Here is a 59,588-nt window from a genome sequence, read left to right on the forward strand (position 1 = left end):
GAGACAACTCTCCACACTTTCTAGTCAATATTTTCAAGATAGATGTGCGTACTCTATTTCCAGAAGGTGTAATTGACACCACTGAAAATCGGAGGGTATGTGGAAGAGGGTCCCTCAGGGAAAGGGGTTATAGTGCTAAGCAACTAGGCTCTGATATCAATTGTTAGCTTTCCTATAATCCCAAGAGGGGGGGTGAATTGGTATTTTAAAATTTAATCCCCTAGGTCAATCCACTAGCAGTAGTATTACACAAGCCTAAGGTCGATCTAGTGCATACAAAAAAATCAGTATATACATATTTAGTGGAAATTAAACTGCACAAGAGATTTAATGAATAATGCACGATAAAGCATTAAATAGAGACAACACTAGAAATGTCATCGAGGTTCGGCAAACTACCTACGTCCCCATCTTGGCTCACAAGTACAAAGATTATACTATAGGCTCACTTAACGGGTGGAGCAGTACCTAAATACAACCAGGTCAATTAGCACAGGACTGACCTCAACCTTTACAACCAACCCTTCCATGCTGGATTACCGCCCTCTCAGGTCATGCCTGAAATACAACAATATTTTAATACAAATCAGGTACAGTGATTGTGCTTCTTAATCAAGCAAATATGTACCAATGACAATCAATCAAACGCACATCAACAATATAGGAGTTGTAAGCTCGGTGATTTGATTATGTGCAAACAACACTCAGTAATGTATAATCTCAAATATGCACAAGAGTGTTCAAACAAGCTATTCTTTGAAACAAGATATAATAAATCTCAATATTAAATTAGGGTTTCAAAGATGCTGGTAAGAATATTCAAACAAACTCAAAATTATTTTCCTCAATGTAATAAGCACAAGAGTTGTTTGAAATCGAGCTTGTAAAACACTTTACACACAAAAACTATTGCTTAAGGGATCTTGTAAAAACAATGCAAAGATCCTCAAGCTAATGAGTTTTCTCCACACTAGATTTATCAAGTTAAATCCGTGGGAAAACTCTTGTTTTACTCTCAAAATCAAATACAATCAACTATAACACAAATGAGAGTTTTAAGCAATCTAAAATGAAGCACTAGCACATTAGGAACTCTCACAATACTTGGATGATCAAAGAAACGAGTGTATAAGAGTATTTGGAAGTAGTAATAGCAAAATAGGCTTTGTAAATTTAAGAGAGTTTTTTGCTAATGATCTTGCTAATCAAACTCTAATCAAGACAAATGAATGAGTATATATAGACAAGAGGGGAAAATTAGCCCTTGGGGACACGCTGGTAATTTTTAAAATTGTTTGAATTATGTTTAAAACATTAATCCCTCATTTAACCTTAATTACTTGTGGTAAAATTAAGCCAACCTGAGACTTTCGATCGACTGAACTTATAGATCATTCGCCCAAATAGACATAATGGAAAAAGTAGGTTTTCCATGTTTGGGTGCCCAAATATATATATTCGGGTGGCTGAACCAGGTGATTTTTCAAACTGATCGAGGTTCGGTTGCCTGTTCCTGAGTTTGGTAGCCTGAACTCCTCAGTTTGGTAGACCGAAGCTATTTTGAACGTAAATGTTCTGTAGCCCGAATTGTTGGGAAAAGTTCGAATAGGATTTCGGTCGACCTAGGAAGATGTGCTCTTTTGAGTTCGGTCGCCTGAAGTCAAGTCAACGTGCTAACTTTTCCACGGTTCAGTCGACCAAGGCAAATATACTTGTCAAGTTCAGTAGCCGAAAACCTCATGATTTTTGGACTAAGGTCCTATATTCATGTGCATTCAAGTGTGAGAACCTAAGGGCCATTATAGGGTCATTTGAGCTTGCAATTACCTATATGCATAACATGCAGAGATTATTATAGACCCATTTAAGATTAAATTAATACAGACCCAATAATATTACAACAAATGATATATATGTTGTGTCTTCATAATTCTTCAATTTGCTGCATGCTATCAATGTGATCCAGCTAGTATGATCCTGCACACAAACTTGAAAGTCATCAAATACAAAGAGTATTTGTCATTATCAAAATCGAAAATGACCTATAAGATCAACACATCTCCTATGGCTATTTCTGCAAAACAACACTAGCAACTTCCTAAGTTAATCAAGTATGAACAATGTTCAAACTTGGATTTTGGTACTGGCTTAGTCATCATATTAAAGGGATTATCTTCTGTTGGAATTTTCTTTACTTCTATTTCACCACTAGAAATAATATCCCTCACAAAATGCATCCTAACATCTATATGCTTGGATCTATCATGATAAACATGATTCCTAGCCAAATGAATAGTGCTTTGATTGTCACAATAAATTATGATGGTTCCATTATACATTCCTAACTCTAGACACAATCCTTTTATCCATATAGCCTCCTTAAAGGCTTCAATCATGACTATATATTCAGCCTCCATGATAGACAAAGCTACCATTGACTGCATGTGTGATTTCCAACTAATAGCACTACCCAAAAAAGAAAAGACCATACTAGACAAAGACTTCCTAGTATCTAGATTTCCAGCATTGTCAAAATTTACATATCCTTTTAACCCTATTTCATAATGCATATCCCTTTTTCCGAATATTAACCCTTACTGTTTTGTTCCAGACAAGAATTGAAAATTTTGTTTCAAAGCATGCCAATGTGGTTTTCCAGGTTTGCTCATAAATCTGCTCACTTGACTTACAGCATAAGATAGATCAGGTCTAGAACATACCATAGCATACATTACACTATCAACCATACTAGCATAATGTATTCTATTCATAAACAGTGACTCATTTTTATTTTCAGGATACTATTTTCTAGACAATTTAATATGGTGTGCAATAGGAATAGAAGTAGGTTTAACATGACTCATTCCAAATCTTTTTAACACCTTTGAAATATAAGAATTTTGAGATAAGTAGAGAATATTTTTATCCCTTTCTTTAGTTATTTCCATACCAAGTATTCTTTTAGTAGGGCCTAGATCCTTCATTTCAAATTCTGATTTAAGCATGCATTCAACTTGATTTAACGTATCCAAGTCTCCACAAGCAATCAACATGTCATCAACATATAATAGCAAATATATATATATATATATATATATATATATATGACATTTATCACATGATTTATAATAGACACAACCATCATAATTTCTTCTACAAAAATCATTTTGAATCATGTAAGAATCAGATCTTTTATACCCTTGTTTAGGTGATTGTTTCAACCCATATAAAGATTTCTTTAATAAGTATACATGATTTTTATTCAATTCCGTATCAAAGCCCTCGAGATGTTGCATATAAACTGTTTCTTCTAAATTATCATGCAAGAAAGTAGTTTTAACATCAAGTTGTTCCAAATGCAAGTCATTTACAGCAACAAAAGACAATATAATTCTAATTGAACTTTGCCTCACAACAGGAGAAAATATTTCATTATAATCTACCCCTTCCCTTAGTGTAAATCCCTTAGCCACTAGCCTATCTTTATACCTGTAGCCTAGCTTTATACCTAAGCAGTTCAATTCTAGGTATTCCCTCTTTCCTCTTAAAGATCCACTTGGATCCTATGAGTTTCTACTTTTCCAATCTAGGCACCATCACCAATGTCTTATTCTTGTTTAGAGACTCCATTTCTTATTAAATTGCAAGAATCCATTTCTCAGCCTTTTTACTTTCCATGGCCTCTCTAAAAGTATTATGCTCCACCTCAATTTCTATTTCAGCAACAGAAAGAGCAAAAGTTGTCATATCAGCTTCCTTATACCTTTGAAGAGGTCTTATGACCCTCCTTTCCCTATCCCTTGCTAGAAGGTAGGTTTTACTTGATCCAAAGATTTTTGTTTCTGAGTTTTGCACGTCAGAATCTACAGCATCTATTTCTGAACAGCTATAAGAAGTGGAGGGTTGTTCCACCTCAAGCTGCAGGTCATTGATATTAGAGTGCCTAGAAATATCATCTGAAATTTCTGATTTTCCCCCCATGGCAGTTTCATTAAAAACTACATCCCTACTAATAATTCATCCTTGCTTTATGGGTTATGTAACCCAGAGCTTATCGCCTTTAACCCCCTCTGGGTATCCCACAAAAATGCATTTAATAGACCTAGGCTTTAATTTATCAATTCTAATGTAGGCATAGGCTATGCACCCAAACACTCTTAATCCTTGATAATTAGCTGCCTTACCAGACCAAATTTCTTGAGGGGTTTTAAAGTTGAGAGCTGAGGAAGGGGGCCTATTAATAAGGTATACAACAATGGCCACAACCTTTGCCCAAAAGGTCTTGGGTAGACCTGAAGTGGCTAGCATACATCTTACCCTTTCAAGAATAGTCATATTCATCCTTTCAACTAATCCATTTTTTTTGGGGAGTTTCCCTAACAGTCCTATGTCTAGCAATGCCCTCAGCTTTACAAAATTCAGAAAATTCATTTGACAAGTATTCCAATCCATTATCTGTTCTCAGTGTTTTAACTTTTCTTCCAACCTGAGTTTCAACTAAAGTTTTCCATTCTTTAAACTTCTCAAAAGTATCATTTTTATGTTTTAAGACATACACTCATATTTTCCTAGATAAGTCATCTATTATTGACAAAAAATACCTAAAACCACCATGAGAACTAACCTTAGCAGGCCCCCACAAGTCTGAATGTATGTAATCAAGAGTCTGTTTTGTGGTGTAAGTGAACTTCTTAAAACTAATTCTAGTGGACTTACCCAAGACATACTCCTCACAGAATGACAATTCCTCAAGTTTCCTATCCCCAAGCAACCCCTGTTTCTCTAGCTCTTTTAGGCCCTGTGGGCTAACATGTCCTAGCCTCTTGTGCCACAAGGAAACCTAATTTTCTACCCTGTTATTAATAGGTGAAGTCTCACCTATCATTGTCTTTCCTACCAAGGTGTACAGCCCATTCTTTAACAACCCTTTCATCACTACAAGTGAACCTCTACGTACTCTCAGACTACCTCCTTCAGACTTAAACGTGTACCCTGTCTTATCTAATCTACCAAGAGAAATCAAGTTTCTCTTTAGCTCAGGTATGTACCTCACATCTCTTAGCACTCTTTCAATCTCATCATGCATTAGAAGTCTCACTATCCCAATACCTTGTATTTTACAAGACTTATTGTTTCCTAGGAGAACATGACCTCCTTCTAAACATGTAAAGGACTCAAACCAGTTTTTTAATGGACACATGTGGAAGGAACATCCTGAGTCTAATATCCATTCTTTCCTAGAATCTTTCTCAGAGATGTTCAACACTTCTGCACTATCATATCCATCTAAAACTACAGCTGCCTTGCCCTTTGGTTTAGAGGTGGTGGCATTGGAAGCCTTTTTTCTTTTAGGCCAGTTCCTCGTAAAGTGCCCTTCCTTGTGATAGGCAAAACACTTTAGTGCTTTGCTTTTAGACTTTGATCTAGACCTCTTGCCTTTTCCTTTCTTGTCCCTCTTTTTAGACCTACCCCTCGCATTTAACCCTTCCCCTGACCCTGTTTTGGACTCAAATTTGGTGTGCAATTCCCTAGAGTGCAAAATTGCTTGCACATCTTCTAAAGTTAAGCTCTCTCTCTTATACATCATAGTTTCTTTAAGATTATCATATGTAGAATCAAGAGAACTCAATAAAAGAATTTCCTGGTCTTCTTCCTCTATACAAATATCAATATTAGCAAGATCCAAAAGAATTTTATTAAACTCATCTAAATGTTCATCAATAGATGTTCCAAGGGTCATCTTAAAGGTATAGAGTCTAGTCTTCTTATGGAGTCTATTTGTTAGGGATTTTTTCATGTGCAAACTTTCTAACTTTAGCCAGACTCTAGTTGTCATATCCTCATTGGAAACTTCCCTAAGTGCTTTGTCTCCTAGGGACAAGACTATGGCACTATGTGCCTTCTGGAGGATTTCGGGCTTCACTTTGTCGATTGAGGGTAAACTTGGTTTCCCCTCTTGTGAAGTGGAAGCCCCCTTTTTTGTCTCCAAGAAGGGCCTCCTCAAGCCCCTGTTGTGCCAAGATGGCACGCATCTTAATCCTCCATAAACCAAATTCATTTTTACCGATGAATTTTTCTAACTCAAACTTGGCGGTCCCCATCACAAAGTCAGACTTTGATACCACTTGTTGTAAGATATGTCTGGTTGCAGATTATTTATTTACAAATTTTAAATAAATCTTATTTATGGAAATCAGACAACCAAAAAACACAAACTGAAACCTGTTTATTCGCCAAACCTGATCAAGAAAAACTTCTCTCCACCGTACAACCACAATGAAATATGCAGCAATCACACACACACACACCCGATCCAGTAAGATTTACAACAATATAAATATACAAGATCAACACAAGAAATCATGCAAGAGATTTACGTGGTTTGGCCTAAAAATTTGCCTACGTCCACGGTAGGAACTCACCTTCGAAGATGCTTTACTAATGGTGGAAATAAATTACAAATACGCAGATCTTACCTTCATTTGGACTTACCAATTTCCTCTCCAAGAACTAGCCCAAGAACAACCCCAAGAAACCTAACCCTCTTCACCCACGCCAAGAGCTCTCGACCTCTCTCTTGCCTTTCATTGACTCTACTGAAATCCCCAAAATCTAAGATCTACTATCTTGATTCTAGCCTATGTCGTGCATGAACCAGCGTTGGAAATGGGTTCTATTCTGTGCGCCTACAAGCCCAACCCCTCCAGATCTACTCCCAATTTGCTTGATGTCTGTGCGTGTCCTAACGTACAAAACAAGAAACCCCACCCTTGATTTTTCCTAACTGCTATGCGTCACGGACCCCCAAAATGGGACTCAAGTAAGGGCCGTGTGGCACTCGATGAGAGCTCTCCCTCGACAAGTCAGCTAAGTCTCACACGTTCAAGCCTGCAATCACGAGCACCTGATGAGTCTCAATACTTAAGAAAACCAAGGAACAATAGGATATCACACAAGCAATATATTCTTATACACCGAATAAGACTATAACAATCAGAGACATCACAATCCAAGGCAACAAAACACCACAATGAAAAGGACTACTTGTATTATTCAACTACAAGAGAATAATCATACAAACGATAACATAGATAATCATATATTCATTCCAAATCCCTGGAGAATACAATTATAGTAGTATCTCACTCCCCATTTTCCCCATTACATTGTCACTCCTTAACATCCTCCCCCACTCATTTTATCGATGTCCTCATCGATGTGTTGTAGAAGGGCTTCTCACTCTGCTGATGTCGAAGTAGATGTCGTTGACTATGAATTTCTGAAATCTTCAATCTTCTGTATGGCATGCTGAAGGTTTTCTTCCTTTTCCCAACTATTCTCTTCTTCCCCCAACCCCAACCACTGAACCAAAAATTGTTGTTGTTGACGACCATCTGCATTGACGACTCTGTCTGCAATGATCTCTCGGACTTCCTTGTTGACAGGCTGCTTACTGGAAATTGTTGATCTCCTTAACTTTTGTCGGTGCGGATCTGCTTCATCCGTGTGGAATGGCTTTAAATTGCTTACATGAAACATAGGATGGACTGGACATCTGTGGCTTTTCATCCACTCAGGTTGCTCAAGCCGATAAGATGCATGTCCCACCTTCTCGATCACTCTGATTGGACCTTCGTAACAGCGTAACAACCTTTTATCCTTGTCGCGAAGAAATCGAAATGTCTCCGACGGCACTTTTACAAGAACCAGATCTCTAGCTTCAAACTGTTGTGGTCGTCTCCCTTTGTCAGCCCATTTCTTCATGCGCTTCGATGCTTTTTCTAACTGAGCTTGGGTGACTTTGATATTTTGCAACCAATTTTTCGTGAATTAGTATGCTTTTGGGAAATTTCCTGTGTATGGACCATCTAGAGTGTGTGGGAGAGTTGGTTGTTGACCTGTCACAATCTCAAAAGGGCTTTTATTAGTGGCAGAAGATTTTATAAAGTTGAAACAGAATTGTGTCATGTCCAATAAAGTAACCCAATTCTTCTGATTGGAGTGAACAAAATGTCACAAGTATTCTTCCAGCATCCCATTAAAATGTTCGGTCTGACCATCTGTCTGTGGGTGATAGCTGGTGGACAGATTAAGGTTTGAACCCATCAAGAAAAAGAGTTCACCCCAAAATCCCCCCGTGAATCTAACATCCCTATCATTGATTAGGCTTTCTGGAACACTCCAATATTTCACCATATGCTTGAAGAATAGTTGAGCTGTCTTCTCTGCTGAACATGGCTTCGAGACTGGTACAAAAGTTGTGTACTTAGAGAACCGGTCAATCACCACCAAAATTGTGTCATACTCCTCTACTTTTGGCAACGAGGAAATGAAGTCCAAAGAGACACTCTCCCATGGCTTGGCAGGCACTAGCAATGGCTCAAATAAACCTGAGGTCTTCTTTCTTTCTACTTTGTCTTGTTGACAGATCAAGCAAGTTTTGGTATAACTCATCACATCATCTTACATATTCAGCCAATAATACCCCTGTGTAATCAATGCCTGAATTCTTCGCCATCCCATATGACCAGCCCATAACATATCATGGCACTTTTTAGTAAGGTTTTCCTCAAGTTTCCAGCTTTGGGCACATAGACTCTCCAGCCTTTAGTCATTATCAGTCCATCTTCTACCTAGAATTGTCATGTCTTCCCTTCATCTATTAGTTTGCTTAGTGACTGCGCCTACTGGTCTGTACTTAAATGTTCCCTGTTAAGATTCTTCAAAGGTAATGCCACCCTATTAGTTGATAGATGATTGATGAGTTTCAATGCTGCCAATTCGATTTTTCTACTTAAAGCATCGGCCACTTCATTCGTATTCCCTACTTTATATTCAAAATCAAAATTAAATTCAGCTAGCTTCTCCTGCCAACGGGCTTGCTTGGACGTTAGTCCAACTTGTGACAAATAGTGAGTAACTGCCACATTATCGATTTTTACAACAAATTTGGACCCCAAGAGATAGTGTCTCCACACCCGAAGACAATGTACCACTACGAGAAGCTCCTTTTCTTGTGCTGTATAGTTCCATTCGGCACCCGATAATTTTCTACTTTCAAAAGCAACTGGATGCCCTTCCTATAAGAGAACTCCCCCTAATGCAAAGTCTGAGGCATCTACTTGCATTTCAAATGGCTTTGTCACATCAAGAAGGATTAGCACAGGATCTTCTACAATCTTTTCCTTTAATTCAACGAATGCTGATTGGCACTCTTCTGACCACCCCCATGGTACCCCCTTCCTTAATAAATTTGTTAACAATACAACTCTTCTAGAGTACCCCTCTATAAACTTTCGATAGTAGTTGGCTAGGCCCAAGAAAGATCGCAGTTCTCTAACAGATGTAGGTGCTCGCCACTCCTTGATGGTTTTTACTTTAGCTGAATCCATCCGTGTCTGGCCCTCCTTAATGATATGCCCCAAGAATTTAATACGCTTTTGAGCGAAAGCACACTTCTCCTCTTTTACATTTAACTGATTTTCTTTGAGTTTTTGAAAAACCTTCCGAAGATGATTTTTATGTTCTTCTAAGGATGCGCTAAACCATTATGTCATCAAGGTAAACAACCATAAACTAATCAAGGTAGTCTTGAAAAACCTTATTCATTAGAGAACAAAAGGTAGCGGGTGCATTTGTTAGTCCAAAAGGCACGACAAGGAATTCAAATGCTCCATACCGAGTGACACAAGTGGTCTTCAGTTCATCTCCCTCAACAATGCGCACTTGATGATATCCCGACCTCAAGTCCAGTTTCGTGAAATATCAAATTGTACTCAACTGGTCAAAAATATCAGCAATCAGTGGAATGGGATACTTGTTGCACACCGTCACCTTATTAAGAGCCCGATAATCTACACACAAGCGCAAACTACCATCTTGTTTCTTTTGAAATAACACTGGGGCCCCAAAAGGTGCTTTTGAAGGACGGATGAACCCTACTGCAATAAGATCATTCAATTGCCTTCTAAGTTCAGCTACCTCCGGCGGCGCCATTCGATAAGGGGCACGTGCTGGCGGCTTTAGTCCTGGAAAAAGTTCAATTTCGTGGTCAATCTGTCGTCGAGGTGGTAAAACCCTCGGTAGCTGTTCCGAGATCACCTCCTTGAACTCTTCTAAAACTTCCTTAATCTCAAGTGGATATTTCCCTACCTCTGCATCTTCTGAGACTATCGGTAGAACCACGAAAGAAGATTCTCCCCTTTTTACTCCCTTTTTGAATTGGAGGCTGAAAGCAACTTCCACTTATCTAAATTGTTGTAGGCTGCGGGGACCGCACAAGGTGCACTTCCCATTATCACAAGACAATTTGCAGCTGGGATTGGCATTGAGCGCGTCACTTTAAGAAAATCCATCCCCAATACCACATCAAAGTTGTCAAGGGGTGCCACAGTGAAATCAATTGTTCCAGGCTAGGATCCCATTTGGCATGCCACTTTAGGTGCCACCCCCATCATGGTTAACGCTTGAGAATTCACTGCTTTAAACTTGCCCACATCCTTATCTACTTGCAATTCTAACCGTTGAGCTTCAGAATGAACAATGAAATTATGGGTGGCCCCTGTATCAATCATGGCCTTGATTTTCTTTCCATTCGAAAGTAGATAAACATACATTAGTCCCTTCTCCTGAGACTTGTTGTTAATTACTTGACGCTCTAATGCCTCCAAAAATCTCAATGCTCCCACCATATTCGGTTGTTCTTCTGGGGTTGCTGTCGGGGTTTCTATTTCCCCTCTAAGGGCCTTTATAGCATTCAAAGTCTTACGGTCAGGGCACTCTGCCACTCGATGTGGTCCCATGCAAAGAAAACAAGAGACCGGTCGACGCTCTCCACCCCCCGTTCGCCCACCCCTCCACTCCTTAACCATAGGTGCTCTTTTATCTTTACAAGAACTATTTGTCTTCCTATCCCTTCCCCCATTTGTGAGCTTATACACTTTACTGGGCCTGGAATCATTATTGGTGGACGTAGGGAAATTTCGCTTCCTAGAATTATCTGAAAAATCATCCAACCGTTCAGTAGCAGCGAAGGCAGAAGAGAGATCACCAACACCCTGCCAATTCAATTCATTCCTTGGCAATGTCTTCAAACCCCGAAAAAAATGAATTAGTTTATCTGATTCGGTCATGTCTATAATGTCCAACATCAAGGCTTGGTATTCTCGTACATAGCTCCTTATTGAGTCGGTCTGTTGCAATTCCATTACTTTGCACTTTGCTATGTACTCCACATTTTCGGGATAGAATTGAGTCTTCAACGCTTGTTTCAACCCCTCCCATGTTTTGATAACACATCTATTGTGCTGAATATCATTCCATTTAGTTCTCCACCACACTTTTGCATCCCCTACCAGGTATACCGTTGCCAGATTTACCCGATCCTCTTCTAGATCCACTCGCGAGCACATGAAGTAGTGTTCCATATCAAAGAAGAAATTATCTAGCTCCTTGGCATCTCGCGTACCACCAAAAATTTTAGGTTCCGGTACCTTCAATCGAAAACTCTCAATTGGATCTGCAACTGGCCTTCGGGCTATCTGTGCCACTGCATTCACTTTCACAGTGATCTTTTGCAAATCCCTCTGGACTTGGACCACCGCACTTTGGACATTGTCCATCTCCTTCAAATCTTCCTTCAAAGCAGTAATAGACTCCTTAACATCTTCTGCAAGGAAATCAAAATTATTCGTTAGCTCCCGTAAGGAGGCCTCAAGCTCTATTGGCTCTCCCCATTGGGACGAAAGAGATGGCAATATGCCCTCAATATGTTCCAGCCTACTCTCAAAGACTTCCAACTGCTCGATACTCTTCTGGAAAGCCTCAAGCTCTCTTGGCCATTTCTCTAGGGATTTCACACGTGGAATGAATTTTTCAAGTTCCTCAAGTCCCTCTACAACTTTTGATACCCCATATAGATTTTCTCTAGGGTTTTCTTTAGCTGCCTCAAGCTCTATTGGCACGCTTTTCTCTTTTATCAATGTTGCCACCAACCCTTGGAGTTCACCCCACGTTCTCTCTAGGGTTACAAGTTTCGTCTCAAGCGCCTCAATGCACTCCACTTTTCCTGACTTGTTTCTCATATTACCACTCATGGTGCTCGCACACACTGTGCTCTGATACCAACTGTCACGGACTCTCAAAATGGGACTCAAGTAAGGGCCGTGTGGCACTCGATGAGAGCTCTCCCTCGACAAGTCAGCTAAGTCTCAAACGTTCAAGCCTGCTATCACGAGCACCTGGTGAGTGTCAATACTCAAGAAAACCAAGGAACAATAGGATATCACACGAGCAATATATTTTTATACACCGAATAAGACTATAACAATCAGAGACATCACAATCCAAGGCAACAAAACACCACAATGAAAAGGACTACTTGTATTATTCAACTACAAGAGAATAATCATACAAACGATAACATAGATAATCATATATTCATTCCAAATCCCTGGAGAATACAATTATAGTAGTATCTCACTCCCCATTTTCCCCATTACATTGTCACTCCCTAACACTATGTGTGTTGTCCTCCTAAAACTAGCACTGCTGGTCTTATATACATAAACTACAAAAGATAAAAATTACAGCAATGCCCTTACTGCAGAAATAGATTTCAGCTGTTGGATTTTCCAGCACAATTGATGGTCCAGATGTCCAGCAAGCTTGACACTTCCAACATGGACTTATTAAATTTAGCACTTTTTTTTTTTTCTAAAAAACACTTCTGCATAAGTGGTTCCAAACGATCCATAAAATGAGTGATTTAAAAAGTGACTTTTAATTGTAAATTTAACCAATAATTTCTAAAAAAAAAATCCTTCATTTATTTTAAAATATTCGCATGTTTGGTTCACATTTTATATTTTAAAAATCGCACTCGTGAGAATGATATGTATTCCCACAAAACTTTTAACAAGCATCCTCATTTTTCATTTTAAAAAGTGTCCAAATCCCAAGCTTGTAGGAATCAGCAAGAGAATGACTGGCAAAAAAAATTTTAAAAAAAATTAATTTACATTTGAAAACATAAATTTAGATTTGAATGAATGTAAATAAATTTTACTACAATTTTATTTTACATATCATCGGAAATCTAATACAAATCTAAATCCTACTTTTCTCCAAACATAAGGTTAACAAATTATTATATTTTAAAATCTCAAAATATCCTCACATGTTTACAACCTATTTCTTTACTCCTAATTTCACAACTCTCTCCATCTCTCGTCCCTCCTCTCCGCAACTACTTCACATCATCTCTCTTATTTTAATTATTTTTTATATTGCGTTCTTAATGTGTTGAGTATATTTTATTTTATTTATACAATTTCGTGCTAAATACCATGCACGGACATTTTTCTTTCTGAGAAACATAACTCATTCGACTTGAAGATGATGTGAAAAATTTGTTGTTTCATCAGCTTTCTCAAGAACAAATCAAGCAAGAAAATAATCCATTTTTATTAATTTATCATAAATATTTTTTCAATCATTTTGTTTGAATAAAAAATTTTACTTGAAATAAGAAAAGAAAAAAAAAAAGAAAACTAATTTTCCATTATATTTTCTTTTCTATGTTAAATTATATTGAATATAAATTTTTTTATAAAATTAAAATTTTAAAATTTAAATATTAATGATATATAAAATTAAAAATTTGCTCATAATTTTAATATATTTTTTATTTTTATTTTTTACTTTTCTCAATATCAAATATGAAAACCTAAATTCCTTAATATTTTTTTCCTTCCTTTTTCTAATACTTTCCAAGTTCCAAACACATCACACCAATGTGTAGAAATTCTATATCCCTGTTACATTGATATTCAAAAATGACATCCCATCTTAGAAGATTCATTTTTAAAAATCTTTCTAAAGCACCCATTCCAATGACTCAACCAGTGTGCAAAACGAATTTTCCCAGTCAGACCACCACCATCACCCACACATAAAGGAAACCCTAGAACTTTGAAACAGGCAATTTTTTGTTGATCTAACAAGCACAAAGAAAAATGAATACTTCATTATAGATAATCATGTTTATTTTGAACAAGATGCTCTTAAAAATACTCTACGCAAAAAAAAACTGGAGACCCCAACACGTAGAAAAAGAAAGGACCGAAAAAAAAAACACACACACAGAGGGGCAAGGCAAACCAGCCAGAAATGCTAGCAGCCCATCTCTATTACTGACTCACCTTTAAAGAAAAGAAAAAATATTTATGTCGGAAAACTTCCTGCAATTCCGTAGTACATCGACGATGAAGATGGTGGGTTTGCATGATCAACAGGCAAGCAGGGATCATATAGACCATCATCCTTCTGCTCCTGTTTAGGCCTGATATATCTTATGTCATTCTCCTTCAGCCGCTGCCCTGCAATAAAGGGATGAACTGAACCAACAGGCTTTCCATGATTACTAAAATCAAAGCCAGCTAGAGCTAGACTGGCAGATTGGGGGAGACTCAATGGCAATGAAATGGGGAAATCTGGGACAGCATTTGCCATGGAATTGGCATGATTAGCTTCACCGTGGTTGGGATTCAGCCCAAATGATCCATAAGTCATGCTATTTTGTAAAGAATGGTACTTCATTTGGTAGATTGACGGGGCTCCAAATTTCACATCATTACCAAAATTTTTGAGAAAACTGGGTCGTAGAAATTCATTACTAAAATCAGGCTTTCTTTCAAAACACTGCACAAACTCTTGAACATGTGATTCGGGCTTTGGGACATTGGTGTTGCTGGGCAATATCAGGTTTGGCTGAGCATTAGGGGCAGGCGGAGGTAAATTTCCCCCATTGGAGTTTGCATGGTTGCTGTTTTTGGCTGCTGGGACTTCATGGTTGTGCTTTCCCTCGTATGTTGTGATAACAGATTTGAGATTGTGAGAGGCTCTTTCCACATGCTTCCTCACTGAGCATCCTGCACTAGTGCATTTGTAGTAGCTCCTGTAACAAAGGGGGAAAAAAAAAAGTAATGGCACCCTACACATTTTGCTATTGGAAAGCATAAGCTTAATTTCCATGCCAGAGAAAATTGACTTGTTAGCTCAAGTTCACAACCTTCATCAGCAGAAGCACGGCACAAAAACAATGAGACGTTTCTTTTCTGTTTTTTTTCAAAAAAATTCAGTGTATGAATGTTTTTTGTAGGTAAGGCATTTCACTATCAGTTAAGACTTGCCTTACCAACTTCAGGGAGTAGTGTAAGTTCTCGCACCAAGAATGTTTCTTACCACACCATAAACAAACTATAAAACAAAGCAACATAAACGTTGATACCTAGGGTTTGGATTTCCTTTAACAACTTTTTGCCCGTACTTTCGCCAACGATATCCATCATCGAGTATGTCCACTTCACTCTCGATTTGGACAACTACTCTTGGCTCACGGACAGCTCTGGATGACAAATTTGGTTCAACCAAGCAGTTCTCCTTTTTCCTGCAATGAATGGTTCATCAGAGAAACATATTTGTTGCCACCTCTAAGGCACACATCATTTTTGAAAAAAAAAAAAGGAAATACCTTCTTTTTGACTCAGATTCATCATCATCAGCCTCATCTCCAATTGATATGCTTCCCTGGGTGGCCCCATCTTCATCATCATCATGACTAGCAAGTGTAGATGAGAGCTCTGGAGTTTCAGCTGATTCAAATACACCCATGGATTTACCTTGTGTTGTTGATAATGGATCAGAAAGCTCTGTTACAACCGATGTCGAGGATGTCCTTTCAAGACGATCAACTCTCAAATCTGAACCAAATTTAATTTCCTTGGACCCTGGCTGGATATTTCTCCAAACCAACCCACCTTCTACTTTGACACAAGATCCACTGCCTTCACCCATCTCCATCTCATTGAATGAAAATCCTGATCCAGGTGCTGATCTGCGACTTGGCTGTGGTCTAGAATGATTATGAGAACCCTTATAGATGATCTCTGTTATTTGACCATCATGGGAACGTTCTACCTTTTTCTTCACCTGACAATTTGGATGGGTACATTTATAGTAGCTCCTTGGATACTCACTACCTTTTACCTGTTTTTGCCCATACTTTCTCCAATTGTATACATCTTCAGATGTCCTCATCACTCCTGCAGGAGGGTACACCTCTTTCTGGTCTCCTTCCAAAAGATAATGAGTTCCTGCATCCTCTCCTTGAATAGGCTCTTTCTGTTGAAGCACTTGATCACTAGCTACATTGGAACAAAATGTTTGCAAAGGAATGGAATTGGCACTCACAATCACTTCATTCAAGTGTTCAACTTCATTTGGAGAATCTGTGGCACAGTTATTTGTCTTTTCCTTCGGAAACTCTGCTGCAAATTCAAAATCTGGTGGTTGGACATGAGGAACAGCTTGATAGTCAACGGAAGCACCCAAACTCTGAGTAAGATCACAAGGGAAAGACACCTAATCAATCCAATTATACATGATCTTGAAATCATAGTAAGAAAATTGATTATTTTCTGTAAAATAAAATGCAAATGCATTTTGAACACATAAAACAATGCAGATAACAATATTTCCAATAGTCAGAAAAAAATACCATTGAAGAACATGAGAATGTATAAAAACTTAATACTCATTCTTCAAATATTAATTCATGCAATAAACTCTTCCAAAAAATATAAGAATAATTAAATGCAAACACATTTGATTAAAAATTGGTGAAGATGTCATGATATGTGATGAGTCGTTGACCTACCAATTATTGATAGAATAAGAGAGCAATGTGTGAGCATATTCACTATAACACCAGTTGATAATAAAGAAAAGGTAACAAATAAAAGCATTTAATATTCTCCAGGCATTATCCCAATTTATTATGGTAAGAGATGATCAGTGTAGGACAGTTCCATCAAACTGAATACAATTTATTTATGCAGAGGCTTCTCAAAAAAAAAAAAAAAAATGTGTGTTGGGCTCTGGTATATGAAAGATTGTGATATGGTTTTGAAAAAGGCAGGCAACAAAAGTGCCTTTGCACTTAAAAAGATGCAGAAAAGGCAAAACAGTTCGAAACTTGTTACTAGGCTGCCGTAGCCGCCCCCCCCCCCCTTTTCTCCCAAAAGAGAAATAAAATTGGAACAGAAATCGAGACTGTGCCCCCATTCATAATTAATTCACCATCTAGATCACAAAAATGGAAAAGGAGAACGGGCAAGATCAAGAGATTAAATTTGAATTCTTTGTAATTTTCTTCTTATTACAAGTCTTTGTAAAGTAAATGCATGATCCGCTTTTAAGAATTTTGCTCATGCAATCTACAAATTTTATATTTTTATACTGGAAATTTGCGGTTTATCATCTTATTACAAATTTGCAGTGCATCTTGTTAGTTACTTTTATATATACAGAAACTCTCACACGTCAAACCAAGGAATCCAAATGTTAGTAACCCAATGAACTGTGACACAAAATAGCAACCCAAACCTAATCCTTTCATACAATGGTCAAAGCATCCCAATCCATTCCCATATTCATAACCATGGTCCATGTAACATAGATTTGAATCTAAAGCTAAGTGAAATTTTAGTTTTCAGAACAATAACATGATGGACCAGCTTCTTCGACATTTGGAGAAGTTTGATTTGAGGTTTGTTGGATGAAATGATTGAAGTTTTGAAGGAAGATTCGGTGATAAAAAACTAGAGAAAATTAGTGAAATGTTAGTAGTGATTCAGAGTAGAATAAAAAAAAAAAAATTGAATAACAAATGAAGCTAAAGATTTTAGTGTCATACCTAGATTCCTGGGGGTTGTCACACACAATCGTCAAGTGGAATAATTGCAGGGAAATTTCATTAAAACCATATTTTAATAAGTAAAGATGAGATAATTAATAAAAATAATAATAATTAAAAAAATAAAAGAGGAGGAAGAAGAAGAGGGAGACGAAAGAAAGGAAAAAGAAAAGGAAGCCCACACTACCAAACAAACAAGACAAAGAATCTATTAGTCACTCAACTCGAAGACATTACAAGCAAGGAAATGAATGTGTTTGAAGACATCTAATGTCTTGCAAACATTTCTTAGAGTTTGTCATCCCCAATGAGTTCATTGATCCAACTCTCAATTCAACTCTATGATGCTACCAAAAGATCATGGTTTACTGTCTCACTAAATTTGAGGCCAATTTTTTTTCTAAATGGGGAAGATTTGATATAGGACAATCAGTCAGACCTTGGGAAGATCCTTGTTGGAGCATAATTAAGAAGAATTGGGTCAAGCAATTGTTGGGTTTAGTCAGTATCATATTATGTGTTTAGTTTAATAAGACTGTAGCATTATGTGTATTTGGGAGCTTGTTTGTAGTATCTGTGTATTATAGGAGCATGTTTATAATGTAATGTAGTACTAGGGGTGTATATGTAGTTTCATGTGAAGAGGTTTATATTCGTGTGAAAGCCATGTTGTAGGCAGTTGTTCGATTTAAATTTGAAGTGAATGTAAGTTTCCCCCTTGTATCACCTCTCTCCTCTCTTCAATTTCTTCATCTTTCTCTATTGCAGATCCTTGATGCTGCTCCTGCATCAAGTGGCTAATGAGGTGGTTGAGAATATTTGTAGGAGTAAGAAGAGGGGTTTCATTTTTAAATTGGACTTTGAGAAAGCTTATGACAGAGTTTGGATAAAATCTTTATGAGGAAGGGGTTCTGTGAGAGATGGCGTCGGTGGATGAGGGGCTGTATGTTTAATGTGTTAATTTTTTCGATCATAGTGAATGGTGAATCTATGTCTTGGTTTAGTACCTCAAGAGGTATTAAGACAAGGTGACCCTCTTTCCCCCCTCTCTGTTTGTCTTAGTGACTGATATTTTGAGTAGAATGTGGCTAGGGCAGTGGATAGGGGTCTATTTAAAGGGTTCACAGTGGCAAGAGAGGAAGTTGTGGTTTTTCATCTTCCAATGTCACTTTCTTTTTAGATGATCACGGTCATTCTTTCAAGAGTATTTTGGGTATTCTTCAAGTCATTGAGAGGGTGTCTAGGCTTAAGAATATGGGGAAAAGCGGCTTAGCTGCTATTAATGTGTTTGATAAGTGTGCTAGGGAGTAGTCCTCTGATGTGGGATGTGGATTGCTAGATTGGCCTTTGACATATGAAGGGGTCCCTCTGGAGGGTAATCCTAAATTTGTGAATTTTTGGAATCCGGTTCCTGAAATGGTGGCGAAGCATTTAGGTGGTTTGATGGGGGCTGTTTTCTCTTTTGGGGGTAGAATCACTCTTATCCAGGTTTGTCTGTTTTGTATCCCATTGTATTACTTGTCTAGTTTTAAGATTCCTATGGGGATTTCTAGCAAGACTGAGAATTATAATATATTTCCTATGGTCTGATGTCGGGGGTCAAGGGAACCATTTGGTGAGCTTGGATGTGGAGTGCAAGTCAAAATTGGAAGCTTGAGTGAGAATCGATGGGATACCAGTGTCAGTTTTAGATGTTCTTTGCAGAGTTCGTGAACTGGAGATATATTTCACATATTTATTCCTCATTAATTCTGCACACTAAATTTCAGGTGGGTCGAGGTTCTCAAATTCATTTTTTGAAAGACTTTTAGCTGCGGAATACTACTTTATCCACCTCTTTTCCTCATCTCTTCCATCTGTGCTCAGGGCAGAATAGCATTATCTCTTTGCTGTTAATTTGGGTATCCCTTTGGTCTTGAGATTTTTATTTTAGGATACCTCTTAATGATAGGGAGTTGTTTGAGCTGTCCACTTTTGTTGAATAATTGTCATCTTCTTTGGGAATGGATGTTCACGCTTGATCCTTGGATCATTTGGGGGTATTCTCTTGTAAATCATTTTGTGAGTTCTTAACCCATTCTAATTCCTCTTTTCCCCTTTATTCTATTATTTTGAAGGCCAAAGCACCCCCAAAAATTAATGCTTTTATCTAGTTGGTCATGCTTAGTAGAATCAATACCAATAAATTGTTGCAAATTAGGATATCAATGACTGCACTTTCTCCAAATGTATGTGTGCCTTGCTACAATAATTCAAAGGCAGCTTCTCATCTCTTTCTACATTGTGATTTTGCTTGAAAATACCGAATAAAATATTTGGGGTTTTGGGGGAAAGTTGGACTAGTCCAGAATCCATTGAGGAGTTTTTGGCTACTTCATTTGTGGGTTTTGGAAGGAGAAAGGGCTGGCCTGCACCATGGAAATGTGGTTCTTTCACAGTAGGGTAAGGGTTATGGTTGGAAAATAATGCAGGTATGAGGGAAGAAGTTGAACTGGTTGTTGGTCTGGAAGAGGATTCACTACTTGGCGTTGTTGTGCTGTGTTGGTTTTGAATAGGGAGTGAGCTTTTTGGATGTTCAGTGAGATTGGCGTAACCCGTTGGTTTGATTTTGGGAGTTGTGGTTTTGTTTATTTACATTTTCATTCTTTTTCCATTTTTTATCTTCATTCTGGCTTGTCACGAACTTTAAGGGGAGATGTCTTATTCTCCTTCTTGTAAATTCTTAATCCCTTATAATGAATTGTTTGATTTTGGGAGTTGTGGTCTTGTTTATTTACATTTTCATTCTTTTTCCATTTTTTATCTTCATTCTGGTTTGTCACGAACTTTAAAGGGAGATGTCTTATTCTCCTCCTTGTAAATTCTTAATCCCTAATAATGAATCTCTTCTTTTGCAATAATAATAATAATAATAACAACTATCTTAATCCTATGTGTCTAGACTTTCCATTATAGACTTACCATAAATTCAAAGCCTTCACTATCACAATGTACTTATAATGGTGGCACTGATTTGGCCATTATGGATTTCAATTGATAAACTCCTACACCATTCAGCTTCTTTACTCTAAGAAGCTAAAGCCAAAAACTCTTCTATCATAGTTGAGCCTATTGAACAAGTTTGTTCCTCAAGAGACCCAGCAAAAATCATAATGTTGTTTTTCTTTAAATATTTTTCATAGCAGTTCATGTGAATATGATTTGCAGGCTTAGTACTAGCCATTTTTATTTTTTTTATAAACAAATAATTTTATTAGAAGGCTAAAAAACAAACAGCACAAAAAGAAAGAGAAAAGAAGAAATAAAGAACAGGGAGAATAAGAAATCCTGCCTTTACATACAACAACAACAAACCAAGCCTCAAGTCCCATTAGGTGGGGTCAGCTACATGAATCCATTTCTACCAATTTACACAATCATAAACAATTTCCTTTAGCAAATTCAGGGCTATTAAATCCTTATTGACTCCCTCATTTCAAGTTATTTTAGGTCTACCCTGTTCCTTCTAGTGCACCTCACCACAGTTGTTAGAATTGTACAATTCTCGATTCGAATCGTATGATTCATATCGTTTTAGGGAAATTTTAAGTCAAATCATATACATGAATCAGAAAACACCCTAAATCATAGGGAAACAATCAACTCAGCTGGGTGAGTTGGAGAATTGAAACGAATCATGTGATTCACACAATTAATTTCTATCGCGTACAAGGCAGCTCTGAGTCTCTGACCCTTTTCAACCGACTTAAAAAGTAGTTTAACATTTTTTTTGGCACAATTACACTCTAAAACCCCTTTATGTAAGTTCTGTCCTCGAAAAACAGCAAAGAAAGACTTTTGGTTTCTCATTCTGCCTCTTCTCCTCCCTCTCTCTGCTTCTGCATTCCGTGAGTGCCATTGGGAAGGTTAGAAGAGACTCTGGCGAGGAAAATCAAAGTCTGGAGAAGAAAACTAGAGGTCCTGACTCCAGAGTTGAGATACTGTAGATGCATGAGCTGATTTCCTTTCAAAGTAAGTTCAGTTTTTTTATTAATTTTTCCTGATTCCTCACCTTAGTTTTTTTAAACAGGACTCCTAAATAGATCATAAGAGGATTTGGTCATACAAAACTTGCTTCAAAGGCAAGCCCTATTCCAATTAGAAACTTGATTGATCCATATTTGTTGAAATTTCAATTTGTTTTGCAATTTATTTCGTTGTATATATGTGCATGTCATTTGGAATCAATTTTTCAAAATTTGTACCGAATCTTACAGTTTGATTCGATTTTCAATTCACAATTCATGAGATGAAGAAGACTTGGTGAGATTACGACATGGGATGAGATGAAGCGCACCATGCAGGGGCAATTTGTGCCTCCCAATGATTAGCAGTGTGCTCATCTCCATCTCTTCGATTTGAAGCAAGAAAAAACAGTGATAGAGTACACTTGTAGATTCTATCATTTGGCTACTCATTGACATAGAATGGAAAGAGGATGTGATCATGGCTTCGTACAGAAAAGGGATGAAGCCAGCTATTACCTCCAAACTTGCTGCATGTCATCTTATTACAGTTGAGGATGCAGTACAGGTTGCCATTCTGATTAAGGAGGTCATGCAACGTATTTCTCCAAGAGCTACATCAGGCAATAATAGTAGAATTGTACGAGATAAGATAGTTGAGCAATTAGGTAAAGGAATTCAGACTAATACCCCTTGGAAGACTCCTGAGCATTTTGGAACAACTTACAAGAGCCAACCATCACCTAAATGCTTTAAATGTCAAGGTTTTGGGCATAGAGATGCACAATGTTCTAACCAAGTCATTGCTGTTGCAGAAAAAGAAGACGATGGTGATGATGTCATTCAAGTAACTGAAGCTGAAAACAGAAATTCCAGGTGATTTAAATGATGATGGCAATGTGAAAAACTGTTTAGTGCTTCGCCATATGCTCTCTTCCCACAATATTGAAGAAAAAATAAATTGGAGGCTGATCAACATCTTTCAAGCTCAGGTGATATGCCGAAAGTTACATAAATTTAGCTTCTAAAGAAGCTGTGAAGAAGTTAAATATGAAAGTTGAGCCACATCCCAAACCATACAAAATTTCTTGGTGACTAATACCAACTTGAAGTTCCATGATCGTTGCTTTCTTACCTTCAAGATTGGTTCCATTGTGGAGACTCTGCAATGTGATATCCTTCCTCTCAAAATGTCATATTCTTTTGGGCCATCCATGTCATTTGATAGGAAAGTTAAGCATGACAGAGACAATAATTCTTATTCCTTCTCCATTGACAATAAGAAGTAGAAGTTGATACCATCACGAGTCTCCCACTCACCAAATTGAAGCATACTGCTGGTCCCTTTCTTATGAAATAAAATGATACTATTCATGGTGATGGGCTCCTTTATACTTCACCCAGCTCGACGGAGTCAAGTTCTTTCCAAAGGGAAGAATTGATATAGGATGAGAAGCGGATATTTGGATTGATCATTTTGACCCAATTTGGAGGCCTATGTTGAAGAATAAGGTCAACGGTTTATTGGGTCCTAAATCATAATTTTTCTTAGTTGTTTAATTACGCGTTAGTTTGCTTGTACTTTATGTATGTTGGGGGCTTGTTTGTAGTATTTGTGCAATACAAGGTTACATTTGTCATGCAATGTAGTTGTAGGGGTTTATATATAATTTCATGTGAAGAAGCTTTCACATAAATAGTGTGTGAAAGCCATGTTGTAGGCAGTTATTGTTGAATTTGAATTTAAGTGAACGTGAGTTCCCCTTTGTATCTCCTCTCTACTTGCATTCCCTTCTTCTATACATTTCTTCTAATCTCTCTTATGGCTGCAGATCTTTGATGCTGCCCATGCATCACCTAGCTTAGAATTTATCTATACTGTCTGCCCTTATTTTCTTTATAAACATTAATTTACAACTTTTTGTTTAGATCCAAAAGGTACATCTACAAGTACCCAAGTGTTCATACCAAGTCTAGAATTCATTTCATTATCAAATTTCCTCAAACATTTATAGATCATAAATAGTAGATGAAACTAAACTATGGGTACAAAGAGAATCTCTTGTACCTTGAACTAAATATATAACGTAGCATGCTCTAAAGTTCTTACTATCCTTATTATCTTGTTTCTTCTATCTTTAGAAGATTTAGTAATTTTATCATGTGTTTGATTTGGAGATCTCTTTCCTGTATTAGACTACCTAAAATGACTTATTATGGCTATTGAGTTGAACCAACTACATGAACCCTTTTCTGCCAATTTATGCGATTATGAGCAACTTCCTCTGACAAATTCAAGGCTACTAAATCCTTACTATCTCACACCAAATTATTTTAGGTCTACCCTACCCCTTGTACTGCCTCCCACAATAACTAGCTCACTCCTCTTCACTAGCGCACTATTTGGCCTACGTTGCAGATGTTCCAATCATCTAAGTCATCCTTCCCTTATCTTATCTCCTACAAGAGTTACGCCTAACTTACCACAAATATATTCATTCCTCAGTTTATTTTTTAATGTTATACCACTAGCCCACCTCTGCATTCTCATTTCGCCAACTTTTACTTTTTGGATATGTTGTTTCTTAATCACTTAATATTCTGATCCATATAGCATAGCTGGTCTTAGAACTGTCTTAAAGAACTTGACTTTTAATTTTAAGGGTATTTTACAATCACAGAGCGCACTTGAAACACTTTTCCTTTTTACCCAATCTACTTTAACTGTATGCATTACATCTTCTTCAATTTGTCCTTCAACGTGCATAATAGATCCAAGGTATCGGGATCTACGAGGGGTATTGATTTCTTGACCATCAAGTTTAACCAATTCTCCAATATTCCTCCTACTATGATTGAAATTACATTTCAAATATTTTGTCTTTTTTCTACTCATACTAAAACCTTTGGATTCTAAAGCTTCTATGTGTAATTCTAACTTAGATTCTACTCCATCCCTAGTTTGATCAATCAAGACAATATCATTGACAAACAATATACACTATGGAACCTCATTTTGAATACTCCTCCTAATCGTACATATCCTTAATGATATCAGTATACCTACTACATATGCCCTTTTTTTCTTAAACCTACCATAAAACTTCTCTAGATACCCTATCATATGCTTTCTCAAAGTCTATAAAAACCATATGCAACTCCCTCTTCTTACCCCCTAAACCTTTCCATTACTCTTCCTAAAAGATATATAGCTTCTATAGTAGATCTCCTAGGCATAAAACCAAATTGATTTTCTAAGACCCTCGTCTCTAACCTTTTCCTCATTTGTCAATTCTAAATTTGACCCTTCTATTTGGTTTTCATTAAATAGCTTACTAAAATAATTTTGCCACATTTCTTTTGTCTTCTTCCTTAACTAAGACAACATTATCCTCACTTTTTATACATTTTACATTACCTAAGTACTTGCTCTTTCTTTTACTAGCTCTAGCAAGTTTAAATATGTCTCTTTAAACCCTTCCCATCATTGTTCACCAAACACCTCAAATTAGCTAATTCACTCTAACCCTTCTTCACCTTAGATTTACCAACATCAAGCCTAACTTCATTTCCTCCATGATCAAACAAATTGAGGCCCAGGTTATCTAACAAACTCTGAATTTGATGGTACTTCCCAGAAATTTTTTGAGCTAGGATAGGCAGAGTTCCATTTTTTCGTTTTTGCTCTTCATTAGAAATATCATCTTCAAAAATATTAATACCATCTAAACCTTCTAGAGGCGGCGGCAGCACATAAGATAAATCCCCAAGATGATCAAAAGGAGTCAGAAGAATAACCATGCTGATCCCGAATTTGTTCAAAAAGTAAGCCCCTGTCACAATCAAAATCACTACTATCTGTATTATCATCATGCAAAACATCCCCCCATCTCTTACTATCCTTGCAGATACTAGCCCTATCACCAATTGGCTCCTCCACTATATTTAACCCACTTTTTGAGATGAGTAATTTCACTAGATGAATATCTCCAATTTCTTCAAGATTTCTCCAATTTCACCAATTTCCCCCAATTTCGGAACCCTGCTCATTAGCATACTTGTCCTGAACAGGAAAAAAAACACCCTCAAGAATATTATTTGAATCTTTAGAAACTAATCTTTCTATTACCACCTCCTTCTCTTTCTGTTATCTCTTTTCCGTCATCAGAACAGCTACTCCTCTCCTCTTGACCACCATAGGTCTGGTTTGAGGTCGTTTGAGAAGCTAATGCAGTTGCGGCCTGCTTTAGCTCCGAAGGAAGATGAAGTTCCACTGCCTTACAGAATTTAGAAGAAAACCAATGGGCTTCATTTCGATTGGGGACCTGAATTTCAACTGGGCTATTACAATTCACAATTTGAGTCTTACAATTCATATCAATTCCACACCAAATTGATTCAAATCTTACAGCAAATCAAAAAACCACCAAACCACTGTCGAACCCCCCAATGTAATGAATCAATATGAATTTGATTCACATGATTCTAAACCTTTCATATCGAGTTGGTTTAACACCAAACCCCCCCCCCCCTCCCCCCAAAAAAAAAACCAAAAAAAAGGAAAAAAATTTATTGCTCCTTTTACATGATTGTTTTCCATTCCTTCTTTTGATGTCAGAGTTTTTGTGCTGAAGAAAAGGACAAAAAAGAACTTTAGCTCTTCTGCTGCCTCATAAAACCATTCTTCACTCTTGGAGGAGTATAGTGTTCTGCAATTGAGAAGAAGGGGAAAACACTGGTCGGCTAAGGTGGTACTGACATTTCACTACGTGTTAATGTATAAACCGTGATTTTTTTTAGTATCTTGTTTAATTATTTTTCAGTTTTTTTAAGTAACTTTTTTTTTTTATGCTTTTTAATTAGATTACACATGAAATATGCTTTTTTATTGTTGAGAAACACTAAAAGCTTTTTATTATTTTTTTCTTCATTCCTTTCCTAAAACAACCTAAATTTTAATGTTTACCTTTATTGTTTAGAGAAAGCATACACAAGAAATATGTTTTTTTCAGTCTTAAAATTTAGATTTGTTTTCTGTTTATTGCATGCTCGTTGCATGCATGTCATTTGGAATTGATTTTGAAAATCTGTACCCAACCTTAAGTTTCTGAGTCTCAATTCCTAAAACTAGGAATTTTATTGACAATTCAAATCTCATTTGACAAATATGACTGCATCCATGCCTTACTTGTTTCTATCATCTTTCCTTTGCACATAATGATGTCATTTATGATGGGCAAAGTATCCCTAGGGATTTTCATTTTCGTGGATCACCAGGATAAGGAAGTGGGGGAGATCTCGTCTTTGTTGTTGAGGGATTTTCATTCATTGGTCTTAGATTCCTTTGGGATTTATCCTTTGTAAAGTGTTTCTTGGGCATTTGATTCATGTTGACATGTCCTTTCCACTTCACCTTGGTATTTGGAAAGCTAAATCTCCTCTAGAATCAAGGCTTTTATTTTCTTGATTGTTGTTAATAGAGTTAACACCAACAATGTGTCACAGAGTAGGAGGCAATGGATGAGTGTCCTTCATGAATTGAAAGTTCAGAGTCTACCTCTCATTTTTTTCTGCATTGTTCTCTCTCTTGGAGGGTTTGGAATAAGTTGTATGGCTTGTTTGGAGATGTTAGATTACCACTTTACCTAAAATTTTAAGTTTTTAGGTTGTAAGCCAACAATGTATATTAGGCCTTAACAATCCCCGGCACATGCGGCCCAACAGCACATGGAGAAAAAAACAAACGATAAACAACACCCACTATAGGGAATAAGATAATTCTTAACAAACAAACAATAAGCATGCACAAAAAGACTAGAACCCAAGAAGCCAAGACCTCCTGGAAACCATGGCTCTGATACCATGTTATGAAGTTAGAGATGGAGGAGAGAAGAGACGAGGAGAAGAATAGAAAAAGAAAAGAGAACTAAAAGGTAATTTCCTAGATTCTACGTACAGCTCCAGGTCTGCCCACTTATATATTATTAATAATAATAAAGTTTCTTAAGGACAAAAATACCCACCATTAACACAACCTAATTACTAAAATAACAACTTCTCTTCTAACAGGAGAGAATTGGATGTGTCTAGAATTGGTGGATGATATGTTGGCTTAAAAGCTTTGGTAGGAGTGGAGATGGCTCAGGCTTTTGGAGAAGTAGGACTTTCACAATTTTGTGGGTATTAGGTAGGAACAAAATGCACATTTTTACAGGGAAGAAGATATGTTCTTTGCTTTAGGACAGGATCCACTATTTAGCTTCACATTGGTCTTTTGCAGCAATATGTTTTAAAGGGGTGTGCTTCTCAAACATACAAAGCAAATGACAAGCTGTGTTATTTTGATTGTGGTTTTTTTTTTTTTTTTTGTACTCTTTTTATATGGAGGATTTCGTATTCTCCATTATGTACATTCTTTCCACTTTCTTATTTAATGAATATCCTCTTCTTTTATCAAAGTATTAAAATAAAAAAATAAAACTACAATGCTATCTATTGATTCATTAGGTTCCATGTCCAAAAACCTAGAAAAATACATTTAAATATTATTGCTCCTAATGGGCCTAGCCTTTTAATACCAGGTCCTAGACTAAGTCTTGGGAAACCAAACTCCAAGATTACTCAAATGAGGGTTTTGTTTCTTCCTGTTAGATTACCATTTTACCTAAAAGCTTAAGCAGTTAGGTTGTGAGCCAACAATGTATACTAGGCCTTAACACTACCCCGCAGATGCTGCCCGCCAGCACATGGAGAGAGAAGCAAACAATAAATAACACCCATTATAGGGAATAAAAAAATTCTCAACAAACAAATAATAAATGTGGGCAACAAGATTAGAATCCAGAACATCCTTGTAACAAGCTCTGATACCATGTCAGATTACCAATTTACCTAAAAGCTTAAGTTGTTAGGTTGTGGGCCAACAATGTCTATTAGGCCCTTACACTTCCAAAATTCAATAGTAACACCATGAGTTTTTTAAAAGGAATTCTATTGGATATATGACATCTAGTTAACTTAGGTTACTCTGAAAACCTTTACTTAGACCGGAATTAAATAACATTGCATATATCCTTGTTATTAAAGTTTAATTTTTCCTTCCTACCACTCCATTTTCTTGTGGTGTACATGTAGCAAAATGAACTATGCCTACATATGCACAAAACAATTAAATATTATATTTACCTCCATTTCCATCTTAGAAGGATGATTGTTTTACTTACTCTAGAAAAGCTTGTGTATGCATATGTTGAATTGTTAGTGTCAAATAGCTGCACCATGTGTTGTTGTGGCTGTTATATTGTAGAATTTGAGCAAGTAAGGATTGTGTCTCCCTTGGGTGAAAGGCCCTAAACCTCCAGAGGGTATTTCCGTGTTAAGTGGTGGCTGGCCAAGCTAGAATTTGGCATTTGTTGGTATTTCAGCATTAAGCACTGGTTGCCCGAGCTGGAAATTGGCACTTGTTCGAGATAAACTGTGCACTTAGTTGGGATAGTGCAGCCACGTTGAAAAAAAATATATGATGGGGATCAACATGCTTTGACTATCTCCTTTGCCGATATGGTGACACATGGACGACCTCCCAATGTCCACTATTACTCATAATTGTTTTGTAGGTACACATGGAATTACTTGAAAATCATCTACCTTTTGATGGAAGCCTTTTGAAGACTTTATTATTTGTGGATGCATTCTTGAAGATAATATTCTATGTTGGACGTTATATTTTGCATGGACATTTAATTTGGACTTGGACATTTATGGACTCATGGATTGAAATTTTGAAGACTTAGATATTTAGTCTTGAAGTCTATTAGGTGCATGAAGACCTAAGTCAAATGTTGAAGCAAGATCAAGCCCAAGACCCATGTGGGCCCCACACGGTTTTATGCTCCAATAGGCCACACGATTTTGGCCTCCATTTTGGCACATGTTTGAATCTCCAATTTGAGTTGTAATAGTTTAAGACAACTGAGCATGAGTGTGTGTCTAGTAAGTTGGAAAGCATTAATTGTGTTAGGATTTAGTGAGAGTGTTTAATGTTTTGTCTCCCATGCTTGTGTGGGAGTTGTGAGAATGTTTAATGTTTTGTCTCCCATGTTAGTCTTTATATTCTTCTCTTTGTAAGAACTCTAGGGCAACCTATTTTTTGAATATTAAAAAAGAAAACTCCATTGTTGAAGCTTGAAGCTTTGTCCAATCTTGTGATTGCGTAGCGTGAGACTGCAGCCGCTACACCGTTCTCGCCGAAGATCAAGTGGTGAGAGACCACTCTATCCAACATCACCACCCCATCACCCCCTCCCCTCTATCACCCACACGCCTCCCCCTTATACACCCCCACACGGCCTCCTCTCCCTACACCCCCATAGCTACTTTCATCTTGGTGTTTCAAAGCTTGTTCGAAGGACTTCCGGTGTGGTCTAAACTCGTGTTGAAAAACATCAAATCATCCAACAATTCTCTTGGGTAAATTCGTTACTTATCTTGAATCCTTGCTTTATTGTGAGAACCATTGCTTGAAACCTAGAATCCCATATTATAGGAGCCCACTTGAATCCTTAGATTTCAATATTTTCACTTACTAATATCAATCGTAAGAATATTGCATTGTTAACGTAGAACTTTCATTCTTGAATTTTGAAATAACATCTTTCCGCATAAAAACTTGATTCCTTGATAAAGGAACACTTAGGACTTAATTTCTGGATAAAATCATACACCTTTTCAAAAATCCTACGACATGTGAATTGTAGCATAATTTATGATGTTTATGTTTGGTTGATTGAATTCTTAAATTAAAGTGTTTACGTGTATGTGCTTACTTGAGGGTTGACCGTAGGACTAGGCCGACCATACCCATCCTACATCAATATATATATATATATATATATATATATATGTGTGTGTGTGTGTGTGAATGCATGCTATTTGGATGTTTTACCAGGGTAAATTTAGACGAACAGATTGCGTAGAATAAAGAGTGTGTCCTGCATGTTGCTTTGAATAAAGAGTGCGTTCATGCACCTTATGGTTATGCATGCATGTATAAAATCAAGTGTTAAGTATTGAAATCCTTATTTAATAAGGAAGAATTAAGAATGTCTACTGAGCTTGTGGTTGCTCACCCTATTCCTTGATAATTTCAGGTTTCAACTGAAGGAGAGCTCCACTTATTAAGTTTTCCAAGAGACTGCCATTTTTGACATGTATTACAAGTTGGCAGGAAGAAAATGGGAATACTAAGCATGTATTCGGTTGGCAATTATGTATGTAGACTAAGAAGTGCGAAAAATGTTGCATGTAAAGTACAGCCCAATGAAAAGAGCTTGTCACTAAATGTAAAACATTTTATTTGCTTTATGAAATAGATATATATCTATATATCTTGTGTTTTCAACAAATATTCACTTTTAATTGTTTTCTAACTTGTTTTCAAATGGCAGTTTAGAAAAATAAATTCTTGCCTAGGCCTAGTGCCTCCATCAAATTTTAGATGGAATCACAGCCGGCCATGTGCCAAAAAAAAAAAATAATACCAAAGACATGACACGTTTTGTCTATACAAATATAGAGTTGTGCGTGGTTTTGGAAAGCTCAACAAAAGATCCAATTATTTTGAAAATTTTCCTTCAGCAACTCCTCTCCCTCAAAAGCTCTCCTATTTGAAAAATGAGGAGAGATTAAAAATGATTTTTATCCTTCTGAAATGTACACTCCCTCCAAACTATAATTCATCTTCAATTGAATCAGCAATCAGCCAATAAACTCCCAAGTTCCAAACACTGAGTGATACAAATCTGATAAATGCCTTGTCCAAAAACAATGTGGCAAAAAATGGTTTAACAGTTTCACATTTTTCATCATGCTTTTGCACATAAAACACCTCTTCTCTAGAATCTTTCCCCTTTTATAGATTTCAATAGTAAAAATTTCCCACAAGGTTTCTAGGGCCAAAAAAAAAAAAAAAAGCCACAGTTGACCAAGCCAATAAAATAAAAAACTTTCTAAAAATAATTCAATAAAAATGTTTTCTATTGCGTTAAATTATCTCTCCACGTGCTGTCAGTTGCATATGCAGGGGAGTGTTAAAGTTTGATATACATTGTTGGCCCAAACCTAATAGGTTAAGCTTTTAGGCAAAGTGGAAATCTAACTAAATCAAAAGAATTTAGCATCAAGAGATCTTGGTGGAAGATAAGGAGGCCTTTGAAGGCCAGAAGGTGTCTGGTTTGGGATAAAGCAGTTGTTCTGCAGCATACCTTTAGTCTATGATTTGCTCAAGATACTCTGTGTAACAAGGGAATTATTGTCAAAGCTGCTATGTTTTCTGCAGGAATTCTATTGAAGAAGCTGCTACTCTCTTTTTTTCCCCTGAGCGTTTTGAAGCACGGTTGATTTGGGTGACAGTGCTTGCTTGGTTAGGTATTAGCAGGAGTATTGCTGGGTTGGCTACAAAAGAGAATAGGATGGAGGTTAACTGCAGGGGAAGATAGGTGGTTCAGCGGCTAAGCTTAAAACTGGGTTTTCTGAAGAACTATAAGATTTTTAGGAATAACTATCAAGGAAGATCTGGGATTTCTATCAAAAATGAAGTGCTTGCCAAAATTTAATGTTAATTTTGTGCAGTGTAGGATTTTTTTTTTTTTAATAGTAAAAGAAGAACTTCATTATAGAATGAGAATATACAGCTAGGAGAATAAGACATCTCCTTAACATAGTCTGGAAAATCCAGATAAAAAACACTCCAACAAATAACACCGCACTGAATATCAGAAAAGCTCACCCCCTTAAAATCCCCTAGCCCCACACACCAAAAAGAAGCCAAATAATGTATCTTTTCCCAAACCGGAAACAGAAACAACTTCTTCCCTTGAAAAAGACGCACATTACACTCCTTCCACAGCCCCCAAAATACTGCAAAAAATCATATTTCCAGAGCTCTGCCATTTCCTTTTTCCTGCCAAACCAGCAAAACACACTACCAAGAAGTCCTCCACTGTCTCAACTCATCCAACATTCGCCTAAAATACCAAATAACTTAAACAATAGTCACATTGTCACAATGAATGAACAAATGCGATTATGATTTTGAACAATTAAAACAAAGAACACAGATGTCTGGAGATATAGGCTTCAAAAGTATCCTAGCTTGTAGCAACTTATTGGTATTAATTCTATCAAGCACAACCAACCAAATAAAACCCTTGATTTTAAAGGGGACTTTGGCCTTTCAAATGGAACTATTGAGAGGAAACGGCAAATTAGATCTATTCAAAAAATCACAAAAAGATTTGCAAGAGTATAACCCCCGAAGGATCCAAAGAACAAGACCACCTATCCTCCTCTAAAGAAAAACGATGGTTATTCAACAAGACTAGCAAAGAGGATAGCTCTACCATCGCCTTATCGTTTAACAACCTATGAAAGTGGAAATCCCAAGAAGGCAACGTGCCACCTCAATGTATAACAAAAGAAGAAATGGAACCAACCTGCCCTGAGCTCAGGTGAAAAATGCATGGAAAAGAGGTGCATAAATCTACATTCCCCAACCAAGGGTCTTTCCAAAAATGGATATTACTGCCTCTTCCCATTAAAATTTAATATGGGAATGAAGAAGGAATAATTCTGAGAGATAGCTTTCCACGAACTCTCTAAAGAACATCTAAATCTCAAATTGGTATCCCACCCATTATCGTCTAATCCATACTTTTAACAACTAAATGCCACAAGGAAGAATTCTCTAGCAGAAACTGCCAAAGTGATTTAGCCAAAAGAGTTGCGTCTTTAGACACCAAATTTCCAATACCCAAACCACCCTCTCATTTAGACCTACTTGCCACTCCCAAACTTACCAAATGATCCCTAAAACACCCCACCTCCGATCACAAGAAATCCCTCATAATCTCCTCAAATCTTATTAGCAAGTAGCAACCCCTACCAGGATTACCATAAAGACAAGCCTGGATAAGCTTTATTCTACCACCAAGAGAAAACGAGCGCTCCGCCCATCCAACCTCTTGGAAACCTTTCCACTATAGGATCCCAAAAGCTAGCAGATCTAGGGTAACCCACCAAAGGAACCCCAAGATAGGACAGCTGTCAATCCAAAACACTACACCCCACCTTTGCAAACAACTCCTTAACACTCTTAATATGTTGATACCGCTCTTCCCCATAATAATCTTAAGCCCAGATACCTTCTTGAAAGTGTAAAGAAGACTCAAAATATTCATAAAGGAGGGTTTATGATCCTCTAAAAAGAAGATAGTATCATCAAAAATTTGAAGGTGCGACACCATGACTCCCTTTCTCCCCACCTCCAGCCCTTCCACTAAACCTCTAACCACAGCTCTATCCACCATCCAACTCAAAGTATCAGCCACTAAAACAAGCAAAAACAGGGAAAGAGTGTCACCTTGCCTAATTCCTCTTGTAGCCTTATACCAAGATTTAGACTCGCCATTCACTAAAACTGAGTAGCTCACATTATGCAAACAGCCTCTAATCCAACGCTTCCATCTCTCACCAAACCCCTTCCTCTCAATCTTAGCTAAGTTATACGTTATACATAGGAAGTATGAATAGATATGGGAGCAGTTTAATAGGTTGGTTTGTACCCTTTTTATGCTGTTTCTTCTTTGTCCTAATAAATTGATTATGGTAATACTCAACCAACGCATAGGTGCAACCAAGTTAGGAAACTCCTTTTCTTGTGGGGCCCATATGGCATTACAAAAAATAATTTTGATCATTGACTTGAAAATTCATCTCTTTCTTAACATGATAATCAATTTTTTACCCTACCCAACAATGAGTGGACCTTAATCAGTAGGGTACAAATTTTACTTCTATTTTGAGATTTATTTAATATTTTAAAGATACTCTGAGTTCGACAACATTGATTGAAGAGCATCCAAGAGCCCAAATTAAGCAGGCACAAGATGAACTTTTAATCCAATGGTTGAGATCAATTTTTTGTAGCTTCATGTGAGCCCTATAAAAATGAATCACAAAACTAGGTGAAACATAGGTTAAGCATTACTTTTTTGTATCTGTGTGCACGCCTGTGTGCACATTCCAAAAGTGCATATTATTCACACACTCTTCAACTTTAACTTCTATCGACTAGGATTCCAAAAGAAAGGGCGAAAAAGAAACATATAGAAGAGCAATCCAAGCAGCTCCCTCAGTATGCCTCTTCATGGGAACTGAAGTTCTATTCAAGTCGAGCTCAAACAACTACTCAACTTTTTGCAAGATCTAATAGTTCAATTAAATCAAAGTCCCATAGAGAGCAAAAGAAGGAGAAAAAAAAAACAGACAAATATGAAGACATTTATCCTAACAACAAAATTGATAATTTCTCTCCACGAAACCAATCCAAATCATCCATTATTTAAACCTCTCTGATAGTCATCCAAAAAATATGAAAAATTATTATGATAAAAAAAAAAAGGCTTAACCCAAATTTATATGAGCCATAGGTAAACTGCAAATTAAATACAGCCAACAAAAAGTCAAAAACTTCTGCAATCGTACCAGGGAAAGAGACAACAGGAAATACAGTCAACGCCTCGTATCTTCACCATTTTTTAAATTAAGTTCTCTCCCCATCAGCTGCTACAAAACTTCTAGAAATGAGCACCTCTATGACGTATGATAGGTAGTAGATGAAAGGTATAGTCACAATTTAATTGTTAATTTCAACAATTGAAACTTATGTAGCATGATCACTTCTATAAAGATGCTTTGCTAAAATCAGACACTGACAAGCTTCAAACATGTCTCTAACACCCCTTGAACAGTCTACAATCTTAGTGTAATTTAGTTTCTGACATTTATTTACACTTCCCTACACTATTAGGCAAACAAATGACAAATTAAGACATGAATTATTTTTTATTTTAAACTTTTCCAATAATTTTAGGGACATCTCATAACACTAGCTATAAGAACTTTTATCAACCTCCTTTGGGTTCTTAATTCTATCACTTATCTCCTCAACTACAGTCTAATCAATTGTAAATCTGGTGATTAAAAAGCAATAAAGCAAGAACATAGCATTAACAATATTATGATAAAAAGCAATTTTTTCTCCAATTCAAATTCAAAAGAAACTCAACAGAACATTTTGGACAGTTATTTACTAAATTTAATAAAGAATAAAACTGAAGTGATGAATTTTTTTTTAATTTTAAAATTGTGAAATTACCTTGCATCATTATATTCAACATTAAGTTATGATATCTTTCTGATAATTTTGTCAGAAAAATGTGTAAAATATTAACATAAAAGTTTCTTAAGTCCTCTCAATTCATGAAAATTTAGAGGCCGGATTAGTTGAAAATTTGATAAAAGATTAATTAGTCCTCTAAGCTAGCAAGAAAGAGACACCTAAAACATTTATCACCTCAAATCTCCTCTGGTTTCTTTTCCTAGAATATGTTACAAAGAAGCAAGGAAGAATGATCCTATTGCCATCTCATATTAATGATCCCCAAAGGCGCCAAGATGGCACTACCAAAGCCATTTACTTCGATGATTAGTGGAGGCAGCAGTTGAGTTGGCAAACAAAACAAGGAGTCAATACATAATCCAGTCCTCAAAACTCCAAACAAGGGAAATCCATAAAAATGCTGTCTCTAACACACCACAAGAGCAGCTCATCTGGCATCCATAATCATCAAAGATCCTCCCATTCAGCTCTTACATAATACGTCAGATAGTGGGCAAAAATGCACTATTCCACTAGCAAGTTTGACCTTTTTTTTTGGTTTGAAAAAGAACCTTTTTTTTTTCACAGTAAGAAGCTTTATTGAGATTAGCAAGGAGAAAAAATACAGTAAAGGAGGACAAGAAGTCCTCAAACATAAAAGGAGAAAAATAAAATGAGAACCAGCATCATCTTAACAATGCCACCAGTCACAGTTAATGTCCTGAAAACAGTAGCGCTTAAAACAGCCTGCCCTGCAAGCCCAAAGTGAGGCCAAATGCTGCAATCTGTCCCAAAAAGATCCCTTGACAGCCTCTTTCCAGAAAATATTCTAGCATTCATTTCCAACCAAATTCTCCATAAAACAGCACAAAGGGCACACCTCAGCCTCCCAACATCCTTACCTTCCCAAAACCAACAAAAGAAGTACATAAGATCACGAATATCGAGCATACCCACAATTCACCAAGAACTCTAAACAGTATGTTCCACAACCCCTTGCAAATGAGCGGAGGAAAAACAAATGACGAGCATCCTCAAAGCTATTCCTCCACATGTGACACATATCTAGAGACAAAGCTTTAGAATGCCTCCAACTCCAGAACAAATTGTTGGGCTTAACTCTATTAATGCCTTTATCTTAGAAGGAACTTTAGCATCCCATGTTCCCCAGAAAAGAGGAAAAGACATGTCAGCCTTAACTAATGCGAGAAGAAATATTTACATGAATAATCCCGCATATGAATCCAAATTCCAAATTCTAGCATCACTCATATTGGAGAAATAAAAACCCTCCAGCACTTCTTACTCTCCATCATTCAAATCCCTTCTAAAATGAAATTCCCAAGAAAAAGGAAAAGAATCCCTCCCAAGAATGAGAAAGGAAAAATCAAATCATTACAGCAAGAATAAAATGATACTTTTGAGGAAAGGAATAGGTCCATGCAACTTTCCCCACCCAAACATCTTCCCAAAATCAAACACAACTGCCTCTACCCAAATGGATCTTAGTACGATAAGAGGAAGGAAGAAAGGTAAACATGTGATATGAACCTCTAAGGAATCTTTGAGGAATTTCTAGAACCCACATTTGCATCCCACCCATTCTCTTGTATCCAAATTTACGTTTTATAATTTTATGCCAAAGGGAATTTACCTCCACAGGAAACCACCACAACCATTTAGCCATAAGGGCTTTGATTTTAGACACCAAACAATCAAGACCTGGCCCTCCCTCCTCCAACCAACACACTACCTCCCACTTAACTAAATGATCCATATTCTCACCTACACCTGCCCAAGAAAACCCTCCTACCCTCTCAAGCTTTTGGGGTACCTTTCCTTGAATCCTAAAATGAGATAAAAAGTACAGAGAAGTAGTAGACAAGCTGGCCTGTTTAAGAGCAACTCTACCCCCTACAGAGAATAATGCACCTTTCCCCTCCTAAAAGGGCTCCTAAATAGGTTAAAGACCACTCTAAAACCTCACACCCAGCTAGGGGGGCTAATTCCAAAATCCTCTCAGATCTAAGATTAACTGCCCCTTTCCCAAGTTAATTCAAGACCAAAGACCCTCTCAAAAATGTGCAACATAGTGAGGGAGTTTATAGATGAATCAACACGGTCATATACTAAATAATGGAGTCATCAGAAAACTGTGAATGTGGATCTACCACCTCCTCCCTATCCACCTTAATACCCCTACAAAAAAAAACAAAAATAAAATAAAAAATAAAAAACAAAATAAAAAATCAACCCTATATATCATTCTGCTCAATGCGTCCACTGCAAGAACGTAGAAAAACAAGGCTAGTGGACCCCTTGCCTAGCCCCCCCAGATGATCTAAACCACTCTTTAGGCTGCCATTAGTTACTTCTGAAAAGGAAGCACTAGATTAGACCTGGCAAAGTGAATCAGATAATCTGTGGCAGATTAGAGGGATAATTGAAACAAATTACAATTCATATTCAACTCAACTAAGTGACAGATTTATGGCATTTCGCATCAGATAATCCATGACAGATGGTGGATAATCCGTCATTCTGAATAATAATATTTTTCTTTACAAATTTATTCCATAGCATAATAATTGAAGTTGTGTTTTAATTAATAACTTGGAAAACATTTAACAATCAAGCACAAAAGTAAAAACTTTTCCAATAATTTAATAATTCTGTAGTCATATATTCATGCAAGTAAAACCATAGGCATAGAAGTATAGATTGGGAGTCGGGACTGGTGAATGGTGCCAATGCAGTGGCGTGAGTGTCGTGATTCCTGTGCCATCCCCTTCACTAGTGTGTGATGTCTAGCAGCTTGGTACAAGTACTGTCATGGTGTAACAGTCTTCGGCCCAACTCCGATGAGGTATTGTCTGCTTTGGCTCACTGGCCTCACGGGTTTGTCACTTTGTCCTATAAAAGGTGCCTCACATAGTGGGCTTATAAGCCCTAGATCTCCCTAGTACACATCAAATGTGGGACCGTGACATGCTCTCATGTCCAATTTTTGATGCCCTCGTCAAAGTGGCTTACACCACTTATTCAAATCCAAAATAGCACCTATGGGTCCATAAGAAATGTATTGAATCGATTCCTTTTTATGAATAGATATGATCGCAACTTCAAATATGGAATTCAAAGGGATCAAATAGGAAATGATATTCTAAATCATGGAACTATAATGAAATATACGATCAACCAACATTTCTTGAATTTGAAAAAGAGTCAAAATAAATGGTTTCCTCTGATTTTTATTTCTCGAACCATAGGTGTAAGTCACTCTAACAAGGGCGTCAAAGATCGGAGGGGAGAGCCTATCACAGTCCCACACCGGATGTGTACTAGGGAGATCTTGGGCTTATAAGGATGGTTTTAGGCTCCGAATATGTAAAACACCTTTTATAGGACAAACCCGTGAGGCCAATGAGCCAAAGTGGACAATACCTCACCAAAGTTGGGCCCAAGAATGTTACACATGGCCTATGGAGAATGAAGAATGAAGGTTAAATTTTAGTTTTAACTTATTTTTCCTTTTCAAGTTTCAAAAATTGCAAAGCAATGTAGATTACAAAGCATCAATGTAGATGAGATAAGTTTGTTGGGCTTTAGTCATCTCAGAGTTTAGGGCCCTCAAGCTTCACCTCTTGGCACTATGGGCATCTTACATGATTGGTTGCCAATTGAGCTTGGGAGTTAGGACTTGGACCAAGTAAAAGATTATAGCGTAAGCTTAATATCCAACTTTTTCACAACAGATTGGATATAAGTCGATTTAGGCAAATCAGATTTAGTTTTGATCAACTGATTTTTATCATTTTGCTAGGTCTACACTAGATGAGCAACCTCTTATCCAATTCCTCCACATATCTCTGAACTCTTATCATAGGACTTCTCAAAATATAAACTGCACATATCCTTCAATTTTTTCCTTTTCTTTTTTTAATGACGAACATCCTCTGCCACCTCATAAACCACTAATAGCATCCACAATATCACTCCTGCTCACTAAGGGTGGAATCCAATCTATTAGCAAATACCTTAGCAATGATCAATAGATATTAAACTAATAAGCCAAAAATATAACACCTTAGTTGACCTATTTCTTCTTTTAAAGGCTAAGGTGATAAATGCAAAATTCACATTCTTTCCCACATTTCCATTACCATGAAACTCATGAAATAACCTCATTAAACCCTCCTAGAGAAAATCTATGTTAAAACCATCCAATCCAAGAGCCTTATCCCTCTTAAAGCTAACCTACTAGAATTTTATGGATTGCATAGTCAATTTCTTATAAAACCTAGATTAAAATGAACGTAAAATGTTTTGGAGTATTAGGCTAGGCCAATAATCGTTAATGATCATGTATGGTATTGTGCCACTGTATTGATGAAAAGTGTGGGCCTTATAGGAAAGGTGGCCCATGGCGCCAAGAACCAAGCTTGTTTAGGGCACACTTGCCTGTGACCTTTTGTTTGTTTACATTGGGTGGGTAACCATCATGTAAATGCTAGCGTAGGTGTTATTCTAATGCCTTAGTAAAAACAAGGAGTCAACTCCTTAGTCACATTAATGCTAAAGTGAGAATGGTGTGTTATGGGAGAGTGAGTATTCATTAATCAATGTATAATTCACTAGGTTTTGTAAACCTTGCTACACACTATTAGATTGCCACTTTACCTAAATGCTTAAGCTATTAAATAGTGGGCCAACAATGTATATCAAGCTTTAGCACTCCTCGACTTGTGCAGCCCAATAGCACATGGAGAAATAAACAAATGAAAGAAAAAACACCCATTACAAGACTAGAACCTAGGACCTCCTAGAAAGCATGGCTTAAGACCATGTTAGATTGCCACTTTACCTAAAAGCCTAATATGTTAGGTTGTGGGCCAACAATGTAAACCAAGCTTTAGCACACACGTTGCTTATGAAGTGCTCATAAGAATTGCAATGCTCTACAAGTTTATCGCTTGACTAATGTTACATTCACGTTTGCTTACTACTGCTTACTTCGTAACGCTTGTGAATTTGTTCTTGCAATCAACTTGCAATTCACTTTCTAGCTAAGCTTGTGTTCTACAACTAGTACCATACAGCCCTTTACACAGTGTAGAATGTTCAGCCTATGACATGTAGGTAGGGCACCATGCCATATAAACACAAGGAGAAGGTCCCTACCCTCATCCTAATGTTATTGTGGCTACCTATAAGCCACAACTAGAGAAGACAAAAGAGGAAAGTTCACTCTTGGCACACGAACACTCTCAAGACAAAAAAAAAAAAACATCAATGTAGCATCAATGAATTCATTTGCACAAGGTACTAGGAACATAATTGTGAACTAATGTATGCATTTATTTTCTATGTATTCTCGTGCTCCATGCTTATGGTTTGAGATTGAATGTTAAGAATTAGGAAATAAATTTCTCCATAAGATCCCCACCCCCAACAAACGCAATGTATCTTTTTTTATTTTTTGGATAAAAGAAATATATAGAGAGAAAAAAAGGTGCAATGGACAGCGGCAAAAGTCCACCTGTTAGCCTTAGTGGCTACATAATCCTAATTGTCATATTTTGATGATAATGACCCATTAGTGATTCTAAGTTACACTAATCTTTGCACATCAAGTTAGTACAGGTACAACATGAAGATATTGGATCAAATGCAAAGATCAAGTGAACATTTAAGTAGAAAAGACCAAAGCAGACACTCACTCAGAAGAACTCAAGCACAACCAACTAAAGCAAATGTAAAGTCATAATGTAAATGGGAAGTGCTTGAGGTAGGAATCGATTGTAACTCTTGTAGTTCTGATTCGCACAAGTTTATTTAGCAAGAGTTGAGCAATTGCATGAGCATGCTAGCATATAGGATATCACCAAACTATTAGATCAAAACTTAATGAGTTTTCAAATGCATTTCATAAAGAATATCCTATAATCAAATGAATTTTCACAAGGGACAAGTTTTAAACTATCTTAGTATTATTATCTTTCAGATACTTGGTCTCGGATAAGTTTAAACCAAGATTAAGCACCCAAGTAAAGAAATAGGGCAAACCGTTGACGGTTTGGCCAGGTGCTTCAACGGTTTCAGGCAGTAAGTTAAATGGAATTTGGCCTGAGTGAAACCGTCCACGGTTTGAGCAAACCATCAACGGTTTGGGGGAATCCATCGACGGTTTGCGTCAAGATTCTAAACCTAACAGCCATAAACGGCTGGTTTTCAAAGTATTTAATTGTTTAAATGCCCAATGGCTATATAACGGCTAGTTCGTCCATTTGCCTATAAATATAAGCTACTAGTTATAAATATATACTTTTGACATTTAGTGAATATCAATCTTGCATTTAGTGCTTCATTTATTGCTCAAAAATCTCTCTTGCTCTTTATACTTGTGAAGATTCATAACTAGAGAGATTAGTGGGAGGCTTTGAGTTGTAATAGGCTCATAGAAGGAGCATCATTTGTATCAACCACATTTCCTCTACTTCCATTTGTTGTAAAAGGGCTCTTCATGAACCGATTTTGAGGGGTTCTTGGTAAACCGTTGCTGTAAGGCTCTTGGTGAGCTAAAGGGGATTTGTTCCCCAATTGTGTAAAGGCTTCTCCATCCTTGAAGGAGATTGGTTAGTGGATTTTGGAAACCTTGAGTGTCTCAAGGCGTGGACGTAGGCAAGAGGCCGAAGCACGTTAAATCCAGTGTTAAGCTTCTCTCCCTTATATCTCTTATATTTATTGTGTTATTCATTTTGCTTATATTGTGATTTAATTGCTTGTATCTTGCCAAGTCTTTTTATTTTGTAGAATAGAATAATAATCCGCAAAAGAGTCTATTTACCCCCCCCCCCCTCTCTAGACACAACTCTAGGGCCAACACCACCAATTAAAAAACAAAAAACACACTGAAGTGAAAAAGGAAAAAAACAAAAAACAAAACCAAAAAAAAAAAAAAAAACCAAAACAAAAGAGATCACAAAATTAAAACCATATTAACCAAAGAAACCCCTTTTCAAACCCTTCCCATCACAACTAACCAAACTCTTCAAATTTGCTAATTCCCTTGGACCCTTCATTTTTTGACTTTTGCCACCATCCATACGCACTTCATTTCCTCCAATACCACTCATCTTTAAATTCATTTTTCTACACAATCTTGATTTGCTAACTCCTTCTCAGGAATCTCCTCCATCAATGTAGGCAGAACTCCATCCTTACATTGTAAATTATTAGTCAACCCATCATTATCAAAAATAGAAACTCCCTCCAACCCTTCCAACAGGAGTGGATGAACATAAGATAAATCCCCTAGTTCATCACAAGAATAAAAAACACACACGTATTGTTCTCAAATCTCGTCCAACAACAACCCCCCAACACAGTCAAACTCATTGACATCATCACTTTCTGAATCTGAAAGGTCCCCCCATTTCTATATTTCCTATGCTTTACTAGCCCCATTAATAAATCCTTATTTTCTTAGCATGAAGGTCTTCCACAATACCAAACTCTCCTTTTGAATCTCTCCTTTATAACTTTCGCATTGACTCACCAAAATTTTCTCTCTAATCTTCAAATACCTTCCTTAACTCAGTACTCATATGCCTTCTGATAATCCGATGCTTATGAAACATTAGATCCACACCCCCCTCCCAAAAATAAAAAAACCCCAGCTTCTTATCTTGGAGAGTGAGAGAATGGGTATGAACTCCATTAACAGAGTGTAGAAATTCCAACTTCCTATACTCATCTTCCAACACCTAGGAGCAAAAATTGGGCCTACCCATTATCAAGAACCAGCAAGGATGTGTTTGGGTCACCAGTTCCCTAAGAATTGGTCTAATTACAATTGTGACCCTTCTGCAAGAAGCCCACGTTAAGAGAACCTCCCTTCAAATCCCAAGACAAGCTCAGGTCGCACCAAGACAAGCCCAGGTCATACTTTCTTAAGCATTGGGCCTATTCAAATAAGTGGCCCAATTTATACAAAAAAGAAGCTCCCCCTTTTTCAATTACTTGGGCCAGGACCAAAATGAGGAGCATATATCCAAGCCCAATTCTTTTCACAACCTCCTCCCTAACTGCAACCCTAGCCCTCTATGAGATTCGCAGCTCCATTTAGAACCCCAGGTACCTTCACATTATGGTCGATCTACTCTGATTGCTTTGCAATGGTATTTGTCTTTGAAGCCCCATGTTCCTTCAGTTGCATCACACCTCCATACCGATAGCACAGCTCTTCTCTCCCAACCATCACACCCTAATTTATGGACTGAACTTGGTTAAATACGTCCTTTGTCTAAACCTTTTTTGCCTTCCAGCACCACCTGTCTCCACGATCTATGACATGAGGAGCTATCTATGCCTACACCTCCAAACTCTTTATGAAATTCCTTAGCTAACTTGCAAAAATCATTCGCAAAGCTTCACCACCATCACTTTTTGTGCCACCACGAGTAATCACTAAAAATTTCTTACCTTTCCACCTTAGTCCTACATCCAAGTACTTTCCCACCTTCATCCACCTAATCGACATTCAATATTGTGTAATTCTCACTTGAACACTTCGATATCCCCTCCCCATCTGACTAAAAACAAACAACCCATTTGCAAACCAAATTAATACCTCCTTAGAAAACCTAACCCACCTATTATGACAAACATTATTCTCGACCACAAGCAAAGAAGAGATCTCCTTGACCTTGTCCAATTGTAGATCGAAGGATCCTCCTTCAATCTCAATTGATCACTTCAACATAGCCTACGGCATGAGATTCCATAGAACCATTTGCACAAGAGAGAGAGAGGGTGGGAGAGACATGACTTAAGTTTACAAGCAATGAAACAACCTAAACTCTTAAGATTATATTTGGTTCATGGAATATCCACTACTAGGAGTAGAACAGTCATTATATAAGGAAAGAATATCTACTATAATCATAAAGCAAATAACAATGCAAAAGTTTTTATTAATTCATAACATGAAATAGACAAGAAATAATTATTCCCAAATTTGACCATGGGGATGTCCATTCCTATCTTAATTCATGCTTGATGGAGTAAGACAAGATTTTGGAAATGATTTTTTTTTTTTCTAAATCATTAATCTACATATAAATTTATTACATATTCATCTTGTCCCATTCTATTCTAGCCCTTGGAATACATTCCACAAACTGAACGAAGCCTAAGATGTCTTATCATCTGGGTATACTCCTAAGAATGTCAAGGATTTTCCTATGAATATAAACCTTTTGCAAAATTTTACCCAACAATCTCATGTTTCCAAAACATTTTCAATTATTAGCTAAGAATGGGAACTTCAAATCATGCAATTTGGCAAGAGGATAAAAGTATGACGGAAAGGTCTAATTCCAGGACAACATATTCAGAAATTTCTCGAATGCCTTCTAAAATGCTCTGGGCTAAGTAGCTAAATGATTTTCTTTACCCCAGGGCAACGAAAATATTCATGTAAAGACTAGGCATTTGTAGGCACTGCATGGAATAATATATTTAGCTAGACACTTAGACATATTATGATGAAAACAAAGGGTCTCCTTCCCTTTCTTAATTCAAATACAAGAAATCAACAACTTAAGAGATATCTAAACTACAAAACTAAGAAAATATTTGTGCAACTAGTGTGCACATTCAGCTTAAAAATCAAACTAGATAAACTGTTTAATATAATGTTTACAATATAGTTGTTTGCTATATGCTATGGCCTTTATCAATGGTTTCATCTAAAGATATAATAAAGTAGATGGCATCCTTCCATAAAATATTTAGTGAAAATCCCAAAGTAGGTTACGAGCACTAACAAATTATTTTTTTCAAAAAATCAATTTGTGTTCATATGTGTATATATTTGAGTTATTTTAGATGTGTAAACCAAACTTACAAGCAATAAATATTACAGAAAACATGCTCACGAACACACCAATACAAAGAGCAACTAAAAGATTATACATCTCAACACTAAACAAGAATTCAAAATCATTACTACAGCAATTAAAATGAATAGTAATTACCTGATTTTCTAAGCCAGGAAAGTATGGCAAAGAAACAGGACTTCCATGAGACTTGAACCTGAAAGAGGGGCCTACGTTACTGCACCTAGTCCCATCTCCAGAAGAAGTCACTGGATTCAGCATCGACTTTTCATGGTGGAGAGGGGATAATGGGAAAGTGCCAGTGGTCGGAGATGGCTGTGCCTGAACAAATAAAAGTACAAACTTATATAAAACATAAATAGAACAGAAAAAGGATTCTGTAGACCACATGAAGTTCTGAGAAAGTAATAGATGCATAAGACAAGAAAGAAATACAATGAGCCTGTTTAAAATACGTTAATTTGTCAGTTGAGTGCCTGAACAATCTGAGTGCCCAAGATATAAAAATTAAAATAAACTGCTATTGTTCAACTCTGTTACTTTAAAATGTTCTTTTTAAAATAAGTAGCATAAATCATACTCAAAAAGGCACCATATGAGCGCCACCTGTGTGCAGAATAGAGACTGGGAAACTAAAATGACCCCTTACTCTGAGTACTCTACCAGGAAATGAAAAAGAAGACTGTTAGAAGAGAATATGTAATTTTATTTACTAGGTTTTGTTAATAGGGGGTATTTTAACCTTAAGACTTTATTATTATAATAATATATAAGAGAGCAGAACAGGAGCCGTTCGTAGACTCCAGGAAACTGCTGCCCAACTTTTCCTCTTTCTCTTCTTCTCGGCTTCCATTCTCTTCTTATCGTCTTGTCTCCTCCATCTCTAACTTTACAACATGGGATCAGAGCATGGATCTCCTTCAAATCTGATTTATCTGAATTGAGTTTCATACCCAGTTTTTCTTTTTCTTTTTTTTTCTTATCCTACCATAATCAATCCTGAAAACTGATTTTCAGGTTGGTATGAGAGTCATTTAAGAACACCCTTCCTCTTGGTTAGGTTGTGCAGCATTCTTGGTAGGTAGCTGTGTGTTTTCATGGTGACTTGCTGATGTGGAGTCAGTTATACTCTGTTTCTACTATGCTGCTGTTGCTCTTCCTCTGTTCCACGGGCTTCTATCAGTTGTACTCTAGTTGTGGTTTACAGATGATGCTGTTTTGATGTCATGCGTCCATGATTGATTGCTAGCAATCTTGTACCAATTTCTGGTTGGTTCAGATTGGTTTTTCAAGACTTATTTTCTGTTCTTGCCCACATTCAATTCCAGCTGCTGCAGGTTGTTTAATAAATGCCTGCAGTACTTTGCTGGGGTCTGCCTTGTTCTTTGTGGTTAAGTAATTCCTTCTAGGGTATTGGAAGCTCAGTTCTATAGTCATAGCTGCCTCTTGAAGTTCAGGGTTTTGGAAGGTCTGAAGCATTGTAAGTTCTGGTTTTTTTTCTTGAGGTCCTGAAAGTTCTGTTTCTTGTGCTATTGTGTGCTGCCTGATTTCTTCAAAGGCTCCTCCTCACAATAGTTCAGCCATGGATATTACCTCTAACTGTAGTAGGGGAAGTTTTGGAGGACAAGGGCAAGGCTTGGACTGTGGTCGTGGCAGTGATTGTGTGTTAGAACAAGGAACTTGTCATGGCAAGTCTCACATTTGTATATATTGTGGCAAGGAAAATCATACTGTTGATCACTGTTGGGACCTCCTTGGGAAATCTACTTGGGCCAATAAGTCTCTTGTGAAGGGCAAATCTACTATTGACACTTCAAATACAACTAGCCACTCGAATAGGGAGTTTAATACATCATTTACCATGTCCTGAGAGGAGTTTAACAATCTTTTTTGCATGGTTCAAAAACTCCAAACTCAATCTTTTGCATCTCGTGCTACTGTGGCCCATTGCGGTACAATTGGGCTTCTTGCCTCTTCATCCTCGTCACCTTGGGTTATCAATTGTGCTGTTTCCTCCCATATGACAGGTGGTTCTAATCTGTTTGAGTCCTTGAACCCCACTACTTTACACACTAAGGTTACTCTTGCTGATGGTTCGATTACATTGGTTTCAAATTCTGACAATATTCTTTCAGTTCCTTCTATTCCTCTTCCGTTTGTGTTATATGTGCCTAAGTCTCATAATTGTTCAGTGACCTTCTTTCCTAGTCATTGTGTTATTTAGGATCCCTAGACGAAGATGAGGATTGGTGGAGGGCATGAGAGTATGGCATGTACTATTTCAATGGTGGTCATGTCCAATCCTTATTCTCTGGAAATCCTCCAACTATGCTCCTATCCGTATTTAGCCACAATCACAGTTTCACGACTCCCAAAAATTCTCCTCCGATGAAAACAGCCAAATCCATCAGGCATATTCTTAAAAAAGACAAGATTTTTGATAGCCAAGAGCAACAATTTCTGAATTTACCAGCTGATACATATAAACAATTCACTTGAATAGTTCCATTGCTCCATGGAAATTTTTTTGAGTATTCCACTGTCTCTTTGCTAACTTCACATGAGATTAGGAAAGGGACTGAAATAATGGCATATTGTTTAAAGTAATTTTGATTAGAGTTAATCATCCTCCCTTCGAGACAAAAACCGTACAAGTCTTCCCTCAAATCTCTCCACAACAGAATCCTAGATGCCTCTCCTTGTACTCTCCTAGTCTCCCTTCCAAAGGTGAATCAGGTAAATCCAATTTAAGAGAATGGCAAGCATCCAATTCCACACCCTAGGGCCTAATATGTTTATTGTCCATAAGCTTTCCTCTAAACCTATGGCTATGTCCCTTGTGAGTAAGATATTACTTTCCACTATATCCAAATTTAGAGAATGCATCTCAAATGCAAGTACACAAGCCATGGATACAGGTGAAGGATTTGGTATGAAAAATGCAAGATAAAGACTTATGCTTTGTCCAAAGATAACCACCCAAACACTCGAGCAACCAAGAAGGGTCAAAGTCACATGTCACATTCTATTGACATCTAACAAGCTAGAGGGTTCAAAGTTCCCATGCTATTTTTATATACAAGATCCCACTAGGCGTTCTCCCCCACAAGCACAGGCTACTTTTGTGGTTCATGAGCTGGAACCACAAATAGTATGCAAAGCTACACCCTCTTAGTACTCTAAGCATAATAATTAACTTTCTACAAAGTAGCTTCAAGTGTTCGTTATCAAAAGAATGGCTACAAACATAATTTTAATTTTTTTATAAAAATGAAGATATATCAAGAAAGGGAGAGAATATATAACATGGGCAAGGATATGAAGTCCTCAAAAAGAAAACAGGAAAACAAAAGCAAAAAAAATAAAAAATTGTAATTAGAAAGAAAATTATAGAAAAAAATAAAAAATAAATTTAAAATTGACCAAGATAACCCCTCTCTAAGCCCTTACCATCATAAATGCATAATTCACTGAACACTTCAAATTTGAAAATTCTTTCTAACCCTTCTTCATCTTAGATTTTCCACCATCAAGCCAAACCTCATTTCCTTCATCACCAAACAAATCGAATGCCCAATTTATCCAACAAAATTTGAGCTTGAAAGTCTTTCTCAAGAATTTACCTATACCATCATTTTCAAAACTATTTGTTTGTGTGTGTGTGTGTGTGTGTGTGTCTGTATGTATGTATAAAGCTTGGGGCACAAGTTTGTTCTAAAAGAGAAGAATATTCACTGTCCTTTTGCTTCAATCCATTTCTTGCATTTCACGCTCAAAACTAATGTTACATATTTGCAATTATATCCAAACCTAAAGATTAGAAGTTCAAATCACAAAAACACTCTCTAAGCATGAACATAAGACTACATACATCATGCCTTCACCAAGCCCCCAATGGCATAGGAGTTTGGTGCACTTGGTTTACATATTCTCCCAATTCAAGTCTAATTTAGCAGAACAAAAATCAGAAACATATAAAAGAAGAAAGGCACCATTTGCCCAAAATACAAACGCTACAATTTTGGTGCTCAATCCACACTTAGGCTGATATCAAATAACCACACAAACCCAAAGAAAGATAAGCACCAAGTAATCAGTGTCTTTTTTCCTTCACAAACAATTGTTTCTTTTTCCTCATTTCTATTCTCAAAGACCAAAAGCCCCAAACATTTGGATATCCAAGAACAAAAACTATATAATACAGCAGCTGATGTAAAAATACACAAAATCCATTTCTATTGAAAAATGAGACAATAGAGTAAATATGCATCACAGTTCTCACAAGAGAACTCATAATATCCATACTGTAACCGTCATCATGTTTGCAATCATTCGGTTACAAATAAGAGGCAATAGTAAAAAAAAATATTTAAGGAGATTCATTACTATTACTCAAATTGAAGCGCAAGTACTAAAGATTCATTACTACAAATTACTAGCATCAAATATCAAGCAACGTCTCTGTACAAATTAACACCAGAGACAAATTAACTTTTCAGTTTCAACAAATCAAATTTTACAGTATACACACACACACACATATACTAAGAAAAAAAAGGCTATAGAGAAGGGATCTACGAAGTCACCTGAGAATTTGGAAGCATAATGGGTGAGTCTAGCAGCGTCGAGGGACTAATACCAGGGGGAATGGTAAGGTATGGTGATCGAGCAGCTGGAGAAGCCAGGGGACTAGTAGCCCGAAACCGGGCTGTGTTAATCCTTGCAGCATTGAACCCACACTTCGCTGCCCTTCTCTCTGCAATGCTACCTCCCGTCCTGACACCCGGAACATCCGGAACCATACCAGGGCCACCCTGTTCAAACTTTTTATCAACATTTACAGAAGAATGATCATCTTCATCGTCAGCTCTCTCAACCATCAGAGACTCGGACAAAGACTTCGAATCGGAATCCACCGATACAAACGACGAAGAAAAATCCCTAGGGCTGGAAACAAGGGTTTGCCAGTCATCAAATGACTCACCATTCTCCCCCCTCTCCGACATCGTAAACGACTTCACGCATGAATAAATTCATCATCAAACAACCCCACTTCCTTTGCAGCTCAAAGATCGACTAGTGTGATCCCCAGAGCATGAATTTGAAGCACTAGGGTTTGAATTCGAGTTTGAGCTCCGACAACAGTTAAGCCGAACCAAATCAAACACGGCAGGCGCGAACTGCAGATTCTCATTCAACACGAACTAATATCATCACAAATTAAAGCTCCGGCGAGGCCGACATTCAAAGATGCTCTCCATTTCCTGCAATGATCAAAAGCAAGAAACAGAGAGAGAGAGAGAGAGAGAGAGAGAGAGAGAGAATTCGATGATGGAAGAGAGATCGGAACAGAAAAGGAGAGAACAGTTGTGGATGGATGATCCTCCTTGAGGTAGCGAGTGATTTGGTTCACCGGGAGACCGATCTTCAGCTGAATTTCATAATCAATCTATTATTATTTTAATCCCATCTAATAATCTAAATTTTCAAAATTCATTGCCTCGTTAATTATTATTAAGCCTCCCAGAGTGCCACATGTCAAATCTAACACCACAACTCACATAAATGACCGCCTAAATTTCAGGAAACTGTTGGGTGTGAGAGAAACTTAGCCCACATGTTTTTATAGAGTTTTCCTACATACTTGCATTTTGTTGCACCGGATCAAAGTTCAATTATACATATCTCCGATTTTTATTCTCATTTCTAACCAACAATTCTGTGTTTAAAACATTTCTTTTTTTAATAACTTCAGAACTCCAGCCACCGACTAACCCTTTGGAACCCAATGCGACACCAAATCCCAATGGGCAGCTACCTTCCCCTTATGCATCATCCAAGTAAATCCCAATGCGGCCACGGCTTCCAGGCACTAGTTGGACATTCATCAAATCCAAGCCTACGACCCATCTCACCTTACCATCCACAGGGCACGAGCTACTCCGCATCAACTGCTGGCTCCGCAAGTGTATCAACTAGAAATCATTATTTTACTTACAAGATTTAAAATTTGTATCATACTATAAAAAGTACTTATTTTTTATTTTTTATTTTTTTATCTCGTGCCACCACTAGAGCATGACACCTTTTGTTATTCATTCATTTATTATTAGCAACTTATATAAATTTTAGAAAATTAGAAAATAAGTTATCTTTTAAAATCTAAAATAAAAAATAAAAATTATTTTGCACATTTCAACAAACTCTTTATTTTCTACTTTTAAATATGAATTTTGAAAATTTTTAAATTAAATTAAATTTTTTTATATTTTAAAAAATATATAAAAAGTATTTTCCATAGTTAAACAAATCATAATTTTTATACCATTCAAAAAAAAAATTAATGATAATAATAACAATTGAGTTATAAATTTATTATAATTTTAAGGAATTATTAATTGAATGTTTGATGTGACCCATCCAAGCCTTTCTTCTCTAGCTATTGTGTTTTGGTTCAAACTTCAGAACCAACATTTTAGTACAAAAATCAAACAAACATTCTCATAGGCAAAGATCGAGTGGACATTCAAGAAGGAAAGATTAAAGTAGGCAATCAATCGAAAGAAATCAAGCACAACTATCAAAGCAATTGTAAAGTCATATGTATAATAGGGAATGTTTGAGATAATATTTATTATAACTCTTGTAGTTATGATTCGGACAAATTTATTTAGCAAGAGTTGAGCAAATTACATGTGCATACTAGTTTATAAGAACATATAGGATTTCACTAAGTCATAAGTTTGATACTCATGGTTTTCAAAGGCAAAACAAAGAGTTTGACAAAAATATCTTATATTCAAATGTATTTTTATGTAGGAGCTTTTTGCACACTTAGAAGCATTGTTAGAACACAAAAAAACTTAACAAACTTAGTGCATTTAAACACTTAGGTTCGGAGAATGATTTCAGAAATTATATTGACGATTTTCAAATGTTAAACATTATATTGTTATATAAACATATGTTAGCCACACATTATTTTAATATATTATTTCTTCCCTTACAGAGATGTGTCTCACCCGAATATAAAAATATCTTTTTCAGGACCTCCTCGAGATCGAGCTTAGAGAGCTCGAGATTTATAGCATTTTTGGAAGATATAAGAAAAAGGGTATAAACATTTTAATGATATTTTTGGAAATGTAAATATTTTATGTTGTATGTTGACCTTATAGGTCACACCCGATTTTGATAATCATAAATACTTTAGTATTTGATAACTTTCAAGTTTGTGTACAGGTTTATATTAGCAAATCAATTGATGTCACATGACGACTTGAAGAAAACAAAAACCCTAAAGCTTTCTCATTATTATACTTTATATTATTGCCTTATTCGGGTCTATAATAGTAACATAGGGCAAAGGTCTGTAATAATCTGCATTGCATACATGTAGGAACTTATAAGCTCAAGACCTTAGAGAGACCTTAGGGTCGGTTGACCGACTCTGGATTTTTACGGTAGGATAGAAAGACCTTAAATCCCTAAACAAATGCACAAATAGTCCCCAATATCACTTATAATATTAGGAAAATTAATTGGAACAAAAAATTGGACTTAATTGAAAATCTAGAGAGAGGTCAGGCGACCGAACCTATGGCGTTCAAAACGCCTCAAGTGCCAGAACCGTGGGCAAGTCAACATGTTGACTTGAATTCGGGCGGCCGAACATATTTGACTGCATCGTTCACGGGCGACCGAATCCCTGACCTAACACCTTTTCACCAACCCGGGCACTCGAATATTACGTTCAAATATGCCTTGGGCAACCAAATTGGCAAGTTCAGGCTATCGAATTTAGCTTCGAGCACCTGAACTACGGACAGAAACATTCTGTCTTTTGTTTAGCCAATCGTTCCCAAACTCGGGCACCCGAACTTCGAAAAAATAATTTTTTGGTTAAGTATGTTCGGGCAACCGAACCTTGGGTCGGGCAACCGAACCTTGGGTCAGGCACCCGAACCTTGTCGGGTTAAAATTATTTTAACCGAGGTAAAATTGAGTTAATGTAGGTTAATAGTGCTTAAGCATTTTAAAACTTTTCTAATAATGCCCTTGGTGTCCCCAACGGTCATAATTTTGCCTTTGCCTATATATCTCTCTTCATTTGCAAAATTAAGGCAAGATTAGCAAATAGGATTAAGCCAAAATGAGGGTTGAGCTAGATTTTTCTCCTGATTTCATTTGATAAATCTTTGGTTGGGAAAAATCATATAGCTAAATGAGTTTGCATTATCATTGCAATACTCATTTGGGCTTATTCTTTTGTGTGTAAAAATATTTTATAAAGGTAGATTTCAAACAACTTTTGTACTAGATACATTTGAGAAAATATTTTTGAGGTTGTTTGAATACTCTAATTGGCATCTTTGAAACCCTGAGCTTGCATTGAGATATTTTATATTGTGTTTTAAAGAAAACCTTGTTTATACACTCTTGTGCATATTTGAGATTATCCATAATATTGAGTGTTGATTGCACACGTAGAGCACCGATCTTATAGTTCATACACCATTGAGGTGCATTTATTATATTGTGTGTAGTGGTACATATCAGCTTATGTAAGAAGTGTTTGTTTGTACATAAAATTTTTAAATCTGTTATATTCTAGTCGTGGGCCTGAAGAGGGAGACTAGCCCTGTTGAATAATCCCGGACTAGCTTAGACCCGATTAGGAAAGTTAGGTGTACCATCCTAATATGGCGTGTTGGCTGAGGTCAGTCCCTTGAATTGACTTGGTTGTAAATGGTGACGCTCCACCCATTAAGTAAGCATTACTGGAATCCTCAGGCTTACGAGCTAGAGGTAGGGACGTAGGCACAGTAGGTCGAAGCTCGATAACATATCTGGTGTTGATTTTATTTTTTGCAATTTACTTTCTACACCTATATATTTATGTTTATTGTTTAAATATTTGATTGAGATTGTGAATACATAAAAAGACCCTAGGTTTGTGAAGTACTGCTTGCTAGATTAGTTGAACCTAGGGGATTAATTTTTAAATACCCAATTCACCCCCCTCTTAGGAATACACCAAAGCTAACAATTGGTATCAGAGTCTCGTAGCATTGACTTAAACTTTTTTGCTATAAGATTGAGATGACTCTCATTGGTGTATCCCCATTCGGAGAGGGACGATCGCCTTCTAGTCCTCCTATGTTTTGTGGTGTCAGTTACACTCACTGGAAAATCAAAATGAGCATTTTTATAAAATCTATGGACTGGAGGGCCTAGTAGATGATTATCTAAGGAATTTGTATGTCAGTTAACAAAAATGATATAAATTTATTGCATGTGAATTCATATTTCATGGATTTATTATATTGTGTTTTAGAGACTGATATTTTTCATGACATCATGGCTTGTGCTAGCGCTAAGGAAATCTAGGAATAACTCGAAAAGAAATATGGAGAGACCCAGAAGAAGGAAGAGACCACCACTCCTGAAGTATCAAGTTCTGAAGATAGGGTGATTACATTAACAAAAAAGGAGATATATGATTCTCACTCTAGCTCAATTGATGATTCTTATGTCAAATGTTGTGTTGTATCTAATGCCGAATCATCTATTAAATATTGTGATAATTCTGTTATTGATGCACTTGATGATTCTCAGGTTGAATACTGGAATATATCATGCAATGAATCATCCAATTGCCTTAGTGATAATTGTGCTATTAGCTCATGCTACAATCCATGTGATGCATGTTGTGATGACTCTTGTGCAAAATCCTATGATATATTGTATGATGAGTCATCTACTGCTGTATGCAAAGATTCATATAAATGTTATAGTGATAAATTTTGTGATGAATCATGTATTAAATCTTACGATGAAAGCATGCCCTCACATACAACAATAGAAAATGAATCATTTAAAATGCATAAGATTCTAGTTGGGAAGTCTAAGAAGAAAACCTTTTTGAAAAATTAGAGTAATAGGTTGGCAAAACAATTAGAAAAATTAAAAAATTATCATACCATCCTTGAAAAAAAATTGAAAAGATATTGAAAATAATCTGCCATGAGGGAAAAATGGGAGATGATAAATTCTTAGGAATTAAAAATAAAAATCTTTGTGAAAAGGATTCAGTGTCATCATATAAATCCCATTATCATGCCTCATCATGCAAGCATAAGATTAGTAAGTATAGCCTTTTTCGAAAATTCAAAACTTGCTTACAATATAAAAGAAAAGGGCACAATAGGTTTAGTTTTTTAACTAGAAGTACCAGAGGCATGGAAAAGGAAATGAAATGGATAATCAGTAAAGCACACCCCTTAGGACTTCAGGAAAAACATATTCAAATTGAAATTATCTTCTAGTTAATTTTTCCTTAGTTTATAGGTTTAGGGGTTGTAATGACTGTAGGCTTAGGAAGTGATTAGTGCTTTAAATGAAATAAGATTTGCAAGCCAATTCAAAAATTGAATAAAATCCACTTCCAAATGGACTAGGCATCATTGCTAGGTAAATAATTCCAAATGCTTAACCCATGCTTAAGTATAATACCTTAAGTTAAGCATATTTTGTCCATCACACAAGTTTGTGGTTTAGGTAATCCATTCTATATCATATATCACTATACCCTAAACTCATTTTTGAATATGAAAAGCCTAAATCAAAATCAAGTCATCACTCTACGCTTAAAGCACTTTTGATCATAAATGACTAATATATATTGAGTGCTTCTCATAGCTATAACCAAATTAGAGGCATCCACTAGGGGATTGTTTCCTTTGAGTTTAAATTAAAACTCCTCTAATTTTGGTTCACCATCCCATCCATAGTAAATCCTTACCAAACCACATTCATATTCGATAAGGTCCCTTCTACTCACCGGCCAGTATCCTTGCTTCACAATTATAATTATATATAAAGGATACATACCACTGTCCAAAGAGCTGTATCTCCTAGACACTTTTTGCACATACCTAGACATTATTATTAAGCACAAAAATATTTTAGAAAATGTCCACTCATTCTAAATACTCTTCTGAACTAAATGATAATTTGATTGTTAAGAGTATTTACTCATTTTTGCTTTATAAGCTCTCAAGTTAAAATCAAATCTATTAGAGCTTCATATACTTAGAGATGTGTTGAATGGCTAAAATTATTTGCACTAGGTTTCAGGTTTAGATTATGAAATGAAGTTTGAAAGAAACCTATGCATGATCAGTTAAATTTAAAATTCATTCTAACTCATGCTTCTCACACGTATTGAGATTCATAAGAAAAGAGACAAGATAAGCTTAGCTCACAGAAAAGATATTCATTGCGATTTTTTGGTCCATTAAGCCTATAATCAAAATGCCGAGTTTATATCATTGAATAACCTTAAGTCACTTGGCCAAGAAACTTAAAGCATATAATTCATAAAATGAGTAGAGTACATAATTGAGGGGGAGTTTTTATTCTTCATGGTTATATATATTAAAATGCTCTCATATCCTTATATTGTTTATGCCTTTATGCCTATATGTATATAGCATTGCAGCACTATCCATGATTCAATAAATGGTTAAAATTTTTTTGATGGATAGTTTATGTATTTTCCTAACACAAACTACTATTAAGCTATATTGAATATCTTGAGTTGATTATACTACTGGATTGCATGCTTGTGTTGAATGCCTCATGCATGGCTGATGCAATGGATGTGTATTGCTTGCTGGTAGTGGATATAGGTTCTCGCATGATCAAACTGAATTATTTTGAATTGATTGCTTGAATCTATCAAGTCTTGGTGCATAAAAAATTGAGAAATGTTCAATTTACAGTCGGCATGCTGCCAAAATTTCAATAGAATTTTTCCAAACCAAATCCATGCACAAAGATGATTATGATGATAATAATGTTAAAATCTTTTTGGTAAGATGAGTGAAAACTCAATGAAAATTAAATTTCATCCTCACATAATCATCAGGTATTTAAGGAACGTAGCTCCATCCCTAGAGAAAGAGCATAAAGAACTCATATGCATCATACTTTGATTTTTGAATATTGAGGCTCTTCTAAGAACCTTAAATATCACATCCCATTTTTAAAGCTCTATGTTTTGATATGGATTGTTCTCGGTTACGTGCTTTATTTCATGCCTTAATGTATGTTTTTTGATGCATGTGTGATCTATAGGAATGATTATACTGGTCAAATGGTAAAATAAATAAATCTTAATCTAGTATATTCGTTTTTAAAAGATTTAAAAAAATTGAATGCTTATACTTCTTGGCATTCTTAATGAAATTAATCCTTACTAAGTCTCAGCAATTTATTTCATCTAAGCTTGGATTCAATTTGAAAGGGGGAGCATCTTAAACTAAATTCTTATCGTGTTATGCTCAACAATATCTTTTAGCTTAGATCCGTTTTGAATCAAGTGTGGCATGTGCTTGAATGAAAAGTCAGTATTGAAAATCATAATTTGAAAAATACAACATAATAAATACAATGGTCGACCCGAACCCGTGGGTAACGGGGACACTTGTCATACACAGCGGAAAACCTAGCAGCAGTAAACATAAAAATCCATACATCCACCTATAAAACATAATACTAGAGTTTTCTATTAACATCAATATAATGTTCATATGCACAATCTCCAAAAAGTCAAAATGACACTAGGACTATGCAACAAAAATCTCCTAGTCTTAACTCAGGGCTTACCCTTCTAGTAGGGAAGCACCAATCACTCAACGGCGGCCTTGACCAGCCGATCTCTCTGGGTATCCTGAAAAATTTAATAATGTTGGGGGTGAGACACTTCTCAATAAGGGAAAGTAAACTAAATACAGCTGTGTGGCAACATGAATATTTAGAGTGCTTATACATATATAGTACATTTCATAACTCTGGAAATAATCATAATATCATGCTGAATAATCATGTATTTTCATATTCGTTAATAAATCATAACATACATAGACGTCTGTTATAACTCGTAATACTGAAAAGATACCCAGGATGAATAGCTAACTAATGTCATGTATTACCCCCCATGAAGGGTTGTGCAGCCCGAAGGCGGGACCCGACAATGGTTGGCCGACCACTGCCGAATCAAATATGTCTGTAAGTATGATAGGCCCGCCACACCCTAGTCCGAACTGCCAGGTGGACGTCCAAACTCTACTAAAAGCCACATCGACTATCCATTTCCCATCCCCTCGTGGGATGGTTAGCACTAATACGGCCTCGTGCCAAATCTGATCTACCCATAGCTACAGTACCGAGCTCCTGGTCTGAACTAAACTAACATCTTGGTTGTGATAACATATAATACATGATCATACATAACATCATTACGGCCTCATTCTGAAAACATAGATACGGCCTCGCGCCAAAATCATACGTATGGCCTCGTGCCAAAATCATAGTAAATATGGCCTCGCGCCAATAATATCAATACGGCCTTGTGCCGACAACATAAATATAGCCTCGCGCCAAATACATTTTAGGTATTTACATTTGAAAATAACTCATTTATCATATATTCGTTAACTCAATATAACATAACCCATCTTTCCAAAATACCTGAAAATGTATTTTACTCGTAAAAGCATTCATATCATATCTCATTTTACGTAAAATAATATTCATGCCACACATGCTCTATTAAAAGTCATACTTCATATTTTAAAATCATGATTTTCTAACATCTCATACATACGTATACTTTTTAAGCATCATAGCAGTATTTTCCCAAT

At 36.6% G+C, this 59,588-nt stretch overlaps 1 protein-coding gene across 1 annotated transcript; it reads right to left on the reverse strand.

Annotated features, from left to right (window-relative positions):
- Positions 1-13,970: 13,970 nt before the first annotated feature.
- On the reverse strand, positions 13,971-51,503 carry LOC131154508 (WRKY transcription factor SUSIBA2-like). Its single transcript, XM_058107319.1, has 5 exons — positions 50,466-51,503; positions 46,018-46,200; positions 15,533-16,395; positions 15,290-15,448; positions 13,971-14,956 (listed from the first exon to the last, which is right to left on the reverse strand). The coding sequence occupies exons 1-5, from the start codon at positions 50,883-50,885 to the stop codon at positions 14,224-14,226; spliced, it is 2,358 nt and encodes a 785-aa protein (XP_057963302.1). The 5' UTR covers positions 50,886-51,503; the 3' UTR covers positions 13,971-14,223.
- Positions 51,504-59,588: the final 8,085 nt, after the last annotated feature.

Source organism: Malania oleifera, chromosome 4 (assembly GCF_029873635.1).
Source record: "Malania oleifera isolate guangnan ecotype guangnan chromosome 4, ASM2987363v1, whole genome shotgun sequence".
Lineage (NCBI taxonomy): Eukaryota > Viridiplantae > Streptophyta > Magnoliopsida > Santalales > Ximeniaceae > Malania > Malania oleifera.

Excerpts from the sequence above, each read along its gene's own strand:
- LOC131154508 (XM_058107319.1), bottom strand. The coding sequence starts at position 50,885 with ATGTCGGAGAGGGGGGAGAATGGTGAGTCATTTGATGACTGGCAAACC. Across the intron at positions 16,396-46,017 it reads TTCCTGGCTTAGAAAATCAG|AGTTTGGGTGCTTCCGTTGA; the intron begins GTAATTACTATT and ends GATCTTACTCAG. Across the intron at positions 15,449-15,532 it reads GAATCTGAGTCAAAAAGAAG|GAAAAAGGAGAACTGCTTGG; the intron begins GTATTTCCTTTT and ends CATTCATTGCAG.